Here is a 72,089-nt window from a genome sequence, read left to right on the forward strand (position 1 = left end):
CCCTCGGTTAATTCATGGTATTAGGTGCTTAAAATTAACATGCAAATATTTAACTTGCTAATCAATATTTCTAGTTCAAAATCGGATTCAAACACAGCCCTAATCATCCAAGAAAACCAGAAATTCTGTTCAATTAGTCATGGATGAAGTTGCATGCATAGATTTTCTGTTCTCATTTTATTTCCTTGGTTAGCCGAGCTACTTAGCCTCATGCAAGACTTAATTACCTTCTTATTAGTGAGGTAATCATATTCGCAAGCTCTGGTGTATCAATTAACCAAAATTACAGCTGCGTTTCTGGTTTAAGCTCACGGCAAGTCTAAATTTCTTGCGCACAACAGAAATTCTGTTCTTAAAATTCCCATTCGAGTGCCTAACATCAACATGCATGTCCCTAGATGACTTATCCTTATTGTAATTAATTAGTTAAACACTAAATCAAACTCAAATTGTCGCAGGAAATCAGAAATAATGCTACATTTCTGAAATAGCTACTCGGCAGAATGTTTAGCCCCAAAACAGAATTTTTGTATACTATACCACATCATCCGAATGCGCAAATCAACATGCATGGTATTAGACTTCAAGTTTTCATTCAGCTAAAGTCACTTAGGTGTTCAGATGTCCCAGAAAAATGAAAATAAAACTGCATTATCGGCTCAACTTCTCAGCAGAAACATCAACATTCAAAACAGAAATTTTCTAATGGCTTAATCTCATTCATCCGATTGTACCATAGTACATGCATGCCTCTAGATAGCTCAAACTACCTCTGATCAGTCCTTAAACGATCCAGAAATTTACCTCACAGCAAGCTAAGCTTTCACGCAAAAATTCGGGAAAATTTCTGCTCCCTCTCGGCTCTCACGAACACTGGTTGGTCCTGGTTCGATTTGCAGCTGGAAATGGTGGTCTGAAGTGAACGAAAATGGTGATGATCAGCAGCTCCTTCGACTTCCACTTGCTCTCCCTGGTTTCACTCCGACTCACGGACAGAACCAAAAACATTCAATCCTGCGGTTTCTTTTCTTCCTCTCGGCTGCAGAATGCAGCTCGGCCTCTCTCACGCTCTCTCGGTTTGTCGACACTAGCAAGGCAGAGTGAATTGCAGTTGTGGCTTGAGATGTGAAGTGGAAAGGAAATGAGGAGGGTGCCGTGGTTTTGAGAGGTGTTTGTGGGTAGAATTGGTTGAGTGTTTGAGAGTTTTGAGTGTTTGATTGGGGAAGCTTTTCATTGGCCGAATGAAGAGGTTGTGAAGATGTTGTCCGGCAGGTTTGATTTTGGGATTGCATGGCTATTTTAAGATTGTATGGAGGGCATTTTGGTCTTTTCACATCTCCTCCTAATATCCCCTTAAGTCCTTGGCTCTAACTAAAGTCCAAAAATTATCCCCAAGTGTGATTTAAACGTCGAATTACACACTAGTCCTACAAGACCTTAATTATCGTAAGTCTTACGTCCTAAGTATATCTAGGATACTTTTATCGTTCTTGTCCAAAATTTATCGATTGCATCTTAATACTAAGGTTTCTGTATACCCTTAATCTTATTCGTAATAAAGTTAGCTATTGCAAATTAAGGAATTTATTTTTAGAGAGTAAACTTAATATCGCTCAAGAATTATTACTTTTAGTATAACAAAACTGAATAATTCAATATTGGTTACAATTATATTATTTATTACATAAACATTATCTTTATACTTTATTTCAAAACAATTAATTACAATACTAGAGTTCAGAGAGATTAATTGTTAGGTCAAAGAAATAGTTTACCATTGAAATATGAATTTAAAGTAGCAAAACTAATAAGTTTAGTACATAGAGTAAAATATATTCACGTAGTCCAATTTGAGAATACTCAATATTTTGCACATTTAACGTGTTTGCGATTTTAAAATTGTGTTTACATATTTATTCAAAGACAAAATTCATTCTCTTGAAGAAACGGGACATTTAAACAGGATAGCCTACTTCTTGAGCAAATTAATAATTTGTAAGTGATCACTTATCATACTTCCTTTATTATTTAAACTATTAAAATCAAGTTTGGCCTTATATATAAATTTAACATTCATAATATTCATTTATCCCTTTTATATCAACTTATTATCTTAATCATTTTCAAACCATAAAACATACCTGTCTTCAAAATTAACTTGTATACTCATTCAATCTAATGAACTTTCTCAATCCAATATTAATTATGACTTATATATACTCCATTCCCCTTACACCGTTATCAGGGTATTTTTAAATTCTCAATTTTGATAAGAATTCAATTAAGCATTTAATTAACCACTTATTCATTATATGACATATTTCTAAGCTCAAGGTAAATAAATGCAAAGCTTACACATGATTTCTCGAGTTTTCACACTCTGGAACTGGTATATTTGAGTATTATCTCTACTATTATCTTTGGAATTTGGGTCTGGTACAGGGAGATGATCGGAGGAACGGGATTGGGGATAAACAGTGATCTACGGACATTATAATTCTATGGTTGACGGAGTGTCAACGGATCTTGGACAAGTTGCTACGAAACCTATTCTCGAGAGCAGACTATATCTCTTTACATGTATGTGTTCTTTACTGTACATTGTTAAATGAGTTATTTGGAGACTACTTGCTTCATGGAATATATAATCATGCTATCATGTGAATGTTAAAATGCCTGATAGATTGCTTGTTATTTTTTTGGAACCTTACTGGGTTTTTTGTTCATCCTATTATTTGTTTTCCTTAATAGGGTATGAGATGAGAGAGATAAGAATAGCAATAGTTTGTAATAGGAAATCTTGAGTTTGTATTTCGATCTACTTAGCTGTATGTATAAGTATGGATGTTTTGGTAATTGAATGGTTTGTAATATTTATTGAGGAGTTTCATGCTTACTTTGGAGTTAATGTTATCTCTAAGTTAATGTTAGTGAGTGAGTTCTAGCAAGGGTTGGACAGCCGGTTCGCTAACCTTTGGGGTACACTCTACGGGGAGGTGGGGTCATCACAAAATTAGCAGTTATAGGAATGCATGTACCTTGGCGCCAAGTTTAGAAGTATGGAATTTATTCCAAATAACACTCTGACGAGAAATTTTGCCACTGCTTTGACACTTACAATTCTATACTTTCTTACAAGTGATCCAATTAAAATTTGGAAATTTTGGATAGAGGATAGGAAAGACACATACACGAAGAAAGCTCAAACAATTGCCATTTTCAAGTCCAGAAGTTGTCCAATTGTAACCATTGGGAATATGTTGCATTGAGATGGTATATCTTTCAATAGCTGGATGCATACTTGCTTCATTTTAGGGCTCAACTGAGGATTGGGTTCTATACATGACAATGCCAGCTTTGCCACCAAGGTCACTTGTTTTGACTCTTGCTTACTTGGAGACAAAAGTCGAGGATCCACAATATCTTTCAGCAGTGTATCATATGCTGCTGTAGTAGATGATGATGCTGACAATGTTGACGATATGGAATCACCTAGATGCTTGCCAATTATCACTTCTAAAGTTAATACTCCAAAACTATAAACGTCACATTTTTCATTTACTTCCAAGGTATATGCGAGTTCTGCAATTCACAAATCAATAATCACTTCATACTATGGCGCAGATGAACATATCTATGTAACTAGGAATTAGATTATTGAATCATATTCAAAAACAAAATTGCTTTGCTCATGTTAGCTTTATATTACTATGCATTCGTTGAAAAGAGAAGGTAAAGAGACAAGTTAGATTTGTTTGAGCAAAGAAGAGTATACCTGGAGCAGATCATCCATAAGTTCCAGCGAATGAAGTCTAGGAGATGAATCAAGCCTCAAGATTCTTGCAGTGCCAAAGTCAGAAATATGAGTTTGATACTCGGAATCTAATAAAATATTTTTGCTAGATATATCTCGATGAATTATAGAAGGTAAATAGGATTGATGCATGTAAGATAATGCATTTGCCACATCTTTATCAATGTTTACCCTCTTGATCCAATCTAACCTGGCTGCTGTTACATCATTGCTCAACAAGTGCAGCAAGCTTCTCTCTTCCAAGAAATCATAAACTAAGAAGGTGTGTTGTGCATGTGAACAGAATCTGTACCGCTTCACGATGTTGCGATGCCTTATATTTGTTAGTGCACGGATCGCACTGGCAAAATCTTTTGATCTCCTGAAGGCACCATCATCCATTCCATGAAGTTTCTTGATAGCAACCACTTGACCATTTGGCAACTCTGCTCTAAATACACTTCCAAATCCTCCCACTCCGATGCAATACTTGGGGTCGAAATTCTCTATTGCATCAATGATGTTCTCATGGACCATTTTCCCGTCAAAGATCTAGACAGAGACATATCTCTAGTAAATTCCTGAGGCTTATTCTCCATGCTTCTCATATGTGACCTTGCATGAATGAAGATGTCCACAACCACGACCAAAAGAAATATGGTTTCTAGTATTGGAGCAACAACTAGAAAGATCATTCTTTTAGTTGTCCTTCTACTGATCTTCTTTTGAGTTGATTGAGAGCAAGGCTTCAATCCAACAACAGTGCCACAGAGACCTTTATTGTTTCTTAGAGCATCAAATGGAGTTTTCTGAGATGCACTAGTGTTGGGAAGAGGACCTTCCAATTGATTATAGGATATATCAATGCAAATCAAGCTGAAGCAATGATCAAAGCTTTTTGGATGGAACCTGATATCCTATTATGCGAAAGATTCATCTTCTTAACGCTTTTTATCTCGCCTAGCTCTGGTGGCAATTTGGATTCCAACATGTTTTGGCTAAAATCTAGTGTTGCAAGTGAGTGAAGATTTCCTATTTGAGAAGGAATACTTTCAATGAGTGTATTTTGGCTCAAATTCAAATCCAGCAATTGTGTACAATCGCCTATTTGTTTTGGAATTGAGCCACTAAGATTATTGGCCGACAAACTAAGGTTTAAAAGTCTAGACATCTGACCAATTTCTGATGGTATATTGCCTGAAAGATCGTTGCTGTCCAGCATAAGCTCAAGCAACGAACTCAACTTTCCCAAACTTCTAGGGATCCTCCCATGCAAGTGATTTGAAGAGAGATGGAGTTTTTGCACATGAGATAACTCTCCAGGACTAGTTGGTATTCTGCCCGAAAGATCATTGTTCGAGATGGACAACAGTGTCAAAGTTAGATACCTTGTCCATTTCCAAGACAACTGACCAAAAAATTATTATTGTTTAAATAAATAATATCCATATATGGATAGACGCCAAATTCTTCCGAGATATTTCTCGATAGTTGGTTGTAAGCAACACTGATAGTTCCTAAACCAGAATAGTTTTTCAAGCTCCTTGGCATACCACCGACAAAGTTATTTTCAGATACTATGAACCTTGTCAGTGAGCTACCAATGCAAATATTTTGGGGTAAATGACCGGTAAGATAGTTTTGTTTGAGACATCATTAGCACATTTAAATGTGTAAGATTGTTGAATCCATCTGGAAGAGCACCACTTTGCAGGTTTTGGAAAATACGAATATAAGCTAGTAACTTCAATGTTCCCAATTCCGGAGGAATAGCCCTATATAAGTTGTTTTGGGAAGGTTGAAAGTCAACGAGATTGGTCAAATTTCCTAACGCAAAAGGAATCTGTCTGGCAAGCTTGTTTTCAAGAAGGTTTAAATTAGTTAACATCTTCAAATTACCAATCTCTTCTGGGATGGGACCTGTTATGTGGTTCCGAAAAAGAAATAATCCATTTAGGTTTGTCAAGTTTCCAATTTCTTTGGGAATGTGTCCAGAAAGATAATTTTCAAAAAGATATAGTGGGTTTAGGTTTGTCAAGTTTCCAATTTCTTTTGGAATAGGCCTAGAAAGATAATTTTGGGAAAGATACAGCAGAGTCAAGTCCAATAGATAGGGGAATCGGACCTGTGAGCGCATTGTCATCTAAAGAGAATTGAGTAAGAGATCTGAGTTTCCCAATCTCTTCTGGAATGGATCCTGAAAGTTTGTTGGTTCCTAGGGCCAACATGGATAGGTTGGTCAGATTGCCAATAGAAGTAGGGATTGATCCAGGGAACTCATTCACTTGCAAAAAGAGAAAAACAAGAGGCTTAGGTGGCGTTTGGTTCGTATGTTGGAATCGGATTCAGATTCGGAATCATTCATCTTGGATTTGGAATGCAATCAATCATTCCAATACATTTGTTTGGTTCAGTACCAGGTATGTATATCATTACTATAGTTGATGTTTGGTTCTTTGGCTCCTTGTAAATGGGATATAAGAAATTTTCACTAATTAAATATATTAGTATAAATGTATTAGTAAATTTAGTATAACTAATTAATAATTTCTACTAGTAAACATGTATAATTATTAGTATAATTGATAATATCAGTTATATTACATAGATTAATACACATTATATAATACATATAACTAATAATATCATTAGTATAAGTTTGTAACTAATTAAATTAATTATTATATATAAAATTAAATATAATTATACAAATGTTATAATATAAACATATAATTATAATTATATAATATATACAATATTAATTATACTAATATTTTATATAAATATAATATATAATATACATTATTATATTTAAAATAATAAATATAAATATAATTATATAATTTATTAATATTATATACATGTATATATTATAATTATATGCACATATAATATACATTTATAAATATACATATATATTATAAATATATTATTATATAATAATAATAAATTTATAATATATATCATATAAATATAATTATATTTAATTAAATAATTACAATATATATTTATATAATATGCTAATATTATAATAAAATAATATAATTATACTACATATTATATATATATATGTATATATTATAATATAAATATAAATATATAATTATATAATATAAATAAATATTAATTACACTAATATTATATATTATAAAGTATGAAGCTTCAAGCTCCTTTGTTTGATCTAAAAACTAAAATATAAAAACTAAGAACTTGTTTGTAGAGAGAGGGAGGAGGATTCTTCAAGCTAGAGAGAGAAGTAGTCTTGAAAAATTGGTGTAAGAATGGTGTGTTGAATGTGTTGGGTTTGAGGGGTATTTATAGCAGTTTTTCCGTAGTGCTACAGTACCGCTACAGTGTTTGCTACAGTACCGCTACAGTGCGCGCTACAGTACATTGTTTGTCTTTTGTTGCCGTGCATGCACAGTAACTTGCCGGACCGCTACAGTACCTCCGGTGCTACAGGAGGTTTTGGGATGAATTGGGTAAAAAGATTGAAAAGGTATTTTTCTGGATAGATTGTAAGAATCTTCTTGGCATGGGTATAGGCTGCCTCTTGGTCAATCCTGATTTCAATTTCATGAATGACCAATTTTGTTGAAACAGACTCTGCCTGAATCTCTTGTTTGGTGACTGATTTGTTCAGAGAAGATCTTGTTTGAGGTTTTTGCCCGATGCGTCTAGTTTTCCACCGGATGTGTCTGATAGCTTGACATTTATTTCTTGTTTGAATAGGAGAATGATCAATTCTATTCTTCCAAGAATATAAATGCTGGAGGTATTTGAATTTCTGGATTTTGTGACTCCCCTTGCTGGGTCTGATGGATCTTGGAATATTGATTCGAGATCTAGCCAGATTTGTCAGATCTGATTTTTTAGATACTCCTTGTATTTGAGGTTGTTCCTTTAAGTTGTTGAAGATCCATGTCTCCTCTGTTTGTCCCTTGTATTTACTGGATAACCATGTTTCTTTTGTATAAGACTCCACCTTGAGACTTGGGTACTCAATATTAAGTACCTCTAACTTATCAAGCTGCAACCGTTTATAAGTTATAAAAGAATATATAAATGATTTAGGAATTTCTTTTGAATTTTTTCGTAAAGAATTTTGAATTATATCTTTAGTTGACTGGGTTTCAACTAACAGGTTTTCTTGTTTAAAAGAAATAATATTCGTTTGTGGATTAATAACCATTGTCTTGGAAAAAGGTTGAGAGGGAATTTCAGCAGTTTCTTGTTTAATAATTGATTTGAAGAAATCAATTTTTGTTTGAACATTTTCATTAGTTATAGGTTTGATACTATGTTGATTCTTGTTTAAGACATTTATTGAGGAATATCCTACGTCTAAGGAATTTCCTATGTCTTTTCTAATACAAGTAGAATTAACAGAATTATCAATTGATTGTCCGAAAATCAAGAGTTTTGAAGTCTTAATAGACTCTTGGTTTGTTAAATCTACTGGGTTTGATAGATCTACGGGAGAATCTGGTAAATCTATATCTGTTGGGTTTATATAGTTTGATTTTGATGGATCTATGGATTCTGAGAGTTTATGAGAGGATTGTAGTGTCTGGGTTGTTTGAAACAGATCTATGGATAGATCTAAAGGTTCTTGTGTAGAATCTGTTGGAGATAGATCTATGACTTTTGGCTTAGTTTGAAATAGATTTACAGGATCTAAAGTAGAATCCTGGGATTTTGACATAGAGGATGCAGGTTTTGAAAGGTTTTGAACTGGATTTTTGAGTTCTGGTGCAGACTCTTTAGTTGTTTGAGACTCATACCAGTCAAAGAAATGAATATTTTGTTTTGTTTTTGTCAAAAAGTCATAAAAGTTTTCTTGAATATTTTTTCGAGCTTCTCCCTTATATTTGTCAAAAAATTGTTTTCTTTTAAAATGATTGTGGTTTGCATAGAATTCTGATCTGATGTCAATTTCGAAATCAGAAGGTTTGCTTTCTAGTTTTCTTTGAATAAGGATTGATTGCTCAATTTGAGCAATTCTAGTTTGAAGTCTATCCAAAGGTTTGTTGTTTGAAGAAGAACTAGAATTTATAAAGTATGCTTTAACCGGAGAAGTCATTTTAAAACAAGAAAATTAAATAAATAAACTTTTAAATGATTTAGAAAACTTATAATCCTCTTCCCTTTGGCACAGAATCCTTCGGGATCCATGGAGGATAAACTATTTTTCTTAATCAGATTATAAAGGATAGTGTGAAACCTACAAGAAAAGATCTAACCTTTTGAGAAGAATTAACTATGCATGACGACCATATTTCCATCATATTAAAGATAGTAAAAATAAACCTACGAGAATATATCTAAATCTTTTGAGAAAGATTAACTATACATGACGACCATATTTCCAAACAAAATCATAAGATTGATAGTAAAAACTCATTTTTCCTGGATCTGATCTTGTGACACTTCCCCGTCTTGGAGTACGTCCAAGAACCTCAATGCCCCTACAGAGCCAAATCCCATGGTCTTATCTGGACCGGACGTTGGCACTTACTGGATCCATGTCATTCAATCAGATCCAAAGTCATGAATCAGAACTATCAAAATTATAACAAGCTTGAATACATTAGATGGTAATCACGAAGTTAACCAGTCTCATCTAATAAGATCTACACTATCAGTAGCATAAATAAGAAAGATGGTAATCACGAAGTTAATAAATTTCATCAGGAAGATATAAACTTGTAGATCTATACTACCAACATCATAATAAGTAAAGAAAGATAGCCATCTCCCCACTTCCCCCTTAAACCAGGAACAAGTAAAGAATAGAGGAGGAAAGCATAAAAGTTAGGAAGTGGGTCGCAACCGGACTGCCACTAGTTAGTATAGGCGGTTAGACCAGCCATGTATAAACAGAATATAAATAACAGAATGTAAAGGTTAGTAAGTTAGCTCAGGCGGTATAACCGACCATTGATTGTTAGTATAATCAAAACAAGTAAAAACAAGTAAATGAATATGAATGTAGGTGGCTCAGCCAACCATTTGATTGAATTAGAATACAAGAATATAAAAGAAAACTTACAAGGATATGAAGCTTGGACAAGCTCCTTTGTTTGATCTAAAAACTAAAATATAAAAACTAAGAACTTGTTTGTAGAGAGAGGGAGGAGGATTCTTCAAGCTAGAGAGAGAAGTAGCTTTGAAAAATTGGTGTAAGAATGGTGTGTTGAATGTGTTGGGTTTGAGGGGTATTTATAGCAGTTTTTCCGTAGTGCTACAGTACCGCTACAGTGTGCGCTACAGTACATTGTTTGTCTTTTGTTGCCGTGCATGCACAGTAACTTGCCGGACCGCTACAGTACCTCCGGTGCTACAGTAAAAATAATTTTTTCTGAATTTTTGTTCTGATTGTGCTAGCCTGAATGTTTCTAGAAGCATTTGTTCAGCAAATCATTGCTGATAATTCTTCTAATGCTTCTTTGATCCATTGTTTGTAGTGTCGTGTATTTACTCCTCGTTTCTCAAGTAAATACTTGTTGAGAACCAGTCTTTGTATGTATCTTCTTTGCAGGAGGCATTGTTCCTTCAAAGTTTGTATGGAGTAATTTGATTCTCTTACTCCAACGTGATTGTATTTGTGTATATGGTAGATAGGAATTCTTTCACCGGTGTCTTGTTTAAAGAATATACTATCAAAGTTTCTGATTCTGGATTCTTTGTGCTCATTTTCCAGGTAGTGATATTCTGTCCAGAGTTGTGAGAATCTATCATCTCTGAGTTTGATCTGGAAGGATTGAGTAGTAGGGTCTTCAGGAACTAAAAATGGATTTTCATCTTCTTCAATTCCCTGGATCCAGTCTATTGTTGCAGTCTCATCAATTGCTTGGAATTGATTTGCGATTGTTTCATTGGGTACCCACTCTGAAGTAGATTCCGCAGATATCCAGTTTGAGGATGATTGTTCAGGGACCCATTCCCAATTAGCTTGACTTGATGGTGCTTGGCACTCATTGGTTTGAATGTTGGATATTCCTCCATGGGATGTTTGTTCCCAAGTAGAGTATCCATCGAAGAGACAGTTTTTCTCTTCTGGATTATATGATGATGAACTTCCTTCACCTGCCATGTTTCTGCACAAAGAATTAGTTAGTTTAAAAAGTTGGGATATTATCTCTTTATAGATAATTTGAAAAGGAGTCAATTGGTTGAGAGATGATGTTTCTAAAATGATATGGTTAGTCAAAAAGAAGGTATTTGAGAATTGGTTTTTATGAGGAGTTTGGATTGGAATAAGGTTTTCAGGAATATAGTTTTGGTCTGATCCTGTATCAACTAGAGCTTTTGTTTCGATTACATAATTATCAATAATTAGTAATCGTATATGAATCAAGTCTCCCTGAAATAACTGAGAATTGTTATTCAGGTTCCTAGGGTTAAATGTTTTTTGTAAGGACATAGGTTGAATAAGGAATCTGTCAAGAATTTCCTGGAAACCATAAGTTTTTGGCTTACAAGAATTTTGTCTAGGAATTTTTTCTGGAATGAAAAGATCCTCTAAAGGATTTGAAATTTGGTTCGAGTATGGTTGTCTTATTTCAAGAATATCTTCAATGATGCTGAAAAGAAGGTTATGATTTTTGGTTATCATATGTCCTTCTTTTTCATCTTCATTACTGTTTGGGAAAGAAGATGCTGTAATGTATTTGTCATAATCTTCCTTTCGTTCAGATTTGAAACTATCTGATTCGATTAGAGGATTTGACAATTGGGCTGCTAGTCTTAAAATATTGAATTTTTGGTCGTATTGAAAATGTTGGATTGTATATTTGAGTAGAAGGATTTTGAAAATGGATAAGGCTAGCTGTTTTGTAGAAGGAAAAAGGGTTCTGAAACCCATAGGTTGGGGTTGTTTATTGGGCCTTGTATGGTAACTCAATGGCCCAAACTGTTTGTAAAAAGATCCAAGATTTCTTCCTTGGGGCTGATCTTCCGTCGGATTGGGAAGCCAGTCAGTTTGTTGGTTCTGTTCACAAGTTGTTTCTTTCCAAGACTTAATCTTCTTGTATTGAGATTCAAGAAGGCCTTTGAAGAAATCTTTGTTGTGAACTTTGTTTCTGTCTGATTTCATCAGGAATATGTTATTCTTGGTTTTGATGATCACAAAAGTTCTTTGAAATATCTATCTAACCTTCTTCAAATATAAGTGTTTTTGCCTATCAAAGAATCAGGTACTAAAATGTCATGAATTGCAAATCAACCAAAAGAAGAAGTAAAAACAGGACACTCATGTCGGACGGCCGAAAGGAATCTGTCGGACGTCCGAAGGGATGAAGAACATCAGGAAGGAGTTTCTGTCGGACGCACATCGATCGTGTCGGACGTCCTAAAAATTCCACATAGCTTTGATGACTCTCTGCCAAGACACTGTCGGACGCTCGCAAGGAAGCATCGGACGTCCTGAAGGATCGGACGCATGCTTCGGACGAACATCAATATCATCGGACGTCCTAAAAATTCCTCGAAGATTTGATAACTCTCTGGACGACGTTCGGACACTGAAGCTCGGACGATAAAATTCTTTCGGACGTCCGAACTTCAATTTGGCTATTTTTCGGACGATTGGTTCGGACGATAATTTGATCGTCGGACGTCCGAAAGCCCCAACGGCTAGCTGACCCTTCATCTGCCTTCTATCTGTTGGAAGCTTTAATGAAGCCCATTTTTGTTCCCCTTTAAAACAAACTGTTCTGAACGAAGGAAGGACTTTTGCACACTTTGTTTACAAGATCTCAAGAGATATTTTAGCTAGAAAATAGTCTCCAAAGCAAGATTTGTTTTAAAGTGGTGTGAATTTCTGGTGAGCATTTCTTTTGTGACTGAAAGGATCTTTAGTGTAGCTTTGTTGAGGATTTTCTGAGTGATTGTAAAACTTCTTAGCTTGACTAAGTGAGGCTTAGGGCAAGGAGGAAGTGCTCCCTCCATTGTACATCTAGTTGATCTTCTTCCATCTAAGAGAAGTTGCTCTTCCTATTGTGTGGTCTTCAAGTTTGAGGATAGCTTGGTAGACACTTGGTTTGATTCCCTAATTTACTTTTCTGTTTAATAAAATTCTCATTGCTTGTCTATACTTGTGTTTCTGATCAATATTGCTCTTGTCTTCTAATCTACTTGGTTGATCATTACTAGAAAAGAAGGTAATTTTTTATTAAAGAAAAAGTGCATAAATTTGGTCAAGATTTTAATCAACCCAATTCACCCCCCCTCTTGGTTGTCTTTGGGACTTACAATTGGTATCAGAGCTTGGTCTCCTTGAGATTAAGCTCTAACGGCTTGGAGTAAAGATGACAACCAGTCATGCTATGTTTGTTGAGGGGCAATCTGTTACTAGGCCTCCCATGTTCAGTGGCTCCAACTATGTTAGCTGGAAAGAACGGATGATTATCTTTTTGTAATCTATTGATATTGAACTGTGGTTTATTGTGAGTGAAGGACCGCATGAAGCTAACTTTCTTGATGCAGATACAGGGCTGCTTCGGCCAAAAATGAGAGCTGAAATGATTGCTCAAGGTAGGACTAACCTCACATTGAATGCCAAGGCCATGAATGTTCTTTATAGTGCCTTAGATTCAAATGAATCAATTAGAGTGAAAGGCTGTAAATCAGCCAAAGAAATGTGGGATAAGTTAAGAGAAATCCATGAGGGTGGTGACAATGTGAGAGAACAGAGAAAGGCCATCTTGGTCACAAAGTATGAATCATTTAAAATTGAACCTCTTGAGGATATTGACAAAATGTTTTGCAGGTTCACTGACTTGATCAAAGATCTCGAGGTGTTGGGCAAAGAGTACACCTTGGGAGAGAAGAACAGAAAAATTCTCAATGCATTGGGCAAAGAATGGGAAAATAAAGTGACTGCAATAGAGGAGGCTAAGGATTTAAGTTCTGTGCCTATTGAATCTATCATTAACTCACTAACCTCTTATGAGTTAAAACTGAAATCTAAAGTACAGGAGGAAGAGGATGCTAGAGCAAAAAGAAATATTGCTCTAAAGACTACTCAAAGTGAAGATGATCCAGCTCACTTGGATGATGAAGATTCGGATGGTGATGATAATGATCTTGCTCTCATCACAAGAGGTTTCAAAAGAATCTTGAATAAAAGGAAGTTCAGAAAGGGAGGACCTAGCAATCAATTCCAAAATTATTCATCAAATGCAAGGAACAAAGGAAAACAAGAATTCAACAAGAAGCAAGTGGACAAATGCTATGAATGTGGACAGCCTGGACACTATGCAAACGAATGCCCCATGAAGAAAATGAAAGATGGAAAAGCTGATCGAAAGCCAAGATTCAACAACTTCCAGATTACTTGGAATGAATGCAACTCTGAAGGGGAAGTTGAAGAAGAGGAAGAATCAGCTCAAATGGCCTTCATGGCTATTGGAGATAATGAGGTAACTTCCATACACTCTCAATCTGAAAGTGATGATGAAGAAGATGATGATCTTGAATCCTTTGTTGAAAAACTGCATAATGCTTTGAAGAAATCTTATGATAAGAACAAGCAGCTAAAACAGAAAATTGCTTTTCTCATTCATGAAAATGCATGTCTCCTTCAACAAAATAAATAACTAAAGACTGACAATGAATGTCTTGTAAGAGCCGGATTTGATGTTCAGAATGAGCTTGATAGAAAGACAAATATTTGTAAAATGCTGAAGGAAAGACATGGTGATTTAAAAAAGAGAATGGACAACTTGGATGAGACTTTGAAAGCAAGAAAGCAGGAGTTTATCAAAAGGAACATGTCACCTACACATCCTACTATTTTTCAAAGAACATTTGCACACAACAAAAATGCACATGGTTTCACAACATATAGAAAAGGTGGATTGAGATATGTCAAACCAGTACATGTTAAGGACTCTTCCATTATGTGTGGTTTTTGTTGTCAAAGAGGGCATTTGAAAGGTGATTGCTATGTGAAAAGAAATCTGAACAAAGGGATGAAATGCATGTGGTTAGTTAGATACAATGCTAACTATTGCGGACCCAAAAATTAAAAAGGGTACCAAACACTTTCTATTTTCAGGAAAAAGGATCAAACAAGTCCAAATGGTTTATTGATAGCGGCTGCTCAAGGCATATGACCGGTGATCCCTCCTTGTTCATAAAGCTAAAATCAAAATCAAGTGGAAAGGTGACATTCGGTGATGATGTGAAAACTAAGACAATTGGTATAGGAGATGTTGGTAAGGATGGTGAAATTTTTGTCCATAATGTGCTCTTAGTTGATAACTTAAGTTATAACTTGCTTAGTGTTAGTCAATTATGTGATAAAGACTTGAATGTGTTATTCAAAAAACATGAATGCATTGTTCTTGATTCCAAATATAATATTGTGTTCAAAGGTAAGAGGTTCAACGACATATATATTGTGGTTCTTGATAAAATTGATTCATCTAGCTTGAATTGTCTTAAAGCCTCAAATGAAGATCCTTGGTTGTGGCATAGAAGACTTTGTCATTTTAACATGGATTTACTAAAGGAAATTTCGAAAAAGGAGTTGGTTAGAGGCTTGCCAAAAATCAGTTTTGATAAGGACACAATATGTGATGCATGTCAATTTGGGAAGCAAACAAAAAATTCCTTTAAACCTAAGATGTGTGTATCTACTTCTAAACCTTTGGAACTCTTGCATCTTGATTTATTTGGTCCCACTCAAATTACTAGCTTGGGTGGTAAAAGATATTGTTTTGTAATTGTTGATGATTATTCTAGATACACTTGGGTGCTATTTCTTGCTCATAAAGATGATGCCTTCAAGAATTTTACTTCATTGTTTGCTAAAGTGCAAAATCTGCTTGGCTTAAAAATTGTTAGGATTAGAAGTGATAATGGAACGGAATTCAAATATTGTGGTTTTCCAGATTTCTGTGATCATAATGGCATTACACATGAGTTTTCAATTGCAAGAACTCCACAACAAAATGGTGTTGTAGAAAGGAAAAACAGGACACTACAAGAGGCTGCTAGAACTATGTTAAGTGAATGTAGTTTGCCTAAATACCTTTGGGCTGAAGCGGTAAACACTGCATGTTATGTGATGAATAGAATACTTTTGAGACCTATTTTAAAGAAAACTCCTTATGAGCTGATTTTTGATAAGAAACCTACGGTTGGTTATTTCAAAGTATTTGGTTGTTAATGCTTTATTTTGAATCTAAAGGAACATCTAGGTAAGTTTGATAAAAAATCTGATGAAGGAATATTTTTGGGGTATTGTGAGAATAAAAGAGGATATAGAGTTTTTAATAGAAGGACTCTTGTGATTGAAGAAGCTATACATATAACATTTGATGAAACAAATGATGATAATTCCAAAAGTTCGTGTGAGGATGATGATGTAGGTGTTCGAGAAGGAATGGAAAAGCTATCAATTGGAAATGAAGGAAGCTCTAAACCAGCAGCAACTGAAATGGAAAATGAAGTTCATAATGATCAAGAAGAAGAAGATGAAGACAAAAATGATGATCCACTCAAAGATCTTCCCAAGGCTTGGAAATTCAGCCAAAATCATCCAAAAGAGCTTATAATTGGTGATCCATCCGAGAAGGTAAACACTCGTTCCTCATCTAGAAAATTGATTGACAATTTTGCTTTAGTTTCTCTCTTTGAACCCAAAAATATCAATGATGCTTTAAAGGATGAAAACTGGATTTTGGCAATGCAAGAAGAACTAAATCAATTTGAGAGAAATGAAGTTTGGACACTTGTTAATAGACCTCAAAATCAACCTATCATTGGTACAAAGTGGATTTTTAGAAATAAGTTGGATGATAAAGGTGTTGTTGTAAGAAATAAAGCCAGATTAGTTGCCAAAGGATATGCACAAGAAGAAGGAATTGATTTTGATGAAACATTTGCTCCCGTAGCAAGATTAGAATCTATTAGAATGCTTCTTGCTTTTGCATGCTTTAAAGGCTTCAAATTGTTTCAAATGGATGTTAAAAGTGCCTTTTTAAATGGTTTTATTGATCAAGAAGTATATGTGGATCAACCCCCCGGTTTTGAAAATATAAAATTTCCAAGTCATGTGTTTAAACTATCTAAAGCTTTATATGGTCTAAAACAGGCTCCAAGAGCTTGGTATGAAAGACTAAGTGGTTTTTTGATTGAAAATGGTTTCAAAAGGGGTGTTGTGGACACCACACTTTTTACTAAGCAAGTGTTGAATGACCTTCTTATTGTGCAAATATATGTTGATGATATTGTTTTTGGTGCTACTAATGAGTATCTATGCAAGGAGTTTTCCACCACTATGCAAAATGAATTTGAAATGAGTATGATGGGAGAATTAAATTTCTTCCTTGGACTTCAAATACATCAAGCGCTTGAGGGAATTTTTATAAATCAAGCAAAATATACCAAGGAATTGCTGAAAAGGTTTGGCATGGAGGACTCAAAGCAAGTTGGAACTTCAATGTGCACTTCTACAAAGCTTGACAAAGATGAAGAAGGTAATCATGTGGATGAAAAGCATTATAGAGGTATGATCGGAAGCCTACTCTATTTAACCGCAAGTAGACCTGATATTATGTTTGCTGTTTGCTTGTGTGCTAGATTTCAATCTTGTCCAAAAGAATCACATTTGAATGCTGTAAAAAGGATTTTTAGGTATTTGAAAGGTACATTAGACTATGGTCTTTGGTATGCTAGATCTAATGAGTTTGCACTATATGGTTATTCGGATGCTGATTTTGGAGGTTGTCGTGTGGATAGAAAGAGTACTAATGGAACTTGTCATTTTCTTGGAAATTGTTTAGTCTCTTGGTTTAGCAAAAAGCAAAATGCAATATCTTTGTCTACAACCGAAGCGGAATATATTGCCGCTAGTGCATGTTGTGCTCAACTTTTATGGATGAAGCACACTTTGAATGATTTTGGATTGTTGTATGACTGCATGCCTGTATTCTGTGATAATACTAGTGCTATAAATTTGACCAAAAATCCTATTCATCATTCTAGGACAAAGCACATAGATATAAAGTATCACTTCATTCGTGACCTTGTTCAAAAAGGTGAAATATGTGTAAATTATGTTTGTTCTAAAGATCAATTTGCTGATATTTTTACCAAAGCTCTGCCATTAGATCAGTTTATTCATCTAAGATCAAAATTAGGAATAATCGAAAAATCATCCTAAAATTTCTCAAAGTCTTCGGACGTCCGAAAGAAGATGAACGGACGTCCGATGATGTTCTTCAGCCATTTTCCAGAATTGCGCCTGTTCGGACGCAACTGTCGGACGCACAACTTCGTTCGGCCGTCCGACAGTGCAACGGCTCATTTTTTAAAATAACTTTCTTCCTCATTTGCTTCAGACTCTTCCCATTTTATTTCCTCTCGGACGAAAACCCTCTTGTCTCTCACTCTCAAATTCATATCGTTCTGAAGCCCCCATTCCCAAATTGACTCAACCAAAACAGTTCCTGATCAATTGCGAGTCATTATTCCTGATCATTTCACAGAATCATCTATCACTTCGCACATTCCCAAATTTTCTTCAAAACCCTATCTTTTCATAACCGCTCTGTCAAATCTTCTACAAGGCTTTTTTTGTTCCAAAATTTTTGTGCGATTCACTTTCCTACTACTGTGTGTATCATTTGCATCTATCATTCCATACATTTCGCACAATGGTGAATCTAAGGGGAGGAAAAGTTACTGCCGGACGCAAGCATCCACTCAGGGATGAGGATGAGAGTCTTCCCACTGTCAAACGGACATCCAAACGCTTCAAAAGAGGAGCTATCAAGGGTCAAATGTCACGGCCTACACCATAACCCTCCTCTCAGCCTGAATCTGGACAGGGGACATCTTCTCAACCGCCTCCAAAATCAGCCCCTCCTCCTACATTCTTTGATGATGCTGCGAAAGACAAATACTCCTGGATATCCCAGAAGGGTGTCATCCCTCAAAGAACTGTAAATCCCTCTGAATTTCGCTCCATAGGTTTAGAATCCATTCTGAGTCTATTTGCTTTCCAGAAATGGTCACATCTTATTTCTATGCCAAATGTCTACTATCCTGATATGTTGCATCAATTTTTTGCCAATCTTAGGAAAGGTTCTGACCAAACTGAAATATTTTCCAGGGTTAATGGGGTAGACTTAATCTTTGACTCTGAAATTGTGAACTCCATTTTAAATACTACCATTGAACGTTTATGCAAAGATAAGATTGCTAATTTCTTTTCCTATGAAGAGCTCCCGACTGCGGCAAATCATTTTGATGGGACAAAAATGTTAACCTATTTCAAAAGAAGTTTTTCCTCACCTGCTGATGCTAAATTGAATGATCTGGCCCCTGTGAATTTAATTACTTTTTCTATCATTTCAAACCTGCTTGTGCCTACTGATGGCCATAGAACTGATGCAAACAAAATGGAGTTGTACCTCTTTTATTGTCTTCAAGAAAAAATTCGTATTGATTTTGGTTTTGTCATGTGCAAGTTTTTACTTCGCTATGCCACTGATTCTCGCAGAAAATTATCTTATGGAAAGTTTCTTCAAAAGATTTTTGAGTTTTACAAAGTCCCTATTCTAGGTGTTTGCCCCAAAGAAGCATCTTCTTATGCCTTTACCAAAGGATATTTTGAAAGGAAAAATCTTGTTTTTAAAGATAATCTGTGGGCTTATAAGGGGGCATCATCTAGTGAACAGAGGTCTAAGACTGCACATGATCCTTCATCTATTCCACTCACTCCCATTCATCCTAGGAAATCTGCCACTAAGGCATCTTCCTCCTCCAATGATGGAGCGATTGAGCTTCTTTATGAACTCAAACAGCATGTTCTTCTTCTAGAACATGGCCTAATGCTCACCATGTCCTCTGAGCAACAAACTGCCTTCCTAGACAAAAAGAACCTCCTGTTTCCCCCCCTGTGGTTGAGGAAGTTTCCCATGACAAAGAGTCACACCCCACTGATCCGAGTTCATCAATTCCAGACCCTGGTTCATCAACCCCTGTGACTCCTCATGGCACTTCTACATCAGATAAAGGCAAGGCACCAGTTGAAGAGGTGGCTGAAGATGATAAAGAAACTGAAGAGGAGGATCTCGACCAATATCAGCTCTCTCGGAGGACACCTGGATCCACATAGTTCATCACTTAGGACATTTGCATTATGTCTTGTTTATGTGTTTGTGGTATTCAACAATGAATATGTAATGTAATGGATATTTTAAGTTTCTTTTGGTATGTTTTGATGGTTGTTTAAGTACTGTTTTGATGGATGTCTAAGTATTTTAATGGATGCTTGTTTGTCTATTCTGATTGTGTGAATGCAATGAATTTGGTTTTCATGGATAAATATGTTTGTGGATGTGTTGATGCGATTGGTTACCCTTTTGTGATGACAAAAAGGGGGAGAGGATTGGTGTTGATTGATGATTGATAATTGATGATTGGTGTTGATTGATTATTGATGATTGGTGATGTTGGATATGTTGGATTGATTGTTTAAATTCAGTTGATGATTGTGATGGATTGATTGGCTGATATGCTTAATTGTCATATTTTTGGAAAATTGTTTAATTCGGTTGGGCAGCCAAGTGAGGGGGAGCTTTTCAAATCTTTTTATGATTCATCAAGTAAGGGGGAGTTCTTGTCTATTGAGAAAGGGGGAGTTTTTACTGCAATTATCAAATCTCATTTCAAACTTTTGTTTTGTCATCATCAAAAAGGGGGAGAATGTTATTTTTGGTTTTGATGATCACAAAAGTTCTTTGAAATATCTATCTAACCTTCTTCAAATATAAGTGTTTTTGCCTATCAAAGAATCAGGTACTAAAATGTCATGAATTGCAAATCAACCAAAAGAAGAAGCAAAAACAGGACACTCATGTCGGACGGCCGAAAGGAATCTGTCGGACGTCCGAAGGGATGAAGAACATCAGGAAGGAGTTTCTGTCGGACGCACATTGATCGTATCGGACGTCCTAAAAATTCCACATAGCTTTGATGACTCTCTGCCAAGACACTGTCGGACGCTCGCAAGGAAGCATCGGACGTCCTGAAGGATCGGACGCATGCTTCGGACGAACATCAATATCATCGGACGTCCTAAAAATTCCTCGAAGATTTGATAACTCTCTGGACGACGTTCGGACACTGAAGCTCGGACGATAAAATTCTTTCGGACGTCCGAACTTCAATTTGGCTGTTGTTCGGACGATTGGTTCGGACGATAATTTGATCGTCGGACGTCCGAAAGCCCCAACGGCTAGCTGACCCTTCATCTGCCTTCTATCCGTTGGAAGCTTTAATGAAGCCCATTTTTGTTCCCCTTTAAAAGCAAACTGTTCTGAACGAAGGAAGGACTTTTGCACACTTTGTTTACAAGATCTCAAGAGATATTTTAGCTAGAAAATAGTCTCCAAAGCAAGATTTGTTTTAAAGTGGTGTGAATTTCTGGTGAGCATTTCTTTTGTGACTGAAAGGATCTTTAGTGTAGCTTTGTTGAGGGTTTTCTGAGTGATTGTAAAACTTCTTAACTTGACTAAGTGAGGCTTAGGGCAAGGAGGAAGTGCTCCCTCCATTGTACATCTAGTTGATCTTCTTCCATCTAAGAGAAGTTGCTCTTCCTAGTGTGTGGTCTTCAAGTTTGAGGATAGCTTGGTAGACACTTGGTTTGATTCCCTAATTTACTTTTCTGTTTAATAAAATTCTCATTGCTTGTCTATACTTGTGTTTCTGATCAATATTGCTCTTGTCTTCTAATCTACTTGGTTGATCATTACTAGAAAAGAAGGTAATTTTTTATTAAAGAAAAAGTGCATAAATTTGGTTAAGATTTTAATCAACCCAATTCACCCCCCCTCTTGGTTGTCTTTGGGACTTACAGAATATGTATTGATATCTTCTGGAGCTTGGGAATAGTTTTGATGAATCCTCTTGGATGACTCCAGAATCATCATCAGATGTGATATTGAATAACATTGTTCCTGGCAGGATGTTCCCATCTTGTAGATTAGATTCATCCCTGTTGGTTGTGACTAGAATATCGTGAATAATATTTTTGTCTTCAATGATGAGATGTTCCTCAATGATGAGATGTTCCTCCCACCATCCTTTGAATTGCCCAATAAATCCTATGAATAGGATATGAACAATCAGTTGATTGCAGCCATGCAACATAACTGCGGTTGTCATCTGTTGAGATGTCATAGGAAGATTGTATCTGAACATTTCATCTATGCTCCATTCATAGATGTCTTCCTTATTGTACGAGTGTTGAAGGATATTGAGTTTTATCCTGAAAATATCAGAATGAAACATTTGGAGGTGGTATAGACTTTGGTTGTTTTCTTGGTTGGGGATATAATTTTGTATGGTACTGATCAAGGAAGTTCTTTGAATTTCGAACTCTTGTTTGGGTAAAGGAATTGGAAAGTATTTTTTGTCTTCTAAAGGTTTGAAAAGCAAGTTTGAGAAATATGTTTCTGGAAGAGGAGGTTTTGGGATGAATTGGGTAAAAAGATTGAAAAGGTATTTTTCTGGATAGATTGTAAGAATCTTCTTGGCATGGGTATAGGCTGCCTCTTGGTCAATCCTGATTTCAATTTCATGAATGACCAATTTTGTTGAAACATACTCTGCCTGAATCTCTTGTTTGGTGACTGATTTGTTCAGAGAAGATCTTGTTTGAGGTTTTTGCCCGATGCGTCTAGTTTTCCACCGGATGTGTCTGATAGCTTGACATTTATTTCTTGTTTGAATAGGAGAATGATCAATTCCATTCTTCCAAGAATATAAATGCTGGAGGTATTTGAATTTCTGGATTTTGTGACTCCCCTTGCTGGGTCTGATGGATCTTGGAATATTGATTCGAGATCTGGCCAGATTTGTCAGATCTGATTTTTTAGATACTCCTTGTATTTGAGGTTGTTCCTTTAAGTTGTTGAAGATCCATGTCTCCTCTGTTTGTCCCTTGTATTTACTGGATAACCATGTTTCTTTTGTATAAGACTCCACCTTGAGACTTGGGTACTCAATATTAAGTACCTCTAACTTATCAAGCTGCAACCGTTTATAAGTTATAAAAGAATATATAAATGATTTAGGAATTTCTTTTGAATTTTTTCGTAAAGAATTTTGAATTATATCTTTAGTTGACTGGGTTTCAACTAGCAGGTTTTCTTGTTTAAAAGAAATAATATTCGTTTGTGGATTAATAACCATTGTCTTGGAAAAAGGTTGAGAGGGAATTGCAGCAGTTTCTTGTTTAATAATTGATTTGAAGAAATCAATTTTTGTTTGAACATTTTCATTAGTTATAGGTTTGATACTATGTTGATTCTTATTTAAGACATTTATTGAGGAATATCCTACGTCTAAGGAATTTCCTATGTCTTTTCTAATACAAGTAGAATTAACAGAATTATCAATTGATTGTCCGAAAATCAAGAGTTTTGAAGTCTTAATAGACTCTTGGTTTGTTAAATCTACTGGGTTTGATAGATCTACGGGAGAATCTGGTAAATCTATATCTGTTGGGTTTATATAGTTTGATTTTGATGGATCTATGGATTCTGAGAGTTTATGAGAGGATTGTAGTGTCTGGGTTGTTTGAAACAGATCTATGGATAGATCTAAAGGTTCTTGTGTAGAATCTGTTGGAGATAGATCTATGACTTTTGGCTTAGTTTGAAATAGATTTACAGGATCTAAAGTAGAATCCTGGGATTTTAACATAGAGGATGCAGGTTTTGAAAGGTTTTGAACTGGATTTTTGAGTTCTGGTGCAGACTCTTTAGTTGTTTGAGACTCATACCAGTCAAAGAAATGAATATTTTGTTTTGTTTTTGTCAAAAAGTCATAAAAGTTTTCTTGAATATTTTTTCGAGCTTCTCCCTTATATTTGTCAAAAAATTGTTTTCTTTTAAAATGGTTGTGGTTTGCAAAGAACTCAGATCTAATGTGTTGTTCATTAATCTGGAATTCAGAATGGTTGTTTTCTAGTTTTCTTTGTATAAGAATTGACTGCTCAATTTGAGCAATTCTAGTTTGAAGTTTATGCAAAGATTTATTGTTTGAAGAAGAACTAGAATTTATGAAATATGCTTTAACTGGAGAAGTCATTGAAAATTAAAACAAGAAAATAAATAAAATAAACAAACACTTAAATGATTTTGAAGACTTATAATCCTCTTCCCTTTGGCACAGAATCCTTCGGGATCCATGGAGGATAAACCATTTTTCTTAATCAGATTATAAAGGATAGTGTGAAACCTACAAGAAAAGATCTAGCCTTTTGAAAAGAATTAACTATGCATGACGACCATATTTCCATCATATTAAAGATAGTAAAAATAAACCTACGAGAATAGATCTAAATCTTTTGAGAAAGATTAACTATACATGACGACCATATTTCCAAACAAAATCATAAGATTGATAGTAAAAACCCATTTTCCCTGGATCTGATCTTGTGACACTTCCCCGTCTTGGAGTACGTCCCAAGAACCTCAACGCCCCTACAGAGCCAAATCCCATGGTCTTACCTGGACCGGACGTTGGCACTTACTGGATCCATGTCATTCAATCAGATCCAAAGTCATGAAATCAGAACTATCAAAATTATAACAAGCTTGAATACATTAGATGGTAATCACGAAGTTAACCAGTCTCATCTAATAAGATCTAAACTTGTAGATCTACACTATCAGTAGCATAAATAAGAAAAATGGTAATCACGAAGTTAATAAATTTCATCAGGAAGATATAAACTTGTAGATCTACACTACCAACATCATAATAAGTAAAGAAAGATAGCCATCTCCCCACTTCCCCCATCTGGCTCTGATACCAGACGGGACGAGGGGTTAGCCCCTTAAACCAGGAAAGAAAATAAAGCAGAGGGAAATGAAAGCATAAAAGTTAGGAAGTGGGTCGCAGCCGGACTGCCACTAGTTAGTATAGGCGGTTAGACCAGCCATGTATAAACAAAATGTAAATAACAGAATGTAAAGGTTAGTAAGTTAGCTTAGGCGGTATAACCGACCATTGATTGTTAGTATAATCAAAACAAATAAAAACAAGTAAATGAATATAAGGCGGCTCAACCGACCATTTGATTGAATGATAGGAATACAAGAAAATAAAAGAGAGCTTACAGATATGAAGCTTGCACAAGGGCTTGCTCCTTTGTTTGATGAAAACTAAAAACTAAAAATCTAAAAACTAGTTTGTAGAGAGAGGGAGGAGGATTCTTCATGCTAGAGAGAGAAGTAGCTTTGAAGAATTGGTCGCAGCTACAAGATGGGGCTAACCCCTCGTCCTGTCTGGTATCAGAGCCAGAGGGGGAAGTGGGGAGATGGCTATCTTTCTTTACTTATTATGATGTTGGTAGTGTAGATCTACAAGTTTATATCTTCCTGATGAAATTTATTAACTTCGTGATTACCATCTTTCTTATTTATGCTACTGATAGTGTAGATCTACAAGTTTAGATCTTATTAGATGAGACTGGTTAACTTCGTGATTACCATATAATGTATTCAAGCTTGTTATAATTTTGATAGTTCTGATTTCATGACTTTGGATCTGATTGAATGACATGGATCCAGTAAGTGCCAACGTCCGGTCCAGGTAAGACCATGGGATTTGGCTCTGTAGGGGCGTTGAGGTTCTTGGGACGTACTCCAAGACGGGGAAGTGTCACAAGATCAGATCCAGGGAAAATGGGTTTTTACTATCAATCTTATGATTTTGTTTGGAAATATGGTCGTCATGTATAGTTAATCTTTCTCAAAAGATTTAGATCTATTCTCGTAGGTTTATTTTTACTATCTTTAATATGATGGAAATATGGTCGTCATGCATAGTTAATTCTTTTCAAAAGGCTAGATCTTTTCTTGTAGGTTTCACACTATCCTTTATAATCTGATTAAGAAAAATGGTTTATCCTCCATGGATCCCGAAGGATTCTGTACCAAAGGGAAGAGGAATATAAAGTTTGATTATCTAATTTGATTTATTGTTTCTTTTCATGGCTTCTTTCTTTAGAACCAACTCTAGCTCTTCTAGTTCCTCTTCAAACACCAAACTAAAAGAAGAAATTCACATACAAGATGTCAATCAAGATATAGACAATTGGGAAATTTCAAAATATACTCAAACTGATATATATGAAAGAGATAGAAAATGGATGTTTTCTACTTCGGATTATACAATTAAAACGGTAGAACAAACTATAGCATTAGATGCTGATCATGAAGAAATCAAACTATTATCCAAAAGAACAATAGAAAAACAAAAGGAAAAATACAATTATATTCATTTTGGATTAGTACAAATTGCAGCTAAACCTTTGACAAGAGAAGGATTAGATACATCCCTACTCCTTTGTCTTAGAGATAGCAGATTCTTAGAATTCAATGATTCCCTCCTAGGTATGGCAGAAACAAGCCTTTGCGGAGGACCAGTATATTTTGATTGTTTTCCAAACTTTACAGTCTCTTTAAAAGATAAAAATATTCTGGATACTTTAACATTAAACATAAAAACTGCTAACTATAGAGTCAAAACTGGGACTCTTCCTGTGGCTATCATCTATAGAATTCAATACAAAGTTATGAATTCAGCATTCAGGACAGGAGCCTTAAAAACTTTACAAAAAGGAGAAACAGTCCTATTCCAAACAGATCTGGCTAGATCTAGGATTACAGTTCCAAGATCTATCAGCTGGAACCAGATCTCACTACCAGAAAGCTGGGTTCTTCCCGAAGTAGCTCCAGCAGATCCAATACAAAATACATCAATCTCAAGCATTCAACAATTTGCTTCTGGAGCTGTTCAAATCAAATTTAACAGATCTATGAGTTTCAGGGCATCATCTTCATCAACAACTGGTATAGATATGCCTAGATACTCAACAGGAAGAAGGTCAGTTTCAGACAGACCACTGAATCCTTCCATTTCAACCAGGCTACAAGATCTAGATCTTTCTTCTAAAATTCCACAAGCAAGGTATGCAGCCAGCAGACCTACTCCTTCAGAGGTCCAAGATGAATCCTCTGATGATGCGGAACAAGAAGGACTTCCTAGATCTCCTACATACTCCTCAATAACAGAGAATCGTCCTCAACTGGATGAGTTAAGGGTGATTTCTTTGGATAAACAAAATATCAGAACAGAATTTTATGCTGACAACAATTATTCAAAAAGAATGTGGTTCTTTGACAAATACAAGGGACAACATCGACAAAAGATACAGGAAGAATTCTATGGGTTTCTTAGAAGAACAAAACAACATATTCAGTTCTTTGACTGATTTGAAGTATATTCACAAAGAAAAGGAATTGATTATCCTTTTTCGCAAACAACAAATGTGGTAACAAGGTGGTAAACAGCTGAAGGAGAAATCCAAGCACAACTTCCACCATCCAAGTCAATTACCTTCACATACAAGTCAACGGAAATAAATGCCAAACCATTCAAGCTCAAAAGTAAAAATAAACCTACGAGAATAGATCTAAATCTTTTGAGAAAGATTAACTATACATGACGATCATATTTCCAAACAAAATCATAAGATTGATAGTAAAAATCCATTTTCCCTAGATCTGATCTTGTGACACTTCCCCGTCTTGGAGTACGTCCCAAGAACCTCAACGCCCCTACAGAGCCAAATCCCATGGTCTTACCTGGACCGGACGTTGGCACTTACTGGATCCATGTCATTCAATCAGATCCAAAGTCATGAAATCAGAACTATCAAAATTATAACAAGTTTGAATACATTAGATGGTAATCACGAAGTTAACCAGTCTCATCTAATAAGATCTAAACTTGTAGATCTACACTATCAGTAGCATTAATTAAATAATTATAATATTTATATTTATATAATATATAATATATGTCTATATAATAATTATAATTATATTATATAATTATACTAATATTAAATAAAATGTATAATTATAATTAAATATTGTAATTATAATATATATTATATACATAATTATATATATGTATATAATCATATATTAATTTTTTTAATGAGTGGCGGGACAGGTCCCATTTCTGAATGGGAATCAAATTTGGGTATTGTCCAAAACCCTCCAAGTTACTAGGGAATTGAGGAATTCTAAATTTTTAGGTATGATTCCAAAATCCCGATTCCGATAGTAGTAATCCAAACAACAATTATAGGGTTTATTCCAATTCTCCATTTCAAAACCCTCTTACCAAACGCCCCCTTAAGAAACATAACTTTTTTTGGGATGGAGCCATTGAATGAGTTATTGGAAAAGTACAAGAACCTAAGATTGGTTGGTTGGTTGATTTGAATTGGAATGGCACCAGACAAATGATTTGAATCCAAGTAAGGATAGGATAGTCTAGAAAGGTTCCAAATGTTGGATGGAATGATCACGAGGAATGCATTTTGAGAAAGGTCAATTGCAGTTAGATGGGGTAGTGACGAGAAATTGAGATGATAAAGGGACCTTTGATACCATAACTGGTGATGTTAACTACGGATACTCAACCAGCTTTGTTGCATCGAACTCCAACCCGGATACTGCAAGGATTGATAGAAGACGACCAGGATGACAACCGGGAATGGCTATAATTGTCAAGGCTGGCTTTCCATGTTAAAAGAGCTTTCCCTTCCCTTTGAGTAGTTGATGCTGCATGCATTTGATCAGAAGCGGCATTAATTCCAGAACTGGAGAGTAAGTGAAGAATGGCCAAGCACACAGAAACTAAACTAACTGGACAGATGGAATAATTCAAGATTGATATATTTCACAATGGAATTCTTAAGAGAAAACACTTTTTCTTAAGAGGCACATGTGCTGTTATTTATAGAGTTAAAGATCCAAAAAAACAATTCTAATTGGAGATGACTCAAGTCATCTATCTCTCGTTATCAGTTGTGGCTATGTGTTTTACCATTTTAATTTCTGAATTTGCCCCAGCATTGTGGATAGTGTAGTTAATGTTGGTACTTGGTAGTGGTATTATTGTCTATTAGAGTATTGAACAGCTCGAGAGAGGTGAATTATTCGATGGTCTTTCCACCACACTGCCTTCTGCTTCTCTTTTTCTCTTCTTCCCTGAATGCTTAATTAGATCCCAATTTCCCCTTCGCCCACCTTTCCTTATGAACAGTTCTTGAGGGCAATAATTAGAATTGGTGTATGGAAAAAAGTCTAATCTAGGACCTTAAAAAGAAAATTGAAAATTTCTAACAGAATTAGTTACGTGCAATGCGTGTGCATTGTTAAAATGACCTTTTTGATATATTATCTTCAAGATTATGTCCAATTTTATTTTTTCAACCATTTTCCCAATCTTCTTCCAATGTTGTCATTGTATTTTATTCTGTTACTTTTTGCGTGTAGGTTGCTCAAACATTTTTTATGTTTAAATAGGAATCTCTTGGACATTCTCTTGCCCTCAATGCCGTAAATCTGGCATATTGGTATTGGCTTTAGATTCGGGCTGCTGAAAGGTTGCTGTTATCGATGTTGATATTCACTATGGAAATGGAGCTGCAGTAGGATCTTATCTTTCTCATGAAGCTCTTATTGTTTCTCTTCATATGAATCATGGTTCTTGGGCACCTCTCATCCTCACAGTGGAATTGTAGATGAGCTTGGTGTAGGAAAAAGGTCAGGTATAATCTAAAAATGCCTCTCATTCTTTTGAGAAGTGTGTCTGATATTGTGATCTCGATTATTGGCCAAAAATTTTCCCTCTTTTGAGGAAGTTCTTGGCCAAGATTCAAGTGCAGTAAGTAAATTCTTCTGTTACTTTTCTGACAACGAATTGATTATGTGCTTATCTTTCGCCAATATTAGAAACTATATTATATTCCCCAATCTTCACTTTTATTATGGGACAACTAACCTTGCTGTCAGGTATCAAACCTTGAATGGTTCATAAAAAATTAGCCTCACTCAGTAAGTATTATTTTAGTTATAATATGGAGTAAACAAAAGAATTGTGCTTCAGAGAACACGGTTTCGCAGGAAAGAAAAGATGAAAGTAAGTACCATTTGTATGATTCCACTGTCAAAATTTGCTTAGGCAAAACAAACAGTAGAGATATGCACTACGATCATAAAGATGGATTCCATACAAGATTGCAGTGTTACATGTCATTACTTTTAAACCTACTCCATGAATGTTACTGTTAAAAAAATTCACTCTAATGCTCTTCTTGTGATGTTGTATCGTTTCAGTTAAGGACTTTCCTACTTTCCTTGTACCTTGATAAGATAGGTGGTTATTGGATTTAGACTTTGTCAACTGATTTTGGCTTTGGTTATTTATATCCCTTTCATCTTCTTTTTCTTTGTTGAGCTTTTTATAAGTATTGATGAAATTAGGTTCCTCCTTCACCATTTTTATCATTTTGCTCTATTTTAATCTTACATTTTCTTTTCAGGATCACTTGATGATTAAATGTTAAAAGATTGCATACGCTTTATGCCTAGTGGATTTCAAGCTAAACTCTTTTAATTAATTTTCAAGATAACTCTATCTTTATCTTTTTAACTTTCATTCTCTGTGGTCTTTATTTTTACTCTTGGCTTTATTTATTTATTTTTTTTGTCGACACAGGGGTGTCCGGATCAATCCTTACAGGGTCCGACTAATCCCCTGCGGCCCGGGCCCGGATGCTTAGGCCTTAAGCGGCTGAAATTAAATGCGTTGGAAACATTTATTTCTTTTTCTTGCATGCTTCTTCCTTGTGTCTTTTTGCATTAAATGTGTGTGTTTCTTGTTCATATTCTTTAACAAGGGATAATTTTAGATACCTCTCTCAAGATCTCTGACAATTGCACTTAAATATTTTTTAAAATAAAAAATTACACTCACCTTCCCTCTTTGATGGATGTGACAATATGTCAGTACCAGAATCCTCCTAATGACCAACTTGCCTTCAAAATATTGCAGCTGATATTATTGCAAAAAGAAGGGGAAAATTGCCTACAATAATAATAATTTTTTTATTTGCTTCTTGGCACGAGCATCTGCAGCAAATTGTAATTACTAAGACATTAGTAGCAGCTTGAGCATGAGTTTTTGAATAGGGTGTTGCAACGTGATGCTATTTGGCAATTCAAATTTACACCTAGCTCAAGGTCGTTTGCGGGCTGCCTTGAGAGTGGAGGAGATGTTTTGGGAACAGAAGGCGCGGGTGAGATGGTTGCAGGAGGGAGATCGTAATACAAAGTTTTTTCATTCTGTAGTCAAACACAGAACGGCACGGTCGATCATTCACAGGATTAGGAATGGTAGAGGGGGGTGGGCTGAGTCGGAAGAGGAGATAGGTGCTGAGGCAGTGCGGTATTTTGAGGGTTTGTTTACGGCTCAACAGGTGGCCTCTTCTTCTAGTTTGCTTAATCATATCCCAAAAATTTTGTCAGCTGAGGAGAATGATTTGTTGGAGCAGGTTCCCTCTGAGGAGGAGATTCGTAGTACGGTATTTGCGATGGATGGGGATAGTGCTCCGGGCCCGGATGGATATACGGGTAAATTTTTCACGGCTGCTTGGTCGGTTATCGGTAAGGATGTGGTTAGAGCAGTGGGTAGTTTCTTCTGTGGGGCTGAGCTGCCGCGTGCAATTACAGCGACCTCCATTGTGCTTATTCCTAAGATTGCGCATCCCCAGGACTTTTCGCATTTTCGCCCGATTAGCTTGTGTAACTTCGTTAACAAGCTAATTTCGCGAATTTTGGCGGATCGCTTGGCTCAAATACTTCCTAAGATCATTTCCCCGCAGCAGAGTGGATTTGTTCGGGGGCGGATCATCTCAGATAACTTTTTGCTTGCGCAGGAGTTGCTATCTAGTATGGGTAGAACCTCTAAAAATGCTGATGTTGCTCTTAAGCTAGATATGTCAAAGGCTTACGATCGTGTCTCTTGGGTATTTTTGACTATGGTCTTGCGTAGATTTGGGTTTGGGGAGCAATGGATTGATAGGGTTTGGAGATTGGTGTCGAATAGCTGGTTTTCAGTTTTGGTTAATGGAGCGAGTGTGGGGTTTTTTAAATCTACGCGAGGGATTCGGCAAGGCGATCCATTGTCCCCATGTCTATTTATCATTGGTGCGGAGGTGATGTCTCGCTCTCTAAATAAGCTTTTGGAGAATCGGGAGTTCAAGTGCTTTTCAGTTCCTAGAGGATGCCCTAAGATCACTCATCTTAGTTATGCTGACGATGTCCTGGTTTTTTCTAGTGCTTGTTCCTCTTCTTTGAGGTGTGTCATGCAGACGATTGGCGGGTATGAGGCAATATCGGGGCAGAAGATTAATGTTCAGAAGTGTGGTTTCTTGGCTCATGATAAGTTGCCTAGCTATTGTATGGCGAGGGTTCGGCGGGCAACGGGTTCGGCGGGCAACGGGTTTTGGCCTCAAATCTTTTCCTGTGCGATACTTGGGTTGCCCGCTTTTCACAGGGCGTCGAAAGAGTGTGTACTTCATGGAGATGGTGCAGTCAGTCATTAATAAAATTTCTTCATGGAGATCCAGATTTCTATCCAGTGGGGGGCGTCTCATACTCATAAGGCATGTTCTCTCTGCGATTCCGACTCACTTGCTTGCGGCAGCTTGTCCCCCAAGAGGAGTCCTTGCCTTGGCTGAACGGGCCATGGCCAATTTTCTTTGGGGGGAGCGGGAGGGTGGTTTCCGGCATCACTGGATCAAATGGGATGATTTGTGTGCCGGCTTGTCTCAGGGGGGAATAGGTATTCGTTCGTTACGGGAGGTCCAGTCAGCATTCTCAATCAAACTGTGGTGGCGGTTCCGTACAAGTGATTGTTTATGGTCGACATTTATGCAGGCAAAATACTGTCGGCGGAGTCATCCATGCATGGTGGGGGCGGTGCAGGGTAGCTCATATGTGTGGCGCCGCATGCTTCAAGTGCGTGAGGTGGCGGAGCAAAATCTTTGGTGGCTGGTTCGGTCCGGTCAGTGTAACTTTTGGTTTGATAATTGGCTTGGATCTGGACCTCTTTGTCAGCGACTACAAAGTGTCTCTGATCATCCAGTAGGTGATTTCGTGTTGAATGGACGATGGAATCAACAGTTGTTGCGGCGCTGGGTTCCGGATGATATAGTGTCAGAAATTGTTACCAAATCTCCCCCAGTGGGGGTCGCGGATGATTGTGCGGTGTGGGCGTTGACGGAGTCAGGGAATTTCTCGATTGCTTCTTCCTATGTGCTCCTGGGCAGGCAGAGTCCTTCGTCATTCATGTTTAGCAGGGTATGGCATTCTTTGATACCAATAAAGGTATCTTTTTTCATGGTGCGGTTGTTGCGGGATCGATTACCTTTGGCGTCTGCGCTAGGACGATTGCATGTGTATGGTCCTTCCAAGTGTTTTTGTTGTTCGGCCCCGCAATCCGAATCTTTGGACCATATATTTGGGGAAGGTGATGTAGCTCAGTTTTTGTGGACATTCTTTGGGAACGGTGCGGGGGTGACGTACCGAGGGAGTGGGGCGCGTTCACGTCTGGCTGGCTGGTGGTGTCAACCGAAATGTAGTTCGCGTTTGGCATCACTTCACGTACTGGTGCCTAGTATAATCTGCTGGCATATTTGGTTAGCACGAAATCTTGCGATTTTTGAAGGGAAGTGTTTGCGTAGGGAAGCCATGTGTGATCGCATCCTCGCGGATATTGTGGGGCTTTTTTGCGGGAAGTATGCAGGGGAGGCTATGGGACATGGATCTTGGATGGCATTTTATTCCAATATTTGTGGATGGAGGCCTCGTTATTGCCATAGTCTGGTTCATTGGGTGCTTCCAACCCAGGGGGCTTTCAAGCTAAATACGGATGGATGCTCGTTGGGCAACCCGGGCGCTAGTGGTGGGGGTGGTGTGCTCCGGGATTCATCTGGTGTAGTGGTGTTTGGGTTTTCGACACCGCTTGCGGAGCTGACTTGCCTTCAAGCGGAGATTAGGTCCTTGTTGGTTGGAGTGCAGCAATGTCTCCTTAGGGGATTCTTGCGGATTCAGGTGGAGGTGGATTCTCTTGTGTTAGTCAACATACTGCTCAAGAAATCAAGGTGTCCGTGGGTAATTCAGCCGGAGATAGCTGCCTTAGAGGTGATTCAGGGTGTGGAATGGTCTGTGGGGCATTGTTATCGTGAGGCGAATCAGGTGGCGGATGCGTTGGCCAAGGTGGGGGCACGGTCAGAGGATTTTGTCTTGTATTCTTCACAGCAAGACTTTCCCAGAATGGCAAGGGAGGCCTTGGGCTTAGATAGGTCTCAGACTCCCGCTATTCGTGTTAGAGTTGCTCGCAAGTGAACTCGTTGTAATTTTGATGGTTTTTATAATAAATAAAATAAATGTGTGTTGAAAAAAAAAAAAAAGTATAGTATCTTATTTTGACAAGCGTAAGTTTCTATTTGTAGTTGAAGTTTTGCTCCACAATTTTTTTTGGTTAGCCAAAAGTCATAAATATCTCTCCTCCAAAAAAAAAAAAAAAAAAAAAAGAAAGTGTTAGCTACATGTTTGTTTTTTCAAAATTTTTCCAGTATTTTGCAATTTTTTTAATCTTATATATTTTCCTTTTTCTCTAGCTTTCTAGAACTGTTTTTCTTTTAATTTTTGGGTACAAACTTTTCTGGATTTGCTAGTTTGTTTGTTTGTGGTTTTTCCCACAAGTAAATATCTTTTATTTGTATCATTTATTTCTTTTGTTGTTTCTTTTCGTACAAACTATCCTTGCTCTATTTTGTGAAGTTTTTTTAGCTCAGGTTCGTTCTGGTCTATCTATCTCTATGTCGTTTGTTTCTTATTTATTATCATTTGATGCTTTTCCAGTTTTTATCATAGTTATTTGAATTCGATAAGTAAGTATACATTAACTCAAATATTTTTCTTCATTTAATTTATATAAATTGAATATAAATAGCAAAAAGTTACACAATCTGTACATTATATCTAATGTATTGCATTCCTTCTTCGCAGGTCTTTGTACTTGATCTTTATATACAAGTTATTATATTCCTTTCTGTTTCTCACTTTCATTCATTATCTTCCATTTTACCTGAAGCAATTTGTACACATATTCGATCCACTTTACTTCCTACTTACTGATTAGTTCAGCATTTTGTTCAGTTAGTGTCTTAATTATTTGTTTACATGTTGTCCTTTTTTTCCCTATTATTTTCATTTAATTTCTTCTATATTGTCAGTTATATTCACTTTTGTATTATTCATTTTGTACTGTGGCCTATTTTATTGCCCCATAATTGTTTTGCACTATGACTCAAAAGCGCAAATGTTTTTTGGGAGGATGAACGTCATGTAGAAAACAATATATGCAGTAATAATGGAGCATAACAAAATTAAATAAAACAATAAACCTAACCCTCAATATTATCAAAGAAAAAAACGTAAAAAAAAAAAGACTACCTAATGAAAAACAAACAAGAAAAAGCTTCAAAGACACCAAAAGCAAACTGACATTTTTAATAAAACAAAAATGGTTCCAGCCCACAAAATTGTATGAAACCAAACTCACCACTAAATTAGAAAACACATAGAATATTGTACATATTCAAACAACAGTTTATATGCATATACAGAAGAGTGAAAGCCTGTCAAATTTAATTAAGTGAGAACGATTTCAACTTTTACCGTTACCATAAGAGCTCTTCTAAACCGAGTTCTTCGGACTGATTGCAATACTTTTTCTGGTGCAAAACTCGAAATATTCTGATACCATGCAAGTGCTTTTTGCCATGGGCCATCCAAAGCATACCACCATTACTGAATCTTAGCAGTTTTTAGCACATAAATAGTTGTTAACATTGTTGTGCTGTATTTGTCAGATACCCAAATACTTGACGAATTTAGAGTGATACCATCTGCTTAGGAATCTTCTTGGGAGGAATCTACCAACAAATTTATCGTTTTCAGTGCTAAGGTAAATTTTACAAAAACTCATTATTCTTTTTTTTTTTTTTGACGAACGATACCAATTTTATATATATTAACACTTGAAATTACAAGAGTTAATTACAAAACGGGGTAACTAACCCCATATCTATCCTAGCTAGTTCTGATAACCAAGATGGGAATGATCCCTCCCATTCAATTATCCTAACTGACTTAACTGCAAATTGAGCCAAAGCATGGCTACAAGTATTAGCAGTCCTGGGAATAAACAAAAACACACAACAGTCAAAGTTCTTCTTCAAGTCTTCAATGTCATCCAGGATCGTTTGCAGCTTACAATCCTGTCTATTGCTTGAGTTGATTAGGCTTACCACACATTTGCAATCAGATTGGACCTCTATTGTAGTCCATCCTGCATTTGTGGCCATTTCCAACGTACTCCTTATTGCCATTGCTTCCTTCAAAATTAGAAAAAGTCATCGTTTGTAAATCATTAGATTAAAATCATTTATATCATCATTGTGATTACATCACATGGGCAGCGTTCACGGGATTGGGGCATCACGGTCGTCTTTCTGGTGACCGTCCCTGAACGGTCCCCTCACAAAACTTAAGAAGTGGTTATTACGCATCCACATCGACACGTAGAAAGAAAGCATCAAAACGACAACATTTAATTAGCAAGTTCCAAAAAACAAATTAATCTCAAAAACACCAACATAAACGGCATTATATGGGAATAGGATTGTTAAGCGTATGAAATTTGAATTAAAAATTTGAATTCAAAACTGATTTTGAAAACAAATTTGGGAAAACCTTGACAAAAAAGAAGGCTTTCATTTTAGTTCTTTGAAGGTATAGTGGAAAGAGAAGAATGGTGAGAAATAACAATCTATCTCCACAGAAGAGTGGGCAAAAATAGCAAATGCAGATTTGTGTACCAAATTAGGGTTAGAAAGTAAATGTTGATAATTTGGACCTCCACCTATGTCTGGGACGGCAAAGGTACAAGCAAATATAAATACTGAAACAATCATAGTATTTGCATCAACATTGCCTCCAAGAAGTGATTTAAACTAGAAAAAACTATTACAGTTGTAGCATACAATAATGGCTAAGACAGTAAACATTATAACAGGGTGAGCAAATTGTTACAACAATGCAGCGGAGATTGATGAAGGTAATGATGCTGGTTATCATATGAATTGGATAGAAATTGTAGTGGTAGCAATGTTAACAGAAATTAATATCTAAATGGAAAAAAAGTTATGCTCTGTTTATTCAGCGTGTTTGTCTGATTGTACACATTGTTACCCAGAAAGAACAATGCGTTCATTTGTATGTACAAGTGGAAAAATCAGTGCTATCATAGTAGTTAATATATAAGTGTTGTTAATGGGATTAAATCCTGGATATGTAGATGTAAGGTCAAAAATAGCAAATATATACATGTGGTGTCTATACGCAATGTTAGAAAATATTCGCAATGTGTTTCATGAGTATTACATTGAGTTTTGGTATATGTACAAGTATGTCTTGTTAGAACACTATTTAGTCATCATGTTGCTATATGATAATCTTAAGAGTATCACACATGGTTAGAGTTATTGTAATAATGGTTATGTTGTACATACTAGGGTATTCTGTTGCATAATCGGATTGAGAGACACAATAATTTGTACATTATAGTTGCCTCTTCTCTTACCTGTATTTTCTATGAAAAAAATTTTATTATATTATACAAGAGTTCTTTTGTGATCCTATTATCTCTTTGTTCCTATATATGCCACATTTTTGGATGTTCTTTGTTAGATAGTTTCTTTTGTAATGCATAACAATCATCTTTAGTTGCCTCTATGCAAGTTTACTTGTCTTTTGGAAAGATTCTTCCAATTATATATATTTAATATTACGGGTACAAAATTAAACTCGAGTTGTTAGAATTTTCCCCTGGATGATTTGGCATATTAATTAGGTACTAGAAGAGTAGATATGAACAGGAAGCAATAGTTTTATTTCACTTATTCTTCTTGATGGCTGAAAGAGGTAGCGTACACGGGTAGCTTTAGAGTAAAGCAGTCTTTTGGGAATGAATTATAGTCCTCATTTCTTCTGCATCATGTTTTGGTTTATCTGGGCTTATCTCTTTTGATTCTGGTCGGATTTGGGCTCTTAGGATGTCCAATTTCTTAATTGATGGCTTGGATTTAGTTGTCATGAGTCCTTAACTGCAATGTACTATAACTTATTTTAGAGTTTTGATTCCACATGGTCTAAGATAGCATTTACAAGATTTGCATGCAATTATACACTCTGTTATAGAATGTTCACATAATGTTGATGAATTTATACACTCTAAGCAAATGAAATTCATGCAGTGGAATACTTGAAATGGATAGAAGACGAACCTTCACAAATTGGAATGGAATTTGATATAGAAGACAAATCATATAATTTCTACAATAAATATGGATTTACCACAAAATTTAGTGTTCGATAGGACTACTTAAACAAAGACAAGGATGGAGTTACCACATGTTGGAGCTAAAGTTCGAGCATAACTATATGTTGCCAAGATGGCTCTCTATTGTTGGCACCATCTTGGGAGAAAGAGAACAAAACAAGTTGTATGGAGTTTGGGAGTTAAGTTCAAAATTTTAAAGGCAATGCTCCAGGCATTTGTAATTCTTCGGACAAATGTATTATTTGATTCCAAAATTGAGACCATTTCCTGCATTCTTAGTATTTAGTTGATTTTAGCACTTTTACATCTGTATTCAAAAATTTCACAAATTGTTATAACATATAAAAAAAAATTGGACAATGCCAATTGGTAGAAGTTAATTATTATTCAGCATGTTTGCTGTAACCATACAAATTACATAGTAAATTCTGTGAATGTTGGGCAATATTGCTATTATTCACTTTCCTGCCCACTATTTACTTTCCAGATTGTTGATTAACTTAGCGAATCATATCATGGATAGTATAATGCCATTTCAATAAGTTGTTAGATACAGTACATGACATGTACAACTAAACAATAACTGTGTGATGTTCTATCCAGTGTTGATATGGGTCACACACATAATAATTGCATCACTGTTATGAGGAATTACAAATAGTTACCTATGTTTTATAACTTATTAGTAAGCCATTACACCTTTGAGGAATGATTGTACTCAATGGCATACAACCTTTGCCAGTAATGATTTTCATAAGATATGTAAGGATTAGAAAGTACCATGTGACTATGACTCAATAATAACTGAGACGTACAAGTAATAATTTTATATAAAATCTATGTCACTAAGGCATACAAGCAGTTGAAATTGAGTTACTACCTCTTACAAAACTAGAACACCCTCTAAAGGGATTTGGGACAGGGATAGTTGTCAAATCAACCGTTCCTGAATGACGTAACTCTCCCTGAACAAATTATAACTCCTCCTTAACTATTTGTATATTTTTACAATAGAGATGTGATATTTTGTTATTGTTCATATAGGTCTCATATGTAAAAATTGTGTCTCTGTTGTTAAGTTTTATAAGTAGTTCACGTAAACTTATATCTTGTTCAAAAAATGTTACATCGTTCAGAATAGTTGTTACTGACAACTATTGGCTGCCAGTTCTCATCGCCCAATAGAATTTAAGGAATGCTAAGTCTAATCATATTTACAGTAGTAGAAAATAGGCATAAGATATAGCCATGAGTTAGCATGATGGACTAGAAATTGACTCATCGATAACAATCTGATGAGAATGGAGTTCGGCCACTATGTACATGCTGGCCAAAGTTGTTGTTTGAGGCATCAATAAATCAACCGTATAGTATTTAGAGAGAATTATAAAATTGTTACAAATTATTAAACATTATTCATATTCATGTTGATTGAATTTGCAAATTGTTGAAAGTGGACAAGGAATGAATGTAACATTATCTGAACTGATTGTAAGATAATGCCAACTATTTGTATAAGTATATAATAGATACGTGATTATTATGCATGAAACCCACAGAAACAACTGCTAAATTTATCACACTTGTATTGTGAATTTGTACAAGCAATTAATAAAGAGTTACAACTTGTTTAGGTAATGGTACAATGATTAGGAGTAGTTATTTCATTTTAAGTTAGGAATCCTAAATTGCTCAGCTCCAGATGCTCCCTCATCTATGCCCTCATCATTGTTTTCATCGAAATCATCTTCTTCGGCATCTTTGTCATCATCTCCTTCTTTCTCATATTCATATTCAGAATTTTTGTCGCTTGATTCTAGATTTGCAACTTTTGTTTCTTGTAATGGTTTTTTCCCTTTGTTTGTTGATTTGGGCTTGCTGGATGATGCTTTGGCCTTGGTATGCAAAGTATCTTCAATCTTTAGAATACTCTATGACATTTGGTAGCCAAGTTAAACAACTCCTAAGCTAGCATTTCTCCAATCTAGATCTCCTTCATGTCATATGTAACAATTTTGGACAAAAAAAAAAGATAATTTGTTTAATTGCTTAAGATTTTACCCAGCATTCATAATACGCTACAAAATCGTGATAAGTACATTTAACCTAATACATACATATTACAACCTATATTTATCCAATCAAGTTTAATCCCATAAATTGGTGCTATAGAAATAGGTACTAGTTTATAAACATGGGATAACAAACTATCAATTTAATAGTGTGTGCACTTTTCTTTTTCTTTTATTTATTTCCCTTCCACTGTAAATCCCGCTGACCTTGCTTTAGCATGATCATGTTAATTGATTAATAAGTTACAATTGAATGAAAGTGTTTGTCCAGTGTCATTATTTATTCACCGATAATAATAGTTATCCAACATGATGCATAGACACGCCAATTACTAAGATATCTTGTAATCATTTTCTACAACTAAGGCATAGTAAACACTATGCACAGTCAGTCTAACACATATAAATTAGAATCTATACTTATACCAATTGACTTTTAAGCAATCCACTTTCAACTACTAGATTGCTATTGTATGAACAAGTACCAACTTTCAAACACAAGATTACGACCACTATTAATGTTCAATGTGTGCACTTTCCTCCCTGCCTTCCTTTTATTTTTTTTCCTTTCACTATGACCTTTCTTTAACATCTTTATGTTAATTGATTACTAATTTACAATTACATGAATTTATTTTTTCACTATCACTATGTATCAAAAAAATTAACAGGTGTCGAACATAATGTACGAACACACCACTAATAAAATATCTTGTAACTTTTTATTACACTAAGTGGGTCACATTCAACAATAAGTACATTCGACCTAACACATACAAATTAACATTTATATTCATACCAATCAAGTTTGAAGCAATTAATTACATCACCTACTACACTGCTATAGTATGATTGACTACTAAATTTAAAACATGAGGTACTACCCATTGATGTCTAATAGTGTATGCACTTTCCTCCCTCTTCTAGCTTTTATGCATAGTCAGTAGACCATCTTGTAATCTATCATAATTTTTTTACTTTTCTTACCCCTTACTCTTAATGTATGTCTTGTACTATTTCAATGTAATCGGTCATAAACACCCAGTAATACTATGCACATCATATGGCGTCCCTGCTTACCCACCCATACAGAAGAAAAAAAAAATTTGACTTCAAAATTTCCTTGTTGTTTTATGATCCTAAAATCTTCCCTACCCATTTAGTTCATATAATGACTACACTATTGCTATTAATGCGAGAGTTATTACCTCTGTTTATCCCTTCCTAACAACTCCTCCTACTAATTGATTTGGAAGTTCTCCTTTTCATTTTTGCAAACAATTGGTGTGCAAAATTTCTCTCTACTTTACTCTCCCATATGGGCCATTAACAGATCTAATTTCTAACATCCATAGGGTTTCCACAACCATGATATAAAATCATGGGATGCCATTCACCAAACAACGAAAATTATGTCATTGGCTTGCAATATTGTTACCTGTAGCATTTACATAGATGCGATTGGGTGTCATTGCTTCGGACTCTATCATCTTTAGCTTCATTGTTCAGTCCTAACCTTCCCCAAGTTTTTATAGATGTTAGGCCTCCAAGACTGTCTCCTTCAATAGGTAGTTCTTCCTTTTCCTAAGTGTATTTTGACTGCTCTTTTTCCGTCCCTTGTTTGCAACTTTCCTACTCACTGATGTATTTCGTCTTAGTTCTAATGTTGTGGATGAATATTGATGACTTTTTGGAGGGAGACTAAAAAGAGTTCTTCTTTTGAAGAATTAAAATGAGTAGTCATAGCGAGTCAATTTGGGCAGGATTTTGTGGAATAGAGTTTCAATGGTTGGTAACGGAGGCGTTAGGCTCACACATATTTTTTTAGTATTTTTTTTCCCTGCTCACTAATCAAAACAACTCTGTTTTGAACCTTGTCAACGTGGATTGATGATGGCCACTTCTTTAGTTTTGTGAGAGAATCGTTCAAGGCAGCCTTTTGGATGACCGTCCCTGTCCAAAATCCTGCGTTCACCCACTCACTAAGGGAGGGAATGTATGATGGTCATTTCGTAGACTTACACACACACACACACACTATAAATTTACTGTTAAAAGTGGAGTGAATAATGTATTTTGATTTTCAAGTTTTCATCTTTTAATTGCTATTTAGCTTTGTATAATAACTTCCTTGAAGCTGAAAATTGATGCTAACGCTTTTGGCAATTATGGTTCTAGCAAGCCTGACTCATTTGAGGATGAAATGTCCAATAATATAGTGTGCATTATGATGTTGTCTTTTAGAGTACGAGTTTACATCTAGAAAGGTTGGGATTTGATGGCCAATGGATTTAGGAGCCACTAATGTTTGATAACTCGTACGATGTGTATTTTTTAAAAATAGGGGGTTAGACTAGTTAGATTGTTGAAATATATTCAATTTGCTCCTTTTCTGCTGCATGTATTGCAATATATCTGTCTATTATATAAGAAGAAAGTTGAGTTACTGTAACAATTCCATTGATTGTCAAGTGGTTTTCATTCATTTTGACACATGGCACATCTCTCTTTTGAGGAAGTTATCTTCATATTTTTTTTCTTCTTTTTTCTTTCTTTTTTTTATCACCTTATTTCCTTTCTCCTACACTACAACTTTTTCATTTAGTTTCCACATTGTACTTCTTTCTTTTTTTTCTCCTTCATTCTAATCATTTATTCTGCTTTTTTCTCTATTGGATTAGTAGATGAATTTTCTTTCAATTTTGTCCATATATAACTAAATAAATGGTTTTGTTATAGGAGTTGAAGGAAAAGTTTGACATTTCCTTTCTTACTTAGTCCAATAATCATGATTCATGATTTTCTCCTCTTAAAGTCACTCTTTGGTATGTACTATTTAATATTTTTTGTTACTTTTTATCTCTTGATTAGAAACCTTTGCTTATTTCTTTTCTTACAGTTTTCTCCTTCATTTGACTTTCTTTTTTCCCCTAAAAGAGACAAGTTGAAGTTTGTATGTGATGCTGTGAATACTTTCCCCCACTAAATCTAAAGAAACGTGTTTTTTAAGTTTTTTAAATTTTATTTATTCTGAATTTACTTTTTGGTCTTTTTTATTTTTATTTTAAAAACTCCCTAAGGCTAAAATGAGGATTGGTGGTGATTACATGAAGAATCTTTAGGTTGACAATAAAAGAATTGTAACTACTTTTCCCCCATAAAATAATAAATGCCATTATACATATTCGTTCCAATTTTAATTTTTTATTTATTAAAATTGTTATTTGATAAGAGGATAATAGTGCTAGAGTGGAGGGGGAAGAATCTGACAAGTGAAAGTCTAAGATAAATGATGGCTAGAAAGGCAATGGTGAGACGTGCTGAATTCAAAATTAATCAAAGTCTCTTAATTTATGGATAGATAACTATATTTTGATATTTGATTTATATAAAGTTTCTTAATAATGAAAAGTGCTTATTTACTGGATAAAGTGGATGATGTGTAAAATAATTATTGGGGCCAGTAATTTTGGATGTGAAGAAAATATTTCATATCTCTTCATTTTGAATTACTAGCCTGTATCTATGATAGGTAGTTTATTTTCAAAGTTTTAAATTTTAACAAATAATATCTTGAGAATAAAAGAAGTGTAAAATTAGATTTCAAAATCTTTTGTTTAAACGGCTCTATATGACTTTGTACTCTTATTCTTTTTTATTGTCCCTAATGATAGATAATGTAATTAGAGTTTGAGATAATTGCTAGGCATGGAACATGACATATCATTATTATTTGGCTGAAAGAGTTGATAGAGTTTCGTTTGATATTATATTTTAACTAGTTGAAATGATTGCGATTGTCAAAGGATTGTAGTTAGTGGTGGAAGTTAGCATTGAGGCTTTCAACCTAAAGTGTTGCTCGATAAACTATTATTAGAAAATTCAATTTTAATTAAGAAGACATTTTTGCTATCAAACTAACGGTTGTTTCAAATTTGTATATGTAGATCTGGAAATATGGCAATTCATAGTTTTTTTATATGTCTCACCTATTTGTTACTATTAAGCAGAAATTACATGAGTTGATTAGCTCGCTTTTTCACTCAAAAAGAAAGAAAATGTCCAAGTTTGTATGTTTTTATTGATGTTGAAGACTATGATATGTTTCGGTGACTTTCTAAACTTTTTCTAATTATTAAAGTGCTAGAAATAATATGATTGCTTTTTGTTTAGTTACAACTAAAAATTATATTGTTATTAAACCGACAATGCACTGATAATGGATTTGTTTTCTTTTCTTTTTTTGTACCATTGTGAACACATAATGCTGGTTAACAAATCTTTGTCCAAATTACAAAAAAAAAATAGGGGACTAACTTCATGGATGGAATTTTTTTTCACAACAAATTTTTAATTGTTTTGATACTCAATGTTTCTCCTATATCTCTATTCGTTATGTACCAAAATGATTTGTTACTATGTATTCAACTAAGTTTCTAGGGGCCTTGCCTATGCAGCCCTGGCACGAGATGCCTTTAGTATGAGTATACATGCTAATTGGAATGTCCTGAAGAATGTTAGTTCTAGGAGGGCAAACAAGAATTTTAGGATAAATTACCTTTTACCTCCTATAGTTTGGTGATTTATCACATAAACCCCAATGATCTAAACAACCTATATAACCCCCTAATAGTTTGGGTTAAAGTATCATTATTAGTATTTTTTATTAAAACTAAAGGTCAATAGTAAAAAGTTAAAGTCAAGCTATAATAAATTGACAAATTTACCCTTTCACTCCTTTTTTTTCCTCCAAATATGAAAAAGAAGAAATTGAAATTAAAAAATAGATAAATTAGAAGTAAAAAATATGATTAAAGATTTGCTTTAAAAACCTATAATGATATTTGTAGTCAAAAAATTTGGTATTTTTTTTTCTTATTTACTTGTTTTATATTTCCCTTCCATCATTTTTGTTTCTTGTTATTTATTTTTTCCCTTCCACCTCTTTTGTATTTGGAGAAAATTGAGATTTTGTTTTATATATTTTTTTATCTTTTAATTCCTGTTTAGCTTGTGTAATTACTTCCTTAAAGCTGAAAATTGATGCTAATAGTTTTGGCAATTATAGGTCCAGCAAGATTGACTGATTCTAGGATGAAATGTCCAATAACATAGTGTGCATTAAGATTATGATACTACACAGTAATGGATCAGTAACTAGGTTGCATTGGAACTCAGTATTCAAACATTATAAATAATTAAGAAGTTCCAAATCTTTTAAAATAATTATTCAAAGAGTAACAGGTCAATCCAATGTGTCATTCTGAATTAAGCAATTGCAACTCGATTTTATTGGTTGTAAACTTTCAAATACTTTGAAATTCAAAAGAAGATGATGAAAAGCATTTCTATCGAAAAAAACTTCACATACGGTTCCTACAATTCAATCTAAGCACTTTTGGTGGGTGACATAAACATCATTAGCAGTGGGAATAAATGTGCTCCATAAACATGATTCTAAGAAACATTGCAATCAAATCCTGTACTCATTAAAATAGAAACGCTTGAGCTAGCCAAAAAACCTCATCCTCTAGTTCCTCATTCCTATTATCTCTAGGAAATTCCACAATCAAGTGACTATAGATGACATTTAATAAAATTAACTTTCTTTAATATTTTACCAAAAAACACATAAATATCTTAATAAGTACACACATATAGTGAGTTAAAAACATTAGTCCCAGTATGATTCTAGAGATGCATTTATATGTATTACTCTCCTTATTTGAAACAAGACATTCATAACTAATCAAACATGTTAGCCAATAAGTAAACATAGTAAAATAATGATGAATTGTTGTAACACTTCTTTTTTTTCTCCTATAGTTTTCCTTTCAAATTTCTGTTTTTTGACATGTAGATCCAATTACTTCCCTGCAACTGTTGGAGGTCATCCGCCTACAGTTACAGCTTCTCCCAATTATGAACCTTATGCATTCAATACTTAGAAAAAAAAAAAAGACATCATCCTAGTCTTAGTTGTTGGAGTCTCTTATGCTGTCACATACTAACATGTGAGAATGATAAGTATTAAAAAATCTAGTTGGAACAAAAGACTATATACACTCAAACCAGGTCCAGTGCACAACTAAAGACTATATATATGTCGCATTATAATCGTTGCTATATTTGCTTTTCTGAAACACACAACAGAAGAGTTTAATAATTTTCTTAATTAGAAGTTTATGCAAATACCACTTTCCTTAACTAGAAGATAATTTGGTTTTATTGATCATACATCCAAATAAAATTTTCTATACAAGCATTAGCTATATCATAGCTCCAGCATTATGCCTTTCCTGATGCACAAAACTCTTCTAAACTTCTCTATCACGGGCGAAGTACCCCGATGCTTTCTTTTGTGCTCCACTGCCAAAGCCTGGCTCAAAATGTTCAAAGTATTAGATCCAAATATTAGAAGATTTGCAGTTATGCTCACCAAGTTTTGAAATATGAAATTCATTCCAAGTAACACTCTGAATATAAATTCACCTTTGCTTTGACACTTGCATTTCTATACTTTTTGACGAGAGATCGAAGTAAAATTTACCCCAAATTTACAGCTGCAAACAACAAAATTTGGAATTTTGGATAGAGGATAGGAAAGATACATACACAGAGAAGCTCAAACATTTGTTATTTCAAGGTCCAGAAGTTGTCCAATTGTAACCATTGGGAATACGTTGACTTGAGAAGGTATTTCTTTCGACAGCAGGACACACACATGCTTCATTGTCGGCCTCAATTGAGGATTGGGTTCTATACATGACAAGGCCAGCTTTGCCACCAAGGTCACTTGTTTTGACTCTTGCTTACTCGGAGATAAAAGTCGAGGATCCACAATATCTTTCAACAGTATATCATATACTGTTGAAGTAGATGATGATGCCGACAATGTTGATAATATGAAATCACCTGGATGCTTGCCCATAATCACTTCTAAAGCTAATACTCCGAAACTATAAACATCACATTTTTCATTTACTTCCATGGTATAAGCAAGTTCTGCAATTCACAAAAAAAAAAAAAAAAAAATCACTTCAGTCTATGGTGCAGATGAATCCCTTTGGAGTATTGAATCATAATCCAAAAGCATAAATTGCTTTGCTCATGCTAGCATTATGTAATTATGGATTAGTTGAAAAAGAGAAGGTAAAGAGACAAGTTAGATTTCTTTGAGCAAAGAAGAGTATACCTGGAGCAGCATATCCATATGTTCCAGCAAATGATGTCCAATGAGATGAATCAGGCCTCAAGATTCTTGCAGTTCCAAAGTCAGAAATATGGGCTTGATGCTCAGAGTCTAACAGAATATTTTTGCTAGATATATCTCGATGAATAATGGAAGGTGAACAATTCTGATGCATATAAGATAATGCATTTGCCACATCTTTAACAATGTTTACCCTCTTGATCCAGTCGAACATGGCCGCTTTTTCATCATTGCTCAACAAGTGCAGCAAGCTTCCCCCTACCAAGAATTCATAAACCAAGAAAGTGTGTTGTGCATGTGAACAGAATCCGTACAGCTTCACGATGTTGCGATGCCTTGTATTTGTTAACGCACGGATCTCATTGGTGAAATCTTTTGGCCTCCTCAAGGCACTACCATCCGTTTCATGAAGTTTCTTGACAGCAACCACTTGACCACTTGGCAACTCTGCTTTAAAGACACTTCCAAATCCTCTCACTCCGATGCAATACTTGGGGTCAAAATTTTCTATTGCATCAATGATGTTCTCATAGACCATTTTCCCATCAAAACTCCAGACAGAGAACATATTTCTAGTGAATTCCTGAGGCTTATTCTCCAAGCTTCTCATATGTGACCTTGCACGAATGAAGATGCCCACAACCACGACCAAAAGAAATATGGTTGCTGCTAGTATTGGAGCAACAACTAGAAAGATCATTCTTTTGGTTGTCGTTCTACTAGTGTTCTTTTGAGTTGATTGAGAGCATGGTTTCAATCCAGCAACATTGCCACATAAACCTTTATTGTTTCTCAGGGAATCGAATGGAGCATTTTGAAATGCACTAATGTTAGGAAGAGGACCTTCCAATTGATTGTAGGATATATCAACGGAAATCAAACTGAAGCAATGATCAAAGCTTTTTGGGATGAAACCTGATATCCTATTATACGAAAGATTCATCGTCTCAATGCTTTTCATCTCACCTAGCTCTGGTGGCAATTTGGAGTCCAGCATGTTTTGGCTGAGATCCAGAGTTGCAAGTGAGGGAAGATTTCCGATTTGAGAAGGAATACTATCGATGAGTGCATTTTGGCTCAAGTTTAAATCCAGCAACTGTGTGCAATTGCCTATTTGTTCTGGAATTGAGCCACTAAGATTATTGGCCGACAAACTAAGATTTAAAAGTCTAGACATCTGACCAATTTCTGATGGTATATTGCCTGAAAGGTCGTTGCTATCCAGCTTAAGCTCAAGCAACAAAGTCAACTTCCCCAAACTTCTAGGGATCTTTCCATGCAAGTGATTTGAAGAGAGATGAAGTTTTTGCAGACGAGGTACCTCTCCAAGCCCAGCTGGTATTCTGCCCGAAAGATTATTGTTGGAGATCCTCAACTCTGTCAAAGTCAGATAGCCACTCCAATTCCAAGACAACTGACCAAAAAACATATTATTTCTTAAATTAATATAATCTGCATATGGATAGATGCCAAATTCTTCAGAGACATTTCCTGACAGTTGGTTGTCAGCGACATTGATAACTCGTAAACTAGAACAGTTTTTCAAGCTCCTTGGTATAGCACCGACAAAGTTATTTTCAAATACTGTGAACCACGTCAGTGAGCTACCAATGCAAATATTTTCGGGTAAATGGCCGGAAAAATTATTTTGAGACACCCCTAGCTCATTTAAATGTGTAAGATTGTTGAATCCATCGGGCAGAGCACCACTTAGCTGGTTTTGGAAAATATCAATATAAGCTAGTAGCTTCAATGTTCCCAATTCGGGAGGGATAGCCCCATATAAGTTGTTTTGAGAAAGTCGCAAGTCAATGAGATTGGTTAAATTTCCTATGGCAGAAGGAATCTGTCCGGAAAGATAATTTTGGAAAAGATACAGCAGAGTCAAGTCACTTAAGTTTCCAATAGAAAGAGGAATCGGACCTGTGAGGGGGTTGTTGGCTAGAGAGAGTTTAGTAAGAGATCTGAGCTCCCCAATCTCTTCTGGAATGGGACCTGATAGCTGGTTCCAAGAAAGATCTAAATCATTTAGCTTTGTCAAGTTTCCAGTTTCTTTGGGAATAGGCCCAGAAAGATTATTTTGGAATAGATGCAGTAGAGTCAAGCCACTTAAGTTTCCAAAAGAAAGAGGAATCGGACCTGTGAGCGTGTTGCTAGCTAAAGTAAGTATAGTAAGAGATCTAAGTTTCCCAATCTCTTCTAGAATGGGTCCTGATAGCTGGTTCCCAAAAAGATCTAATTCCTTTAGTTTTGTCAAGTTCCCAATTTCTTTGGGAATAGGCCCAGAAAGATAATTTTGGAAAAGATACAGCAGAGTCAAGCCACTTAAGTTTCCAATAGACAGAGGAATCCTACCTGTTAGCGTACTGTTAGCTAAAGAGAGCTTCGTCAGAGATTTCAGCTTCCCAATCTCTTCTGGAATGGATCCTGAAAGTTTGTTGGTTCCTAGATCTAGCTCGGCCAGGTTGGTCAGATTGCCAATAGAAGTAGGGATTGATCCATTGAATGAGTTATCGGAAAGGTACAAGAACCTAAGATTGGTAAGTTGGCTGATTTCAATAGGAATAGCACCAGACAATTGATTTGACCAGAAGTCAAGATAGGTTAGTCTGGAAAGGTTCCCAATGTTGGATGGTATGGTCCCACGGAGTGCATTTTGAGAAAGATCAATTGTAGTTAGATGGGGTAGAGACAAGAAATTGAGATGATCTAGTGTACCTTCGATGCCAGAACTAGTGATGTTAATCACCGATACTCGTCCAGCTTTGTTGCATCGAACTCCATCCCATGCCCTGCAAGGATTTGCAGAAGATGACCAGGATGACAACTTAGATTGGTTATAATTATCAAGACTGGCTTTCCATGTTAAAAGAGCTTTCCCTTCACTTCCAGTACTTGATGCTGCATGCATTTGATCATTAGCAGCATTAATTCCAGAACTTAAGAGTAAGTGAAGGATGGCCAAGCACACAGAAACTAAATTAACTGGACGGATGGAATAATTCAAGATTGACATATTTGCTGGATATCTGCCACAATGAAATTCTTGAGAAAACTTTTGCTGTAAAGCTGATAGCCATTGTCGTAATTGTGCAGGAATTTATAGAGTTGAAGATCCAAGAAAACAATTCTGACTGGAGGTGACTGAAATCGTCTGTCTGTCGTTATCATCATCAATCCATGTTCTCACCTTTCTTGCAAAAGTCCATGTTCTCACCTATCATGTAAAAGTCCATGTTCTCACCTATCGTGCAAAAGTCCGGTTTGATAATTTACTTGACATAGATGCAGAACACCTACACGAAAGTCCATGTTATAAACCTGTTTGCATCTACATAAGACAGTTTCTTTCCCCGCATATGACGTCCATGTAATAAGCTTTTGTACTAAACCTTGAGGGTCCATCTCATATAAAATTCTAAGAATATCAACCACCTAGAATTTCATAAACATTATCGTTAAAAATTTAAAGCTTTGAGAAAAAATTGCTGTACCAAGAATTCAAAGTTCACAACATACAGGAGCAGATGACGAGGGCTGCAATAATTTCAGGAGTCCTTTTTATTTTTAAATATTTCCGCCCAAAAAAATTTTCCAAACTTTTTTTTTTTTCATTTTTTTGCTAGTTTTGGTAATCTTATATGCATCCCATCTCAGTATTTTAATTCAGCTCCAATCCCTAGTCATGTGGTCGGCCAAAACAAAAAAAGATTTCGCTGTAAGTACAATATTTCGAAATTATCAGATGGTTGATTGATTGCTTTAAAAATTATATACTCCTAGGTATTATAACTCTCAAAGCAACACAATAACTTGAAAAAATCAAAGACAACCAATATGTCTAAAGCATGACAAAATTAACTGATCTGGACGTGCACTTTCTTCCTGTAGTATATGTTATTAACTTTCTTCCTTTGGTTACTTTATGAGCAAACTTTTCAAAAAGTTTAATCTTCTAACTAGTGGAACGAGGCACCATATGAAGCAACGACCTTTATAGTCATATTTTATAGCAATACTCGTTTTTCTGTTGTAGAGTTTTTTATTTATGGAGGCTGTCACTTTCATTTTTCTTATTCTTAATTTCTCTTTGATTTCTTCAAAATTCTTTTGCTAAGATCCACTTGATGCCAAAGGAAGCATTGATATGTTTGTTTAGTTTTGAACAAGCAAAAAGCTGTGTGGTCCCAAAGGCACGTGAGGCTTATGATAGTAGTAGCTCTTTGGATCAATTGGAAACCATCTGTCAAACCGGTTTATTGGACACTATTGCTCATAGTTATTAAACTCGGCCCGGAGAGGAGACCGGCGAAGGAGGTGGGTCAACGGGTCACTGGTTCAACCGGTGGGTGAGTGGTTGAACCAGTGGGTCACTACATATATTTAAATATTATATTTTATAAATTTTGATATAGGATATATGAGATAAATTGTAATAACTAATGTCATAATAAATATTCATTTCATTTAATTTGCTATAGAATTTTTAATTCATATAAGAATCAGCAAAACATAAATTTAATTAGTAATCCACCAAACTTCAAGTGTAGATGTTTATTGTAATGATCTAGGTTATTTACAAATTTTAAATGAAAAAAATATTTAAAAAACAATATTTGTCTTTAAAATAAATTATGTAATATGTTATTTTTGAAATCTAATTTATAATTTATAGAATATAAGGGTCATAAGTTTTATTAAAAGATTCCAAGTACATTTGTTTTGGAGAGTTTAAAAAAATAAAGATTAAATTAACCAAACATTCATATAGCATAAGAATGGCCGTTAATGAACAAGTGACAAAGTGGCCTGGTGGTGAGCTACGCACAAACAATACCGAAGGTCTGAAGTTCGAATCCAAGCAAAGGCTTGGACAAACATTTTTACCTCAAACCCGGTCTGCCCACAAAACCGGCCGGGTTTCGGTTTAATCCGGTTGAATCGCTGGTCCGTTGAAAAGTCAACGGTTCATATGCAGAAACGATCCAATTGAAGAATCGGCCCGGTTTAGTGGCCGGTTCGCCGGGTTGACCGGTCGAACCGCCGGGCCGGGCCGGGTTTAATAACTATAACTATGTTATTGCTAGTATTTTGTGTGTGTGTGTGTGTGTTTGTTTGTTTAATATTAGTAGACGTTGGGCTAGTCTTTTTCGTGTGTGTGTGTGCGTGTTTTTTTTTTAAAAAAATATTAGTAGACGATCGGTGGCAAATTGCCATCAGCCAGGTTTTCCACGTGGAAAGAGGCTATGGCGGGGAAAAAAATTGCCGACAGTTTGGAACATTCAAGAGCTAGAATTAATTTAATTCTATTGTCATTAAATTGCATGTGGCACTTCATTTCTTTTACATTTTTTTAAATTGTAAAAGAGATTGAGTGGTGCCAACTGACGAGCACAGGGTATATATACAATAATAGAGCTCAATTTATAGTTAAATTTAAAATTTATAATTTCCTAAATACCCTAAACTTTACTTCAAGTATATAAATCATGAGCGAATATAAGGTATTAAAGGTCGATCGCACGAGGAAGAGTACACAGCTATCGGCACCACTAAAACTTTTCTATTATTTTGACGATCAACAAATTGAAAGAAATAAAATTAAGCTAAAATGTGGAAGAAAATTAACAAATGAAAGATTTTGAAATCATGGTATCCCTAACTATTCTTGTAAAGCAACGCTACTACATTGGCTAACTATGGTGTAATTGTCTTATGCATGTCAAACCTACTCTCGTAGTGAATTAACTATACCTATAACTAATTCATACCTATTCTCATGACTATGAAACTAGCCAAAGATTCATTAGTTTCTATTAAATTATATGGAACAAGCCACCAAAACCACAAAAGTGCACCGCTACTCGCGTGAGTGTACTTCCTAGGTTTAACATTTCCATGAATTAGTATCAAATTCTAATTTTTATTGCAAATCTAACACCTTGAAATGATCACAATTAATGGCCAATTAATCATGATTATAAGAACAAAAATGCTAAATAACTTGTTCAAAATAATAACATCAAATAACCCAAGAAATATCACAAACAATCCATAGATAATTCAACCAAAATCCAAGACAGGAATGATAGGGTGTAATTTGTTATTAATTTCCCATTTATCCTTGCCAAATATTGTTTAAACTGTCGGATTCTACTTATATTTGATATTTAGACCTAATTATAGGAGGTGGAGCAGAAAAATGCTAAAAAGGGTGATTTTCTTGAAGTCATGCTGTCAAGTCCAGAATCTCGGGATTGTGTGCACGTGGGAAGCTTCCAAAAAAAATTGACAAATCCGATTCCAAGTTGTGTTGAACCAATTCTTTCCCTTTTGTTGACTAATAGTTTACTAGTATTAGGAAACAAGAACAAGAAGCATGGGAATATCGGAGGTTGCCTTATTTTTTTTCTTCTTTCTTATTCGGTTAGGAAACCGACTAGTATATATACTAGTCACGTAGGTTTTCTTATTCGGTTAGGAAGCAAGTCATCTTCTTCGTTCCTTTACTTTTTCATTCGAACAAATATCACATTAAGGAAATTACCAACTTTTCACATGGTAATTAACGATTTATTAACTGGTTGTTTATTTATTTTTGTTTCCAATTTTATAAAAATCTCTCTTACTCTGTACTCTAAAAGAAACAAATTCTACCCAATTCCTATGGATTCGACCCTGCTCATCGCTATATAGAAAATTTATATTTTTTTATTGAGTAGGTTTTTATTATTGCACAGGTTCGACACCTGTCAATTTTTGGCACCGTTGTCGGGGGATTGGCGTTGGTTTATTTGTTTCTTTGTAAGTTTATTTTATTTTACTTTATTTTTTTCTTGGTATTTTGATCATTTATGCCTCGTTCTTCTCGTACAGGAAATTTGGTGTATATTCCTGAAATAGAGAAGACAACATGTAAGTCAAAAAAAGAGACTAGAGATTCTGAAGAGGAGGAAATTACCAGGGCCAACAATCGGACATTAAGGGAGTTGGCTGCTCCTGACTTAACTTAGTAGCCACTATGCATTACTTTTCTAAACTTAAATGAAAATACTCATTTTGAATTAAAATTTGGATTAATTCACCTCTTACCTTCTTTCCATAGTCTTTCAGATGAGGATCCCCACAAGCATCTACAAGAATTTGATGTAGTATGCTCTAGTATGAAGCCCCCTGGGATTACTGAAGAACAAATAAAGCTGAGATCGTTTCCTTTTTCTCTTAAAAACTGGGCGAAAGATTGGCTATACTATCTACCAGCAAGTTGTATCACAACTTGGGTGCAACTGAAGAAAAAGTTCTTGGAGAAGTATATCCCTGCCTCCCGAGCTACAAGTTTGAGGAAGGAAATTTGTGGTATTAAGCAGCAGCCGGGGGAGACCTTATATGAGTACAAGGAGAGATTCAACAAACTGTGCATGAGATGCCCACAACATCAGATAAGTGAATAACTATTAATTCAATATTTTTATGAAAGTCTTTATTTGTTTGACAGGAATATTATTGACGTCGCGAGTGGTGGAGCACTGGTGAACAAAACTCCTGGAGAGCGTGGGAGTTGATTGAGAAAATGACGGAGAATTCACAACAATTTGGCTCCCACCTAACAAATTGGTATCACAGTTTCAGGTTTTGGATTCCTGATGACAACAACCCAAGTACCGTATGCACCAATCCAAGAGAGTTTTGGGAGTCCACATCTCAGTTTAAGAGGAGTTTTGATTAGGCATCAAACCAAAAGAGCAAATTATGGGCCTTTGGGCCACTAAGCATTTGTGTTATTTAGGTTCTTTTGTATTTTCAGTTTTACGTGCCTTTTGGACTTAGGAATTATTTCTTAGATTTTATACTTTCTTTCTGTTATAGTACATGTGCTACTCCTTCGCCCGTGGACGTAGGTCAATTTGACCGAAACCAAACTATGTAAAATTTCGTATTTCTCCGTTTGATTTATTTGTTTTGTTATTGTCATAATTGAGTTGGCAAAAATCCTATTATTCTCGTTGGTTAATTTATTGGGACCAGACCTAACACAAACTTCTCTCAAAAAGTATAGTACATCAATACAAAATTGCTAAAATCAACAAAATAGTGTTGGAGTATTGCTTTATTTCTGAGGTCTTTAGTCTTTATCACAACTCCTCCGGCAATGTCTCAAAAATGAAAAAAAAAAGTACGAAAAAAGAAAGTTAATTAGAAAGTTCAAAGCGGTCTTTCGATGTGTCCAATGATATACTTGGAAGTAGAGGTGTCAAAATAGGTGATTTGGGCGAGTTTGGGTTGGTTAAAATGAGTAATGGGTATAAGTGAATCAATCTATTTATACCGATTTAATTAGATGGGTATAAATGAGTAAGTCAAAAAATGAATTGGGTAACCCAATTACCCATTTATAATTCATTTATTTTAATTTTTTGTAAATTCATTTAAATTTATTTTGTAAACTAAGTTATCAATTTGTACCATCCTTTGCACCCATCATTAGTTTTAAATATTTACTTATAATGTTCAATAAGCCTAATTACCAATTTTTTCCATCTGTATTCTATGTCGTAAAATTACATACTATTTAATAATTGAATAATAAGAATATAAAAATTTGAACTAAGTACTATAAAATCTAACGTAAAAACTTAATTCAAAAATTTTGAACCCCTAGCATTTTTTCGTGTGTAAATTTAAAAATTTTATTTTAGAAAGGTAGGAAAAGAGGCTAAAACTTGTCATAAATTGATAATGCTGAAAAATGAGCAAGTTAACAAATTAGGAGAAAATAAAATGATAAGATAAAACTAACAAATAATAATAATAATAATAATAATAATAATAATGAAATAAAAGTAGTTAACATCATGATAAAATAAAAAATCTAAAAAAAAAAAGAGGTGCGAAAGATAGAAGGCATGGGGGAAGACAACTTTAAACGGGTTAATTGGGTTTGATGGGTTACCCAATAATACTCATTTAATAAATAGGTATTATTGGGTAACATTTATACCCACATGCAAAAATTTAAAATACCCATACCCATCTATTCATGGATGGGTATGGATAAATTTAGTTAAATGGGTTTGTTTACCATCTATAGTTAGAAGGAAGAGTCATTGCTTAACCTTAAGCTATTCATGTCTTCCTTTATAATTTTGATTGGATCCACTATCTCCTAAGAAGTTTCCCATTGAAGTATTAGGCTTTCGCTATCCCACTCTCTCCTAAGACCCACTGAAGTCTTGGGCATTGGCTATCCCACTCTCTCCTAAGAAGTTTTCCATTGACCTGTACAAGGTATAACAATAGAACAATAGCGAATAACAATAGAACAACATTTTTGTGGATCCCACACGGCATGAAAATCGAGTTACAAAACGTGATTTGAGCCGCACAAATTTTTGAGGCCTCATCCAGGCCGTGAACTGCCTGGGACGATTGTCTCTGACAACCGTCCAGGCCCATCGTCCTTGACGAATTTAGGGTGACACCATCTGCTGCGGAATCTTCCTGGGAGGAATCTACCAACAAATTTCTTGTTTTCAGTGCTAAGGCAAATTTTACAAAAACTAATTATTCAAAATTAGTAAAAGTCATCTTTTCTAAATCATTAGATTAAATATCGTTTATATCATCATTTTGATCACGCCACATGGGCTGCGTTTACCCACACGCTAAGGGTGAAAATGCATGGTTGTCATTTCGTAGACTCACACACACACACTATAAATTTACTGTTAAAAGTGGAGTGAATAATATATCTTGACTTTCAAGTTTTTATCTTTTAATTGCTGTTTAGCTTGTATAATAACTTCCTTGAAGCTGAAAATTGATGCTAATGCTTTTGGCAATTATGGTTCTAGCAATGCTGACTGATTCTAGGATGAAATGTCCAATAATATAGTGTGCATTATGATGTGGTCATTTAGAGGACGAGTTTACATCTACAAAGATTGGAATTTGATGGCCAATGGATTTAGGAGCCACTAGTGTTTAATTGTTGAAATATATTCAATTTGCTCCTCTTCGGTCACCAAAAATTTGCTCCTCTTCTGCTGCATTACCTTTTATTTCTCTGTAGTTTGATGATTTATCACGTAAGACCCCCCGTAAGATCTAAAAAACCTATATAATCCCTTGATAGTTTGGGTTAAAGTACCACTATTAGTTTTTTTCATTAAAACTAAAGGTTAATAGTAAAAAGTTAAAGTCAAACTAAAAAATTGACTAATTTATCCTTTCACTATTTTTTATTCTTTATTCCTTTTCTTTCTCTCTATTTTTTTTTTTGGGAAGAGAAGAAATTATTTTGAAAACCTATACTTTGGCCTACAAAATCTTAATTTTCTCCAAAGGCAAAAGAGATGGAAGGAAAATAAAAAAAAAATAAGTAAACAAGAAACAAAAAAGATGGAAGGGAAATATGAAACGAATTAATAAGAAACAAGAAATACCAAATTTTTTTACTACAAATATCATTATAGTTTTTAAACCAAATCTTTAATGGTATTTTCTAGTTTTTATTTATCTATTTTTTAATTTCAAATTCTTCTTTTTTTTATATTTGTGGGAAAAAAAAGAAGTAATGAAAGGGTTAATTTTTCAAATCATTAGTTTGATTTTGACATTTTAGTATTGACCATTAGTTTTAATGGAAAAACTAATGGTGATACTTTAACCCAAACTAATGGTGACACTAATATTGTCACAAATAAATTATTTGGAACTTGATGAAAAAATTCTGTGATGCTAAAAATTTCAACACCGTCAAAGAGTAACAGGTCAATCCAATGTGTCATTCTGAATTAAGCAATTGCAACTTGATTTTATAGGTAGTAAACTTTCAAATTCTTTGAAAATTCAAAAGAAGATGATGAAAAGCATATCTATCGAAAAAACTTCACATACGGTTCCTACAATTCAATCTAAGTACTTTTGGAGGGTGACATAAACATCATTACTAGTGGGAATATATGTGCTCCATAAACATGATTCTAATAAACATTGCAATCAAATCCTATGCTCATTAAAATAGAAACACTTGAGCTAGCCAAAAAGCCTCATCCTTCAGTTCCTCATTCCTATTATCTATAGGAAATTCCACAATTAAGTGACTATATGTGACATTTAACAAAATTAACTTTCTTTAATATCATACCAAAAAACACATAAAAATCTTAATAAGTACACACTTATAGTGAGTTAAAAACATTAGTCCCAGTATGACTCTAGAGATGCATTTATGTGTATTACTTTTTTTATTTGAAACAAGACATTCATAACTAATCAAACATGTTAGCCAATAAGTAAACATAGTAAAAAAATGATGAATTGTTGTAGTTTTCCTTTCAAATTTCTGTTTTTTGAAATGTAGATCCAATTACTTTCTTGCCACTGTTGGAGGATTGAAGGTCATCCGCCCACAGTTTCAGCTTCTCCCAATTATGAACCTTATATATTCACTACTTTCTACTTAGAAAAAAAAAATAGAGATCATCCTAGTTTTAGTTGTTGGATTCTCTTATGCTGTCACATAGTAATATGTGAGAATGATGAGTAAGTGTTAAGAAATCTAGTTGGAAAAAAGACTATATACAGACAAACCAGGTCCAGTGCACAACCAAAGACTATATATACGTTGCATCATAATCATTGCTATATTTGCTTTCCTGAAACACGCAACAGAAGAGTTATTAATTTTCCTTAATAAGAAGTTTATGCAAATACCACCTAATTTTCCTTTCGGTTTTACTGATCGTACATCCAAATAAAATTTTTTATACAAGCATTAGCTATATCATAGCTCCAGCATTATTCCTTTCCTGATGCACAAAACTCTTCTAAACTTCTCTACCACGGGCGAAGTACCCCGATGCTTTCTTTTGTGCCCCACTGCCAAAGCCTGGCTCAGAATGTGCAAAGTATCAGATCCAAATATTAGAAGATTTGCAGTTATGTGTGTACCTCTCAGTGTCAAGTTTTGAAATATGAAATTCATTCCAAGTAACACTCTCAATATAAATTCACCTTTGCTTTGACACTTGCATTTCTATACTTTTTCACGAGAGATTGAAGTAAAATTTACATCAAATTTATGGCTGCAAACAACAAAATTTGGAATTTTGGATAGAGGATAGGAAAGATACATACACAGAGAAGCTCAAACATTTGTTATTTCTAGGTCCAGAAGTTGTCCAATTGTAACCACTGGGAATATGTTGACTTGAGATGGTATTTCTTTCAGCAGCTGGACGCACACTTGTTTCATTGTCGGCCTCAATTGAGGATTGGGTTCTATACATGACAATGCCAGCTTTGCCACCAAGGTCACTTGTTTTGACTCTTGCTTACTCGGAGATAATAGTCGAGGATCCACAATATCTCTCAGCAGTACACCATATACTGCTGAAGTAGATGATGATGCCGACAATGTTGACAATATGAAATCACCTGGATGCTTGCCCATGATCACTTCTAAAGCTAATACTCCGAAACTATAAACATCACATTTTTCATTTACTTCCATGGTATAAGCAAGTTCTGCAATTCACAAAAAAAAAGGTCACTTCAGACAATGGTGCAGATGAATCCCTTTAGAATATTGAATCATAGTCCAAAAGCATAAATGCTTTGCTCATGCTAGCATTATGTAATTATTGATTAGTTGAAATAGAGAGAATTGGATTTGTTTGAGCAAAGAAGAGCATACCTGGAGCAGCATATCCATGAGTTCCAGCAAATGAAGTCCAATGAGATGAATCAGGCCTCAAGATTCTTGCAGTACCAAAATCAGAAATATGGGCTTGATACTCAGAGTCTAACAAAATATTTTTGCTAGATATATCTCGATGAATTATGGAAGGCGAACAATTCTGGTGCATGTAAGATAATGCATTTGCCACATCTTTAACAATACTTACCCTCTTGATCCATTCGAACTTGGTTGCTGTTTCATCATTTGTCAACAGGTGCATCAAGCTTCCCCCTTCCAAGAATTCATAAACCAAGAAAGTGTGTTGTACATGTGAACAGAATCCATACAGCTTCACGATGTTGCGATGCCTTATATTTGTTAGTGCACGGATCTCATTGGCGAAATCTTTTGGTCTCCTCAAGGCACCATCATCCATTCCATGAAGTTTCTTGACAGCAACCACTTGACCATTTGGCAACTCTGCTCTAAATACACTTCCAAATCCTCCGGCTCCGATGCAATACTTAGGGTCAAAATTCTCTATTGCATCAATGATGTTCTCATAGACCATTTTCCCATCAAAGCTCCAGACAGTGAACATATTTCTAGTAAATTCCTGAGGCTTACTCTCCACGCTTCTCTTACGTGACCTTGCAAGAATGAAGATGCCTACAACCACGACCAAAAGAAACGTGGTTGCTAGTATTGGAGCAACAACCACAAAGATCATTCTTTTAGTTGTCCTTCTACTAGTGTTCCTTTGAGTTGATTGAGAGCAAGGTTTCAATCCGGTAACACTGCCACATAAACCTTTATTGTTTCTCAGGGAATCAAATGGAGCTTTTTGAAATGCACTAATGTTGGGAAGAGGACCTTCCAATTGATTGTAGGATATATCAATGGAAATCAAACTGAAGCAATGATCAAAGCTTTTTGGGATGAAACCTGATATCCTATTATGCGAAAGATTCATTGTCTCAATGCTTTTCATCTCACCTAGCTCTGGTGGCAATTTGGATTCCAGCATGTTTTGGCTGAGATCCAGAGTTGCAAGTGAGGGAAGATTGCCTATTTGAGAAGGAATACTATCGATGAGTGCATTTTGGCTCAAGTTTAAATCCAGCAATTGTGTGCAATTGCCTATTTGTTCTGGAATTGAGCCACTAAGATTATTGGCCGACAAACTAAGATTTAAAAGTCTAGACATCTGACCAATTTCTGATGGTATATTGCCTGACAGGTCGTTGCTATCCAGGTTAAGCTCAAGCAACAAAGTCAACTTCCCCAAACTTCTAGGGATCTTTCCATGCAAGTGATTTGAAGAGAGATGAAGTTTTTGCAGACGAGATACCTCTCCAAGCCCAGCTGGTATTCTGCCGGAAAGATTATTGTTCGAGATCCTCAACTCTGTCAAGGTCAGATAGCCGCTCCAATTCCAAGGCAACTGACCATAAAATTTGTTATTGTTTAATTTAATATAATCTGCATATGGATAGAGGCCAAATTCTTCAGAGATATTTCCTGACAGTTGGTTGTAAGCAACATTGATAACTTGTAAACTAGAACAGTTTTTCAAGCTCCTTGGCATGGCACCCACAAAGTTATTTTCAGATACTATGAATCTTGTCAGAGATCTGCCAATGCAAATATTTTGGGGTAAATGACCAGTAAGATAGTTTTGAGACAGCATTAGCACATTTAAATGTGTAAGATTGTTGAATCCATCTGGAAGAACACCACTTAGCTGGGTTTGGAAAATACTAACATAAGCTAGTAACTTCAATGTTCCCAATTCGGGAGGGATAGTTCCGTATAAGTTGTTTAGAGAAAGTTCAAAGTGAATGAGATTGGTCAAATTTCCAATGGAGGAAGGAATATGCCCGGTAAGCTTGTTTTCAAAAATGTTTATAGAAGTTAACATCTTCAAATTACCAATTGACTTGGGAATCTCACCGGTGAGATTGTTATAAGAAAGTACAACATCTTCAAGTGATAAAAGGTTCCCAATTTCTTCCGGGATGGGGCCGGAAAGAAAATTACCGTAAAGAGACAGGAAAGTCAGGTTACCTAAGTTTCCAATAGACTGCGGGATGGAACCCATAAGCAAATTCGCCCCAAGAGAGCATTGAACAAGAAACCTGAGTTTCCCAATCTCTTCTGGAATGGGACCTGATAGCTGGTTCCCACGAAGATTTAATTCATTTAGTTTAGTCAAGTTTCCAATTTCTTTGGGAATAGGTCCAGAAAGATAATTTCGGAAAAGATACAGCAGGGTCAGGTCACTTAAGTTTCCTATAGACAGGGGAATTGGACCTGTGAGGGTGTTGTCAGATAAAGAGAGTTGAGTAAGAGATCTCAGTTTCCCAATCTCTTCCGGAATGAATCCTGAAAATTTGTTGGTTCCTAGGGCCATCACAGAAAGGTCGGTCAGATTGCCAATAGAAGTAGGGATTGATCCAGTGAACTCATTTCCTTGCAAAATGAGATGAACAAGAGACTTTAGAGACATAACTTCTTTTGGGATGGACCCATTGAATGAGTTATTGTAAAGGTACAAGAACCTAAGATTGGTTAGTTGGCCGATTTCAATAGGAATTGCACCAGACAATTGATTTAACCAGAAGGAAAGATAGGTTAGTCTAGAAAGGTTCCCAATGTTGGATGGTATGGTCCCATGGAGTGCATTTTGAGAAAGCTCAATTGTAGTTAGATGGGGCAGAGACGAGAAATTGAGATGGTCAAGTGTACCTTTGATGCCAGAACTAGTGATATTAATCACCGATACTCGTCCAGCTTTGTTACATCGAACTCCATACCAGGTACTGCAAGGATTTGCAGAAGATGACCAGGATGACAACTTAGATTGGCTATAATTGTCAAGACTGGCTTTCCATGTTAAAAGAGCTTTCCCTTCACTTCCAGCAGTTGATGCTGCATGCATTTGATCAGAAGCAGCATTGACTCCACAACTGGAGAGCAAGTGAAGAATGGCCAAGCATGAAACTAAACTAATTGGACAGATGGAATATTTCAGGATTGACATATCTGCTGGATATACGTCACAATGAAATTCTTAAGGAAAAACTTTTGCTGTAAAGCCGATGGCCATCGTGGCGCTTGTGCTGCTATTTATAGAGATAACAAGTCCAATTGGAGATGAATTAAGTCGTCTGTCTCTCGTTATCATGTTCTCACCTATCATGCAAAAGTCCGGGTTTCATAATTTACTTGACATAGACGCAGAACCCATATAAACATGTTTGCATTTATGTTTCCCTACATTTGGCTTGGACTTTCTTTCCCTGCATATGATGTTTACATAATAAGCTTTATTTCCGAGGTCTTTCCCCCAACACCTACGGCAATCTAGTTGAGTCTTTAACTAATAACATAACGTCAAGTCTAGGGTTGAATTAATGTTAGTTAGCAAAGTCTTCCTTGGTCCCCAACATTTGGATAGTGATAATTTTATAAATCTCTCCTGAGATTTCTAACAACGTCACTGAGTTTTCTTGAATTTTTAAAAGTTTCACTTACCTCCCCTGTAAGCAATATGAGACCCTATAATGGACATACTAGTAGCTAGTTCACAATTCTAGCCTCATTTATTATTGCTATTGTCCAAATATTTTGACAAGTTACTGTTGGTCATTATTTCTACAATCCAAAAATAGAAAAAACTAACATCAATATCAATAAACAGGGGCCGTCAGAAATTTAGTTCCACCTTAGGTGCAGGTTATTATGAAAAAATGAAAAAAAAAAAAGAAGATAAATTTAGCATCATTGGTACCAAAGATGCCATACAAATTTGACGCCAATTGAACCGTAAATTCTAACAGCGCCATGTCTAAAACAAAGATCATACATTACACTCTAACCATGATATATTTAATTTTTTTAATCTTGGGGATATATGTCTTTTTTTACTGTAGATATTTGCTTGGACACCCTGAAATAAAATTCGTTTTGTAGCTTGACAAAGCGCAAAGTAATATTTTTATAGAATAATTAATATTTTGGCACCAATATCTTGAAAGTATTTTTATTACTAATTATCTTTGTTTTCCAACCATTTATTTCTGTATAAAACTTATAGTATATTAACAGGTAGGATTATGGAAGGGCACTGTGGCATGAAAAATTTTTTTCCTCCTAAAAGTAGTATTTTAGTATTACTTTTCATAAGATGGGTTGAAATGTTATAAAAAGGTTGGAATTAGGGACGGTAGGTGAGATATTTGAAAGTTTAGGGGAGCTTAATAATATTGTTAGAAACCACGGATTGAAATATGGTTGATTTTGTTTATAATTTATTTTAGTCAATAAAACCTTGTTTGATTCTCAACTTTATGGTATTTTTCAAGCTTGTTCAAATATGGCTGGTTTTGTTTCAGTATTTAGTTTAGTCACTTTATTATTTTTTCCCTTTTGTGCTCCTTTCCTTTTCTTCTTTAATCGTTTGACATTCTCTTCCTATGCAAAATTAATTTAAAAAAAAACCACCATATCTTTTTTCTTAATTAAAAGGTAAACAATTTTGAAGGTAAATTTAAAAGACAAACTAATTACAGAGATTGTAGATGGATTACAATGTAGGAAAAGCAATCAAAAAAAATGGGTAAGCATATATAACATGAGCATCAAGATTCCAAAAAACTTTGATGTCCTCAAACATAATGAGAAACATTAGCAGGAAATGGAAATATTGGAAGGCAACAAAGTTAAAGATATCTACAGAAGCTCAACGATTGGAATTCTACTTCCATTAATATGTTTGGTTGAAAAAAAGCGATGGAGTTACTCCATTCTTAATCAACCATTAAAAGAAGTTGAACAACTAAGATAATTATGATTTTGTAGCATGAAGAAGAAATACCAATTCTGGAAACTTCAAATAAAACTACAAAAAACAGCTCGTGCAATCTGCTGCTCCCTGCACAACTAAAATTTGAAGTATTTCTGTCAACAAAATGAAAATTTCAATTATGTGCTTTTAAAATTGATTTCGCTCCTCTTATTTTTAATGGAAAGTGTAAACTTCTCTAAAAAAATATACTACATCAACGGAAACTTTTTCCATGTCCTACAACATTGCTAACACCAACAAAATAACATTGAAGTATTGCTTTATTTCTCAGGTCTTTAGTCATTGCCCCTACCCCTACGGCAAGCTACATTAGTCTTTTGAACTCTCAACATAAAGTCAAGTCTGGAATCTTTACGTACTTTACATGCGTGCACAAGTCAATTAAGTCCATTCACATTGTTTGGATTGTAATTTTTTATCAAAAAATTTTTTATGTTTTCTGTGAATATATTTTTCAATTATTTTTTTATCTCATATACATCAATTCGTTATCGTACATTTTCGTAGAAAAAATCCTAAAAATAGCAATTCAAACAGATCTTCCACAGTTTTTGAGATTTTTCAAATATGGTTGATTCTGTCGTAGAATTTATTTACCTCTTGAGTTAAGTTTTGAGATGAGAGAGACCAATAACACCTAATTCTGGAACAAATTGAAAAATTATTCTGTTCAAACCAATTCGTGCAATTATTAGCACATTTAGTGTAAATTTTTATAGTTTTGGTGTATAAATTTTAAAAAATTTAGTTATATGGGTTGATAAATTCAAGATTACATCTGATTTGTATTTTTTTCACAAAACGGTTGAAGAATTAAATATATTAGTTTGAACTGGATAACTTCTAACTTGTGAGGGCTACGATCCTGGTATTAGACCTCGGTTAAAACAATTTTGCCTAACAAATATCTGATGAACGATACATAATCAGATCCAACTTACGCTCAATGTATGAGGTAAGAAGAGGAGATTATTAACTTTATCCCACGTCAATAGTGGAATGAGCAGGTGTTAGTTTATATAAGTGTGTGGGAAAAGCCTTAGACCTTGAACTTAGCATTCCGATGATTGAGGCCACTGACACCTAACAAATTTTTGTCACTTTATTATTTTTTCCCTCTCTTTTCTCAATTCTTTTCTTCTTCTGGTAGGATATCATAATTTCTTTATCATTCTCTTCCCATGCATTCAAAATCCAGGTTTTTAGATGCCGTCCTCCTCCTCGCACCGAAAACCGTATCTCCATTCTTTACGCTAAACATGAATTTCTAGATAAGTGACTAATCTTGGAAATGTGGGGAAAGATAGACTGATTATAGAAATTATAGATGAATTACCAACATTTTCCCCGAGTCCTACAACATTGCTAAACCAACAAAATAACATTGGAGTATTGCTTTATTTCTCAGGTCTGTAGTCTTTACACCTACTCCTACGGTAATCTATATCGGTCTTTTTAACTCTTAACATAAAGTCAAGTCTGGAATCTTTACATACTTTCTCAATTTAGTCTTTACCCCTGCTCCTATAGCGATCTATATCATTTAACTCTCAACATAATGTCAAGTCTGGAATCTTTACGTACTTTATACGCATGCTCAAGTCTACTAAGTCCATTCAAAGTCTTAATTTTCCACAGTTTTTGAGTTTATTCAAATATGGTTGATTTGTTGTAGAATTTATTTATCACTTGAGTTAACTTTTGAGATTAGAGAGCCCACTAACACCTAATGCTGGGGCATAAATTGCAAATTTGTTCAGTTCAAACCAATTCATGTAATTATTAGCATATTTGGTGCAAATTCTTATAATTTTGGTGTATCTTAAATTTTACAAAAAATTTGGTTATATGCGTTCACAATTCAAGTTTAAATCTGATTCATATGATTTTCACAAAAAGGTGTAAGGATTATATCAACCAGTTTGAACTAAATAACTCCCAACTTGTGAGGCCTGTGTTCATGGTGTCAGACCCCAGTTATAACAATTCTGCCTAATAAATATCTGATGAAAGATTCATAATCAGATCCAACCTCCGGCTCGATGTATGAGGCGTGAGAAGGAGATTGTTAACTTTACATCGATACTTCAATGAGCATGTCTTAGTTTATATAAGTGTAAGGGAAAGGCTTAGCTCTTGAACTTAGAATTTGGATGATAGAGCTCAATAACACCTAACAATTTTTTTTGTCACTTTATTAAGTTTTTCCCTTTGGTTCTCAATTCTTTTCTTCTTCTTGTAGGACACTAATTTCTTTAACATTCTCTTCCCATGCATGCAAAAGTCAGGTTGCCCCCCTCCTCCTCCCACCGAAATTCACATCTCCTTTCTTTAACCTAAACATGTACTTCCAGATAAATGAATGATCTTGGAAATGTCGGGAAAGATAGACTAATTATAGAGATTGCTGATGAATTACAAATTAGGCAAAACAATTAAAAATAGGTAAGCAGAAAACATTAGCTGTAGGAAAGTTATACCAAGTTAGAGTTGATTGGTTAGTTTTGTTTATTGGCCACATGGCATTAGTTCATAAGTCAATAGTATTAGTTGCATTATTGTGTTGTAGAAGAAGTCACATGGGATTATTCCCATTAATTATTAGTACTAATAGTCCGCTGAGAATATAAAAGCTGCATAGGGATATATTGCCTCTGTCCGATTGTCGTTGTCTTTGTAAGAAGCCGTAGCCTCGGTTGATTAATAATTCACAAGTGTCGCGCTTGTGTAATAATCAAATTCCTACTCACAAAAATATAAACGAGTATAATGGCAAGCAAGGTCGTCTCCACAGGAATTAGAAGGAACATTCACTTCTTTTCAAGCAAATTCAATTAAGGGGGTTTTGGGAGATTTAAAATTAAAATAAAGCAATTAATGAAAATAAAACTAATTAAGCAAGAGTAAATTAAATTAAACTAAGGATTAACAAGCTCTAACCAAGGAATTAACTCCGAAAGCGGTTCATATAATAGATCATCGATGCAAGAATTATCTCAATTATTCGCTAATAAACAGGTTATAGTTGTCATACATGCGATAAACAACTAGCTTTTCCTTAATGTCTCGATAGTTAAGGTACGCCCATTAACTACTTCCCTAACCAAGAAATAACCCTAAGTATGTCCATAAGATTTAATTTCTTGATTGCATTAAAAATCAGAAAAGCCCTATTCTAATTAACAAACACACTATCAGGGTTTATTTAGATTAGATCGTATGTCTCCCTAACATTGCTCCAATCATATTAGTTATCACTAATTTAAGATAATTAAACAATTATGGATTTAACTGTCCTAACTGACAATAGTTTGTTAGATTGAATTAAATATCAGACACCTTTGATATTCAAACAACTAACAACCATGAGAAATTAAATCAGAAGACATACAAATACTAACGAATAAAAGAAATTAATAAAAATAGTTAGATTTCATAGTCGTTGGTGAACCAAAGTCCTTTGTTATTTCTCGACTAGAAAAAGAAAATTTAGTTCTTCATTGTTGAGAAAATTCCCAACGCGATGCTATGAAAGAAAACCCCAGACATGCGGCCAACCAAAGCAAAGATAAAAATCTAATCTAAGTGACTAGTTACTCGCAATTCTACTTATTGCCGAAGTATCAATCCAACGGGAATTCGGCCTTCTTTTCCTCCCCAGTTTCCTACTTCGTGTATCCTACTACTAATGAAACATCCTCTTTTAATAAAAGAAAGAAACTACAAAATATAATGTCTCACATTTCCTAATTAATTCCTACAACTAAAAAAATGATTTCTAAATTTTCCACCATAGGCTCTTCGGTATTTGGCTCGATTAGGAAATGCCCGCATGTAAATCCCGAATCGTCTGGGCTTGATTGCAATTGTTGGGAAATTACACCCTTTTTAGCAAATTTCCCTCCAATGCCCTATAATTAACACAAAACACCAAATATAAGTGGAATCTGACAATTAAAACAATATTTCGTAAGTATAAAAGGAGAAATTAATCATAAATTTAATAACAATTTGCACCCTATCAATAATGAAATTTTCACTTTGCCTCAAATTGTTGTTCTTGATTATTCTTGTAGGTTTGTGTTATTGATTTGGGTTCATCAGAGTGATACCAGAGTTATGGTAGATTGAAACATGGCAAATCCTAATCCCACTATTATCTGTTCTATTCAAAAATTTAAAATGAAAGTAGAGTTTAATTTTTGGCAGAAACAGATGATAACCCATCTCAAAGCGTGAAAATTACATGAATATATTGAAACTGCACTTGCTTGGGATGCTAGTGAGAATGATAAGGCGAAAGACAGCTTGGTTTTATAGCAGATCCATCAAGCAATTGAAATATCAATTTTTGGAAAAATTGTTAGATACAACAAAGGAGGCTTAGGATATATTGAAAAAGACATACAAAGAGATTCACAGAGTCCAACAAAATAATTTGATGATGTTGAAGAGGAAATTTGAACTTGTGATGATGGAGAAGTAGGAATCTATTGAATAATATTTTTTTGGTTTGTCAAATATTAAAAATGAAATGGCACTTAATTAGTATTGGCTCTCTATGAGAACATTTATTGAGAAAGTTCTCAGTACCTAATCCGTAAAATTTAATCATGTTAGCTATGATTCACGAGACAAAAGATTTGAAGAATTTGAGTATAGAACATTTGCAAGGGTCATTAATTCTGCATGAACAAAAAAAATAATAGAATGTTGGAAGATAAACTGGAGAAAGATACGATCGAAAAGACGCAGCAGATATAGTTGAATTTGAAAGGTAATAATGAAGTTAAGAAATAAGGTGAATCCAGCCAAAACAGCAGATGTGGCTACAATAAGAGAGGTGGTCGGGCTACAACAATACATCAAATTCTGGACGCGGTAGAGGTAATAATTTTAATTTTAGAGGTGGTAATTTTGGCAGAGAAAATAATTTTGGACTAATAGTTCAATGTTATAATTGTGAAAATTTTGGCCATAGACAATTTGAATGTAAATTTGGAGAAAATGTAGACAGATATTCCAAGCTAATGTTGCTGACAAGTCAAGTTCAAGATAATAATAAAAGATTTGAGCCTTTATTGTTAGCTTGTAATGCTATTTATGTGAGTGATAAAAATAAATGTGATGTGAACATAAGATCCAATGATTCATGTTTAAGTCATACAAGTAATTGATCCATTGGAGTCATCAAAATCGGATCCCTTCTCTAAGTTTGTAAGTGTTAAGTTGTCGTTTGTCTAAGTTAAACTCCAACCGTGTGTTATTTAGTAATTAGTATTAATTTGGAGTTAACTTGAGTCATTAGTTTGGTTAACTAAAAGGTTAGGTCATGTTGACCATAGTTGAGTCTTAAGTCAAGTTAGTTTCCTAGTTCTAACTGAGTTAGGTTTAGTTAGCTGTTTTCTAGTTGAATTAGGTTTTTGAGTCTTTGTAAAGGCTATAATAAACCTTGAGTCCAACGTTTTTTCATAAGACATGATAAATTAAAGAAAATTCTAGCAAAACACTTTGTGTTTAGCGAGTCTTTTGTCTAAGAGATCCAAACTTGAATACTTGAGAGGATTCTTAAGTTTTCAATTGACTTATCAATTCAAGATCACGTTGAATTGTGACTTCGTTCTACTATTTTAATCAATCTCAAGCTGTCCTTGATTGGATTAGAATCCATCCAATTTTGTCCATAGCATGATCAAGATAGATCCTTCCGCTGCTTGATCAACTTAATTCTTCAAAACAGGTTCTTACTGGGTTGAGTTCGTATTAGTTGGTACCAAAGCTGGTTGAAGGTATCGAGTTATATCCTTGTTCTTGTGTCAATTTTCGTTGTTGTTGTCCTCAGTTTTTTGTTTTTAGAGTAAAAAAAGTACCATATTGTGTTTTCGTGTTTGTTTATCAAACCTGTTCGCCTTTTGTCTTGCTTGTGTCGCTTGGTTTTTGTTGTTTCCATTGTTGTCTGCATCTTGTTCCTCTTGTTTAAGTCTCCAAATCATGTCTTGTTTGATGTTTTGGTCCCTTCGTTGCGCCTTGTTTCTTGTTTGGTAAAATCTGTCCAAGTGTATTTGTTGAATCGCTAGGGTTTGTGATTGTTCTTGTTGTCCACTTTTCCTTTGCTGTCTGTATAGCTATATTGCTATCAGTGTGTTGTTTCCCTTGTTCAAGTCATGTTTTGTCTTGAATTGTGTCTTATGTCTTGTTGTCTTGGAGTCTTGTGTCAAGATAAACAAAAACAAAAACAAGAAAAAAATTGCTGTCCTCGAGTTTTGTAGTAATCTGTGGGTTGTTCCTTGTGTCATGTGTATAATTCGTGGCTAGTTTCTCTTGTTGCTTGGAAGTACTTGAAATTTTTGAATTTCTGAACCAATAATCTTGAATTTCTTGAACTTTCTTGAAAATCTTGGGGTTCTTGAATCATACAAAAAGGGTTTCTTAAAAATCCTGAACCAAAGTTTCCAAAATCTTAAACTTTTGAAAACCCAAAGTTCATTGTCTTGAACTTGGTTGCGGCTAATCTTGTTTCTTGAAGAGGTGAACCGAATTGAAAAACAAAAAGAAAGGAAAAGAATTGATCTGTCAAAAAAAAAAAAGAGAAGAGAAAAGAACAAGAAAGAAACATTGAATCGGATCATAAGTCTTGAGTTGGAAACAAAGAAGCCATTTGGAAATAGGAAACCAAAGTTGGCTTGGGCTGTTGCCAAAATGTGGTCATATAATCCTTGTTCAATTTGGGTTTTGCTAGCCACTTGAAACACTTAGGAAAGTGTCTTAAAAATCAGCATCTTACTTTCCTAAAGTGAACCCAAGAACCAGTGAACCAAGCTTCCAAATTCTAGCAACAAACACATCGGGTAGAGCATCTTTCTAAGTTCCTAAAAATTTCAGCCGAATTGTTTGTTGTTCCAGTTTTGATTACTAATCTGTCCAGCCATAGAGAGTCCGAAATTAAGTCTTATTTCCAGTTTATATATGAGTCTAGTTATAGTCCAAATCAGTTTTGGAGTCCAAGAATTCATAGGTTTCCTAAGTTGTGTCAATAGTTTCCTAATTTGAGTCATCGGTTGCCTAATTTGAAATCCTCCTTGTCTCATGTC

The 72,089-nt window shown here is 35.0% G+C and overlaps 3 protein-coding genes across 3 annotated transcripts; all 3 read right to left on the reverse strand.

Moving 5' to 3' along the window:
* Nucleotides 1-3,202: 3,202 nt before the first annotated feature.
* Nucleotides 3,203-4,330, reverse strand: LOC113690897 (MDIS1-interacting receptor like kinase 2-like). The gene is made up of 2 exons (XM_027209020.1): nt 3,776-4,330; nt 3,203-3,499 (listed from the first exon to the last, which is right to left on the reverse strand). Exons 1-2 carry the CDS (start codon nt 4,328-4,330, stop codon nt 3,203-3,205), a joined length of 852 nt encoding a protein of 283 aa, XP_027064821.1.
* A 42,007-nt stretch (nt 4,331-46,337) lies between these two features.
* Nucleotides 46,338-50,762, reverse strand: LOC113700590 (uncharacterized). The gene is made up of 3 exons (XM_027221065.2): nt 47,429-50,762; nt 46,849-47,238; nt 46,338-46,612 (listed from the first exon to the last, which is right to left on the reverse strand). Exons 1-2 carry the CDS (start codon nt 50,460-50,462, stop codon nt 46,859-46,861), a joined length of 3,414 nt encoding a protein of 1,137 aa, XP_027076866.1. The 5' UTR covers nt 50,463-50,762; the 3' UTR covers nt 46,338-46,612; nt 46,849-46,858.
* An 8,741-nt stretch (nt 50,763-59,503) lies between these two features.
* LOC113700581 (uncharacterized) lies at nt 59,504-63,181 on the reverse strand. The gene is made up of 2 exons (XM_072052872.1): nt 60,144-63,181; nt 59,504-59,974 (listed from the first exon to the last, which is right to left on the reverse strand). The coding sequence occupies exons 1-2, from the start codon at nt 63,169-63,171 to the stop codon at nt 59,595-59,597; spliced, it is 3,408 nt and encodes a 1,135-aa protein (XP_071908973.1). The 5' UTR covers nt 63,172-63,181; the 3' UTR covers nt 59,504-59,594.
* Nucleotides 63,182-72,089: the final 8,908 nt, after the last annotated feature.

Source organism: Coffea arabica, chromosome 1e (assembly GCF_036785885.1).
Source record: "Coffea arabica cultivar ET-39 chromosome 1e, Coffea Arabica ET-39 HiFi, whole genome shotgun sequence".
Lineage (NCBI taxonomy): Eukaryota > Viridiplantae > Streptophyta > Magnoliopsida > Gentianales > Rubiaceae > Coffea > Coffea arabica.

Coding starts and splice junctions, on each gene's coding strand:
- LOC113690897 (XM_027209020.1), bottom strand. CDS start 4,330: ATGGTCCATGAGAACATCATTGATGCAATAGAGAATTTCGACCCCAAG. Junction 3,500..3,775: donor TTATGGATGATCTGCTCCAG/GTATACTCTTCT, acceptor ATAATTGGCAAG/CATCTAGGTGATTCCATATC.
- LOC113700590 (XM_027221065.2), bottom strand. CDS start 50,462: ATGTCAATCTTGAATTATTCCATCCGTCCAGTTAATTTAGTTTCTGTG. Junction 47,239..47,428: donor ATATGGATATGCTGCTCCAG/GTATACTCTTCT, acceptor TGTGAATTGCAG/AACTTGCTTATACCATGGAA.
- LOC113700581 (XM_072052872.1), bottom strand. CDS start 63,171: ATGTCAATCCTGAAATATTCCATCTGTCCAATTAGTTTAGTTTCATGC. Junction 59,975..60,143: donor TCATGGATATGCTGCTCCAG/GTATGCTCTTCT, acceptor TGTGAATTGCAG/AACTTGCTTATACCATGGAA.